The following is a 65159-nucleotide window of genomic DNA, read 5'->3' as shown; positions in this document are numbered from 1 at the left end:
GTCCATGTAGTTGCATAAGATCAATAACTAATCAATCACCATTCAATATATCCAGCATAGCATATTTAAACTGCTACTTGACCGTAGCTAGAGAGCCTGTCTTTTCTGTGCTCTCCCTGGAAGCCCAGATTCCCAACTGACAAACCCAGCCATCTGCCAGCAAACCGATACATTGTTTGAGGCGTGGCTTGCCTCTGCAAAAGCCCGGCCCCCTTTTTGCAGAGATCTTTTGCAAACAACTTTGCAAGGATTTCTTTACACACACACACATAGCAATTTGGCGCAATATGTTTTAATATGTGTATTTTACAAAGTGCTTTGAAATGATTATGTTTTAGTAATGTTATTACCTGCCTCAAGCCAGGAAAAGAGGCAGGCAAGAAATAAAACATCATCATCATCATCATCATTATTGACACAAAGACATAGTGTTTAAGGAGCTCCATTGGCTGCCGTTTATTTTCTGAGCCCAATTCAAGGTGCAGGTCATTACCTACAAAGCCCTAAACGGTTTGGGACCCACCTACCTTTGTGACCGCATTTCCCCCTATGAACCTGCATGATCTCTCCGCTCGTCAGGGGAGCCCCTCCTCTCGCTCCCACCACCCTCACAGTCGCGGTTGGTGGGGACGAGGGAGAGGGCCTTCTCCGTCGTGGCCCCCCCGGCTCTGGAACTCACTTCCCAGGGAGATCAGGCAGGCCCCTACTGTTATATCCCAGCCACAGGCTGGCCATGGTCACGTTCAAGATGATGACACTGAAGGGGATTTTGGTTTCCAAGATGAAACAGAAGAGGATTCTGGTTTGGGGATTTTGCAGCACTCTGAGCCTTCTGTTGGAGACATGCAGTTTCACTTTCAGAAGGATGACCTGTTGGCTCCAGAAGAGTCAGATACCGGTCAAGCTGACATTCTTCCTTTGGGAGTTTTTGAGGAGGATTCAGCAGCTATGAGAAATAATGACGGAGCCGGGGCAGCTGAAGACCAGGTGCGAGATAGCAGTGACCCTGAGCTGTGCAGGGAAGACCGTTTGTCTTGGCGGGGCTCGGAGCTCCGCAGAAGCGCTCGCTTGGCGCGCAAAAGTCAACTGTCAAAAGATTCAAGTTGTGGCAAAAGGAACACCTTCCTGGGATGCTTTTAAAAAGCAGCTTCTTTGGACCATATCATTGTCAGAGCAATTTCATCGCTTGATCTTTGTGCTGTGCTTTCTGAGGACTACTCTTTGCCCTGGGACTTCCTGCATTCTTGGACCCTGTTTCTTGCCTTTGGAACCTGTATTATAGATCCTGTGGACTAAGACTTTGTGCTCTGAACTTCATGTTTTTTGATTCTATGGATTTAAGATCTTATGTTTTGGATTTCTTGGACTAACTCTCTGCCTCATGGACTATTGCTATTATTTTGCCTTTGAATCAATGGACCTTGCCTCTTGAACTATTGGACTCTTATGCTTTATTGACTTTTTGCTACCTTTGGACATTCCCTTTATATTTGGACTTATCATTGATTGCTTGCTTCATATATATTGCTTTGCTTTAATAAAGACTTTAAAAGACTATTGTGTGTTTGACTGGGTATCTTAGCAAGGTGAACTTAGTCTGAGGTGCGACACCTACCCTCCTCTCCTTTTGGAAAAGCCTGAAAACTTGGCTCTTCCAACAGGCCTTTGGCAACTGATCTAGTAGGTTCAACCTGTTGCCTATCCATTAATAGTCCCTTATGTACGCCTTCCCCAGCACTTTGATGGCTATGACAATTTGGATAACCACCCCTCCCTGATGATATCAACATAACTAGCATTTTTGGCCCAGTTCCTCTGGATCCAATCCAAGATTTTATCATTATATTTTTGTATGTGATTTTTTATGACTTGTTTTTATTGTTGTTTGATCTGTTTTATTGCTTTGTTTTATATTGTTGATGACTGGGCTTGGCCCCATGTAAGCCGCCCCAAGTCCCTTCAGGGAGATGGGGTGGGGTATAAAAATAAAATTATTATTATTATTATAGTATGACACAGCAAACGAGATATATATGCTGGATTTCGTATTACAAAATCCAGGCCCGGTGCAACGTGGAGGCCATTGAAGCGTCTGCATCGGGCGCACATCAAGGGGGACGCTGTTGAGGCCTCGACCGTGCCCCATATAAATTTACCGAGGAGGGAGGCGGCTGTGGCGGTGGGGACCATCGCCTTCCTCCTCGGCGAAGAGCTAGGCCTCAGATTAGGCCTTTGCCGAGGAGGGAGGCGATGGTCTCCGCCTCTGCCCTCGGCGAACAGGGAAGGCCTACTGAGGCCTAGGTATTCTCGCGAGGTCTTGCAAAGACTCGCGAGACTTCGCGAGAATACCTAGGCCTCTGTAGGCCTTCCCCGTTCACCGAGGGCAGAGGCAGCGGCAGGGGGCATCACCTCCCTCCTTGGCGAAGGCCTCAACTTCCACTGAGGAGGGAGGCGATGGTCCTGCCGCCGCCTCCCTCCTTGGCGAACAGGAAAGGCCTATGGAGGCCTAGGTATTATCACGAGGACTCGCGAGACTTCACGAGAATACCTAGACCTCTGTAGGCCTTCCCCGTTCACCGAGGGCGGAGGCAGCGGCGGGGGTCATTGCCTTCCTCCTCGGCAAATGCAGAAGGCCTTCACCTGGGAGGGAGGTGAAGGTCCTCCCCGCCGCCACCACCACCGCCGGAGGAATGTGCGGGGCCTTGGGGGTGGGGGGCGCAATTTCGGGTGGGGGGACGGCCACTAGGTTCACTTACAAAGTGAAATTACCTAGGGCCGCCCCTGACAAAATCACAATTTGAACATTTCCCAAGCGTTTAGGACTGTGTGATGTATTTTCGGATGATGCGTGCAGATCCCAGTAAGGTGGCCTTTTGCAGTTGACAGATTGTAATTTTGTCAATGTTTATTGTTTCCAAATGTCGGCTGTGATTTTTCTGGCACGGCACCCAGTGTGCCGATCACCACCGGGACCACCTGTACTAGTTTATGCCACAGCCTTTGCAGTTCGATCTTGAGGTCCTGATAATGGCTGAGTTTTTCCTGCTGTTTTTCATCAATTCGACTGTCACCTGGTATGGTGACATCAATAATCCAAACATTATTATTATTATCATCATCATAATCATCATTATTATGATTATTGTTATTATTATAAGATTCTCCATAGAAGGAGACTCAGAACTGGACACAGTATTCCAGGTGAAGTCTAACTAAAGAAGAATAGAGTGGGATTATGACTCCCCTTAATCTGACACTATACTTTGATTGATACAGCCTAGAGTCACATTTTCGTTTTTAGCTGCCACATCACACTGTTCTTTCATGTTCAGCTTGTGGTCTACTGAAGCCCCTTCCATACAGCTGAATAGAATCCCACATTTTCTGCTTTGAACTGGAATATATGGCAGTGTGAACTCTGATATCCTAGTTCAAAGCAGATATTGTGGAATTTTCTGCCTTGATATTCTGGGATATAGGGCCATGTGGAAGGGCCCTTAGACTCCTGGATCACTTTCATACGTACTGTTTTCAAGGCAAGTGTCTCCCATCCTCTATTTGTGCATTTCAATTTTTCTGCCTATGTGTAGCACTGTAATATTGCCTTGCTCACATTTTGCTACCTGCTTTTTTAACCAGTTTGTTCTCCATATCCACAGATTTAACCATCTGAAATTTTTTAAAAGTTTGATTTGCATATCTATATACCCAGTATCAAATAAAAAATATTTGGACAAAAAAGGTTTAAGATGCCTTTTGTCTAGGCCATATTTTACAAGCTTTTTTGTGAGCATGCTATGGGGAACTTTATCAAAGGCCTTACTGAAATCAAGATATGCTATATTCATAGCAAGCCCATCATCTACCAAGCTGTATCTACCATTTCTGGCATTACCTGTTTTGAGAAACCCATGTTGACATTTAGCGAGCATGGCATTCCTTTCTAACTGCTGATGGATTGTTTTTTTACTCCAGAATCCTAGGTTATTCATATCAGACTAACTGGGCAGTAATTGTTTGGGTCCTCCCCCCGCCCCCCCACTTTTGAAGATGGGGACAACATTTGCCTTCTTCCAGTCTGCTGGAACTTCTCCTGTTCTCCAGGAATCATCAAGAAAGTATTGAATAATTCTGCCTGTTTTCTTTCTCCTGTTATTATTTTGCCATCACGTATACACAATGGTCCTTGTTTCCCTGTTTTTCCTTTTGCTATGTGACTAGGGCTCCCCGATGATGCTCTTGCCATCCTGATCTTGTCATATGATTGCATGTACATCTATCTCTTCATGTGTTGCCCTCTTCTCCATACTCGCTGCTCTCTGGTTGGGTAAAAGAAAAACCTGTGCTGTGCAGAATGACAGAATTTGGGGCTGCCACAGTGTGCAAATCAGATACCAAGGAAGAGGTGGACAGATGAGTGGGCAGGTTGGCTGCGCAACATAACTGGTGGCTGCAGTGAGGACAGCAGCATATATAGGACAGCTACATCTTGGATGTCTGTGCTCAAGGAATTGTATTATGCATATATGTGTTTATGCACATGCATTCACGTGTGGATGGCTTGCTTTCAAGAACCTATCCCTTGTCCAGATCAAAGCAACTAGCAGAGTAGAGGAATGAGAAACAAGGGTAATCCCTCCACATTTCATGTGCACTCATACATACAGCTGGAAAGCATACTCTTATCTTCTTACGTTTTTTGACACTATTAAAGATGGACACATCAAGGAGAAGTTTGGTGTCCAAAAAGTGCACCAGGAGTGGGGGAGTAGAGCAAAGAGATAAGATTTTGTCAGCTCTATTTGAGGGATTAAAAAAAAACCCACAGTGGGCCCTTGGTATCTGCTGTGGTTTAGTTCCAATATGTCTTGTGAATACCAAAATCCATAGATGTTCAAGTCCCATTATATATAGTGGCATATCAAAATGGTGTCCCTTATATAAAATGGCAAAATCAAGATTTTTTTTCAATGCTGGAATGCATGGATATGGTCAGCTCTATGTCTCTCACTCACACTCTCTCTCTGGTCATCAGATACAGGGAGAAGCATCTTCTCCTTGTTTCTCTATGCTGCTGGCATGGAGTCCCTCAAAGCCCATCACAAGATGCAAGGCTACTTCCAGTGGGGCTCCATAGGGCTCTGTGTTTGCAGCATTGTGGCAGCAGAGCTCAGTGTACGTCCGACTCCTCATTGAACAAGGCAACATCAGCCAAAGAGGAAACGGGGACAGACAGGGAAACATTGTGGGATGGCTGAGGACAGACCTTAACAGTTTCCTGGACAGCACCACGATTCCCCCCTCTGTCCCTCGTTTTACCCCTGGTCGTCTGATAAGGTTCATACATTTTGTGGTCCACAGCAACAAAATACATTTAAAGGGGTTCTCTGGTGAAGAAAAAATTAAGAATCACTGGTATAGAGAATCCACCATCCTCCAGTGACATTTTTCTTTGCCCAGAATATATCTGAGCTCTATCCCTATACACCAACAGAGCTGTGTCAAGCTATGGAGACAGAATCTATCCCAGTTTTAACAAAAATCTGTCAACAAATAAGGAAAACAAAATACTGATTAACACATGCTACTGCTTCACAGTACCTCATAGTTTAACGAAACAGATATTTCAATTAATAAAAAAGGAAATATTCATTTTGCAATTAGAAGCTTTTTTCTGATTTGCATATTCTTCAAAGGAGACAGCTTTTTCTCATTGCCAAACCACTCAGGCTTTTCCTGCTTCCTAGCAGGGGGTTGGACTAGATGGCCCATGTGGTCTCTTCCAACTCTACTATTCTATGATTCTATGATTCTATGATTCAGGCTGCAGTTCGCAAATTTCCAGTTCCAATGTTTGCAAAAGAACAAAGGAAAATTAGCAAGCTGTAAGGAAATGCCTTGTGAAGAGGGGAAATTCTTCTAAGTTTGTGGAAAGAGCTTCAAAATAGTTTCTTTTTTTAAAGGAAGTGAACAGGGCAAAAAAGGACAGTTATGGCTTTGCAGCAAGAGCTCCTCTGATTCTGATCACCAGAAGTAAATAACTAGCACTATGGCAATGGGGAAGTGAAGTTGTTCAAAGTGATGCCCATAATGACAAGTCACAATGCCCAAAATCACTTCAGAAGTGCTTTGGATTTATCTGTAGACATTTTGAATGGAAATTCGAAGTGCTTTTAGTTGCCTAAAATAGTTTTTATTTTTTTTCATGTCAGGAGCAACTTGAGAAACTGCAAGAAGCGACTTGCCTAAAATATGTTTTTTGAAAAGTACTAGTTAGTTACAGATGAGTTGTAGACAAGTTTGAAATGAATATAGGATGAATATAGGACGAGGCTGCATCCTCCCAAATCAAGTTTCGCTTTATGTTGCCCAGCTTGAACAGCAACAGGAGTTTATCCATCCATTGATGGCTCCTTCTCCAATGGCTGAGAATTTAAAGCAACCACAGTAATTGGGTTCATCCAGGTTTCAGATCGCAAGTGTTTCACAAAATTAATTTCATTTTTGCAACAAGAAGAAACCTCTAGGGTAAACAAATGAAATTTAATAAGTAATGTTGTATAATTAATATTTTGGAAATTTTCTTAAGCAATATTCCTCACTGATTTTAAAGCAAAACACAAAACACAAAATCAACACTTTTCTGGAGTTCCAAACATGTAACACTATATAAATCAAACCTTAATGACCAGCTTACTCAAAAATATATATCAACACATTCCAGAATTGCTTAGGAATTAAAACAGCTTCAAAACTTCTCCTGTTCTCCAGGAATTATCAAAAATGATTTTGAAATGGTTCTGAAATTACTTCTGCTAGTTTTTTTAATACCCTTGGATGTAGGTCATCTGGTTTTGGAGACTTCTAAGGCAATATTAAGCAAAGAAAAAAACCCAAAAGAACCCAGATTTTGATCAATTATCTATATTTGCAAATAATGTGGGAAATGATCCTTTAGGTGAGAAGAAAAATTCTTTTTAATCCTGAACTTCCATCTGCTTCATTAAGACATCCCTTGAGTACTGTTCAGGCATTTATACAAGTCCTGGTGGGCATTTGCAGGTGCCAGCGCAAACTTGTTGAATATATACATTCTCACAGGGAAACATTAGCACCATTGTTTTACAGTCTTCACGGGCATCCATATACTCACATGTTTGAGCTGTGAGGAATCAAACCAAAACAAAGTTAGGAATAAAAAAGGGGACATCCACCATTTATAAACATATGCATTGCAGTATGTAATCTCCCTAACGAGAATTGTTATACTAAAATTATCTAAAATATTTGCTGTCCTCGTTCTGAAGCCGTCTTATCTAGATATATGCATTGGCAAACTCTCAGGTGTATTTCTGTGATTTATTCTGTTTGGGGTTGTCTTAAAATATCTGAAAGATAGCACTGATGTTTAATTCTGTGATTCATTAATTCATTTTTTTAAAAAAAAAAACATCAAAGGAATTACATTATTCCCGTTGTGAGCTCATGCACAGATAAGAGTACAGTGTATATCAAATCACAGACTCATAAAATTTTAGTTCATTGTATATCAGTGTAACGGCATCAATTGCCACTTGTAAGCTGCCCTGAGTCCCCTGGGGTGAGAAGGGCAGGGTATAAATGATTGAAATAAATAAATAAATAATAAATAAAATTGTAGACAGATTTTTCCCCAAAGAATTAAATTCACAAGTTTAGATCATGATACAAAGGCAGTTTCCATTCATTGTGGAATCATATTAGGGGCATAATAAGATGTGGAATGAAGAAATCACTACCTCTCTTGTTCAGTGATCCACAATAGCCTTAAACCTTGCTCCTAAAGACCTCATGATCACCAATGGCTGATTTTTAAATGGGCCTTTGACCTCAAGTAGGCTGAAATGGGTTCATATGAGGTTGATACTCCGGTACTTTAGTTTGTGAATTGATGGCAGCCAGTTTTTACCTACAGGTATTCTGTGTTTTTAAAATTGAACAATTTTATTTTGTGCAATGTTATGTGTGTTGGTAGTGGTTGTTGTTAAAAAAGGTAAAGGTTTCCCCTGACGTTAAGTCCAGTCATGTCTGACTCTGGGGGTTGGTGCTCATCTCCATTTCTAAGCCGAAGAGCCGGAGTTGCCCATAGACACCTCCAAGGTCATGTGGCCGGCATGACAGCATGGAGCGCTGTTACCTTCCCGCCGGAGCGGTACCTACTGATCTACTCACATTGGCATGTTTTCGAACTGCTAGGTTGGCAGAAGCTGGAGCAACAGCAGTCGCTCACTCCATTCCCGGGATTTGAACCTGGGACCTTTTGGTCTGCAAGTTCAGCAGCTTAGTGCTTTAACACACTTCGCCACTGGGGCTCCTCCTGGTTGTTGTTATCTATATATATAAAAAGGTAATGGAATTACGGCCTAGGACTAAACAACAAAACTACAAGTCCCAGAACCACCAAACTTGGCAGCACAATCCAACGACCTTGCCCCTAGGTTCCAACAACAAAAAGAAAAGAAAAATAAAGTCCTAATAATAAGAGGGAGAGGAATAATTGTTTTTATCCAATTGCAGCCAGTTAGAAGGCTAAGCTCCGCCCACTTGGTCTCCTAGCAACCCACTCAGCCCAGGCCCTCTTCAACCAGGCTTCTTCCCCACTGCCTATAAAATACAGATTATCTGATTTGAACTGGATTATATGGCAGTGTAGACTCAAGGCCCTTCCACACAGCTATATAACCCATTTATAATCTTATATTATCTGATTTGAACTGGATTATCTTAAGCCCACATTGCCATATAATCCACTTCAGTGTGCATTTTATACAGCTGTGTAGAAGGGGCCTCATATAATCCAGTTCTACGCAGATAATATAAGATTATAAATATACAGTAGAGTCTCACTTATCCAACATAAACACCCTGACAAAATGTTGGATAAGTGAATATGTTGGATAATAAGAAGAGATTCAGGAAAAGGCTACTAAAAATCAAATTAGGTAATCATTATACAAATTAAGCACCAAAACATCATGTTATACAACAAACTTGACAGAAAAAGTAGTTCAATGCGCAGTAATACTATGTAGTAATTACTGTATTTACAAATTTACCACCAAAATATCACAATGAATTTAAAACATTGACTACTAAAAGGCACACTTCGTTGGATAATCCAGAATATTGGTAAGCGAATGTTGGATAAGTGAGATTCTACTGTAATATGAAATAATTACTGTGGTATACAGAACAATATAATCTCTAAAACCAGGACAGTAAATAAAGAGCAACACTCTAAAAGCAGGGAAATTGGGAATTCTACAAAGGAAACAATCAGGGCCAGCTAACACATCCCAAGAAAGGATTCTTCCAGAAAGGAAGCTGAGAAGGGAGTGAAGCAGTGTGTATTACTAAAGTCATTATTATAATATTATTATTATTATTATGTTCCTGTGAACCGTGAAAATGAACACAATCTGGCTCCAAGTATTAAAAAACACTAAAATCAGAATATATAAAAATTACTGTGGTATAATAAAAGAGATCAATACAATATCTAAAATCAGAACACTATATAAAGAACAACACTCTGAAAACAAGGGAATTCCAGACAGGAAACAATCAGGACCAGCTAACACCTCCCAACAAAAAATTCCCTCAGGGAGGAAGCAGCCAGACTTTAAAGCTGCAGGGCCATTACATCCTAATCATTTTGCCAAATTGCAGCATTCATACTTGCATCCAACAGACAAAAAACAAACAAACAAACAAACAAACAGAAATATTGTATATTCATAAGCATTAGGAAATAATATACCCTGATGGCGCAGCGTGTTAATGCGCTGAGCTGCTGAACTTGTGGACCAAAAGGTCGCAGGTTTGAATTGGGGGAGTGCAGTGAGCCCTCACTGTTAGCCTCAGCTTCTGCCGACCCAGAAGTTCGAAAACATGCAAATGTGAGTACATGAATAGGTACTGCTCCGGCGGGAAGATAACGGTGCTCCATGCAGTCATGCCACATGAACTTTGAGGAGTCTACGGACAACGCCAGCTCTTCGGCTTAGAAATGAAGATAAGCACCAACCCCCAGAGTCAGACACGATGGGACTTAACGTCAGGGGAAAACCTTTACCCTTTACCTTAACTACCAACAGTTCCTCAATACTTTATTTCCCATACTACCATACTTTGCCACAGCAACGCGTGGCCGGGCACAGCTAGTAATTTTATATATTATTGTTTTTATACTTATGTACTGTTTTATGTTATATGCTGCACCCTGAAGTGCCTTTGTAAGCCGCCCCGTTTATCATCATCATCATCATCATCATCATCATCATCATCATCATCATCATTGGCTGTAAAATGAGGAAATTTCCATCTCTGCACAGCAATCACCTGGATATCTTCCAGAACCTCAGAGGATTCCCCCCAAAGTCCCAGAGGATGATTCATTGCTGTGCCTTCAGCTATAGGCATAGAGTTAGACACAGCTCCTCCAGTTTTGAGACAGAATATGATTTGAAAGATGAGCCACTGGGATGAATTGGATCTTCCCTATCCCATACAGCAGTGGTTCCCAACCCTTTTTTGACCAGGAACCACTTTGACCAGGGACCACTCTCCAACATTAGTACCAAAAAGGTTACGAATCAGTTCTTGGTCAAATTTAGATTTGGTTTAGTTATTTGGGGTGCTGGTTCAGAAAATTGCATTGGATAGATCACATCAGCTCTAGTTTCGGATACAGAACATATGCCATCTAGTAGTCACCATCTGCTTGCTCACAGAAAACCATAATTAATAATCTGGAGCTGATGTGATCTATCCATTTTAATTTTCTGAATCAGCACCCGAAATAATCCCAGGAACAGGCCTAAAAACGAAGACATTAAGATTTATTTTATTTTTTTAGTTTGGCTGTGTTATTATCCATAGTAGTAATGGTGTGGCTGCAGACCATATTTTAGTTCTTGCTGACTAGTGGTGGTTCATAGACCACAGGTTGGGAACCACTGCCATACAGGTATACTATACCTACTAGTGTGGAAGGTACATGGTGGGACTTGCATTGGGAGTGTTTTCTTCCAATAATGTTTGAAACTTACAAGGGAAGAAGAACAACTGGGTGAGACCAAGCTACACTGTAGTAACTGAAGGTAAGCAAGACCATTGTGAGTTGTTTGCTCTCCCTGTCCTTTACAGAGCAAATAAAGAGTACTGTGTCCGTATTTACCCATGCCCACTGTAATAATAATAACTTACTGCAAAGTCCATCCTCACAATTATCGAGGCAGTCTCCACAGGGTGGGCCTTCTTTGTAGGGTGTTGCAATTTCTTCTATTGAATTTCCACTGAAGTTACAATATGAATGGATTATCAAGGTGCACTTATTAAGTAATAAGGTAAAAGGGTTAGAACACAAAACAACATTCACTACATGTGACATTCAAGAGGAAGCAGCTTAATTTTTTAAAATCAAACCTTAGTAGCTATGTGGAATTTTAACTGGGATTGATACAGGTATATGGAATTACCTGTACATGTGTAGGAAAGTGTTAACTAAAAAGTGGTTTGAACTTTGTTTAAACTATCATTTTATTTAAGTGCACATTGGTGTTTGGAGCATCACTGGCAGTTGCAGAAACTTTCCAACATCCTATTTGCCACATCTGAAATGGGATAGAGTGAAAAGATTTTTTAAAGACTTTTGTTGGTCTGCCTTTCCTAAAAATACACTATTGATGCATCAAATTTATCAAGTGTTCTTAAGATAGATGCCCCCGTGGGAATAATATTATGCCATACTTCAACACGTCTGGATTGCTGAGAACTCTGAAGGTACTGTACTATCGGAAGCGACCGTATTTCTAATAGAAACCAGGGAGAGAGAGGCAGAGAGAAAGGCGGAACATCCCCTGTGTGCAAGATCTGCTTCATTTATCTACCAAGTCATCTCACACTGGCATATTCATTATTTCCCTGGCAACTTTCTCTGTTAAAATGGATGGGGAAATCCCAGGTCACAGAGGCTTTTTGTGTACTTCATTGTGTGTGCATACCAATCCTAGAATAATAAATTAACAATTTATTTGAAAAGCTGTCCCATTAAAGATGGAGCAGGTTTGTTTTCTAGAGACTAGGATACAGACCAATGGATTCAAATTGCAGGAAGAGATTCCAACTGAATATTAGGAAGAAATGCCTACAATAAGAGTTGTTCAACCATGGAAATATGCTGTCTCAAAGGGTGATGGAATCTCCCACTTTTGAGATTTTAAAGCAGAGGCTGGATGGCCATCTGTTGAGAGTGCTTTGATTGTGTGTTCCGGCAGGGAACTGGATGGCTATTGTGTCTCTTCCAATTCTATGATTCCATGATTTCCGAAAGATACTTACGCAGGGCAGAAACGGCAAACATATAAGAACTTGTACTCTTCTGCTGGGCAGAAGGCAACTGTACATCCAATCAGATATGAGTTGTGCCAAATCATCTATCCACATAAAGAGAAAGAATATATTCAAATTAAGTTTTAAAAGCAGAGTCCAACTTTGTGAAAGTGAAACTGAATCAGTGTGAAGCATGACTATCAGCCTCTCAGAGTAAAGTGTCTTCAATATAATACAATCATGGCACAACTGGATGTGTAAGTATTGTATCTTGGTCTGATCTATAGTATATACGAGGTAAGGTTAAAAGATTTTTTTTAAATACAAAGAATGAATATATTTTAATAAAACTTACATGGGTTATAGCATAAACATTGCATTATTTTTCCACATAATCACAATTCAGTTCAATACATTTTGTCATCCGTGGGACAAGTTTTTTGATGCCTGTATCTAGAAATTTCCCGCCACCTTTTTCAGCCAGTTTGGGATCCTGTCTGCAGGAGCTGGCAACGGTGAAAGAGGAGGAGGAGGAGGAGGAGGAGGAGGAGGAGGAGGAGGAGGAGGAGGAGGAGGAAGGAGCAGCAATAGAGCTGGAGCTGGGAGCGGGTGGCGGAGGCGGGGCCAAGGCTGCCTCTTGGTTGGAGGGGCTCCCCAACCTGCCGAGCTGTGCCATGGCCGAGTGCACCCGGCCCAACATGCTGCCGCCGGAGCCAGGAGGAGGAGGGTGGAAGACTTCTAGACATAGGCATCAAAAAACCTGTCCCACGGATGACAAAATGTATTGAACTGAATGGTGACTATGTGGAAAAATAATGTAATACTATGCTATCATCCATGTAAGTTTTATTAAAATATATTAATTCTTTATATTTTTTTAAAAAATTGTAACCTTACTTTCCAGATATCAGCAATTCTCCTGAGAGGGACGTGGGTTTAAAAAGAGAATTGGAGATACCTCCAATGACTATAAATCCCATATGTTTTGATTGACCTAACTTGCAAAAGGCCTATGTTTGAGAAAGGCCTGCACTTGAGAGAAAATGCTGATGTTTGGGAAAAGAGTTGTTCCAGAGAAAAAGAAGTTACTTTCAATAATAACAATACTTCAAGTCAGAACCGGTTATCCACTAACTCCCTCATATTCCCATACGGTTTCGAGCTTATACTTGTAACAAGGAAAAGATAAGGAAGTACTGAGATCAGGGTCAATAACATGAAAGCACCATTGCCTAAAGAGTCACATGTTGTTACAGCATAGAAAACCAATGGAATTGCATGATGCTTGTCATGTAGCCAACATTAGACGAATGGGGTAAATGATCTTTGTAAGCCAATAAGGATATGCTTGCTATTTTCTGTGGAAGCGATAAAAACCCTTGCAACCATTTTGAAAGCGGACAAATCCTTTGATTGCATGTATGCATGTATTTGTCACATTGCTATGGCCACACAATAAATAGTTCTTTTGCAGTTTGAAGATCCAACTTTTGTGGTGTCCTTCCTCGCCCTCTCCACAGAAAAGGGGCCTCCTGCTTTTGACTTTGGATTAAGAGGAGTATTTTTACATCTTTTACATCTTTGCCCCTACACTCCATTTATTATGTGTGGTGCGTATCTTTATAGGCTGGCTACACATATATGTTTTATTGTGTCACATGCTACATTCTGAACACCTGATACATCTTGAAAACTAACTAGGTAATCAAGCACACAGAATTGGAGAAGTCAGTTGAACCTCCGTGTCTATACAGCCACCTATTTCCACCTTCAAGCAGGTCCTAAGAACATCTATGCAGAAGCACCACGACCATTGCAGTGTTTTTGTGTAAATGGCTGAACAAGAGTGCCATTGCCCCCGTCAATCATCACTCCCTGTGTCCCTGCAGAAGTTCTTTCCCACCTTGCAATTGATTGTGGCAGTGGCAGCATTCCTGCATGGTTATTTGCAAATGAATAAGTAGGAGTGCCACCGCCAATTCATGGATCATAAATCCACAGATACAGCAGGCTCAAATATTATTGGTTACTAATATATATTCATTACTAATTGCAGCTGCTTCTCCCATTCAGTCAAGTTGATGGAGTGTTGACATTTACCATATAATACTATACTGCAAGTGACTATTGGTCCAAGTTTGAGGGAAAAAAAGAATAGCAGATCATACTTGAACTAATTTCCTCACCAATATGAATGGAATTTCTAAGAATTTCAAGCAAGGGAAACTTACTGAACTGTTGGAAAATTGTGTTGTCAAAGGCTTTCATGGCCGGGATCACAGGGTTGTTTTGTGTTTTCTGAGCAGTATGGCCATGTTCCATTAGTATTCTCTCAATGTTTTGCCCACATCTATGGCAGGGATCCTCAGAGGTTGTGAGGTATATGGAGAAACTAAGCAAGGAAGGTTTATATATCTGTGGAAGATCCTGGATGGGGGAAAGAACTCTTGTCTGTTGGAGGCCAGTGTGAATGTTATAATTAAACAACTCTGAACAGGGCCCCAGGCCAGGAGGTGAAGCTGGGAAGGCCATTTAATGCTAATCAAGGTGATTAATTACAGCATTCACACTGGGCTCCAACAGATAAGAGTTCTTTCCCCCACCCAGGATCTTTCACACATATATAAACCTTCCTTGCTTAGTTTCTCCATATACCTCACAACCTCTGAGGATGGCTGCCATAGATGTGGGAGAAACGTTAGGAGAGAATACTTATGGAACATGGCCATACTGCCCGGAAAACACAAAACAACCCTGTTGGAAAATTCACCAGTCAATGCTTACACAGATTCCAGTGATTCAATTAATTTAGATGTTATTTTCTTATATTCCTAAAAATTAAACCTCTATATTTACTCTGAGAATTCTTGAATAGTTTGATATCATATCTTATGAATCTATATCTTAATGGCAGAATTTTTTTTCATTTTAAAGATTATTAGATTTTTAAAAATAGACATGGTTTACTGTGTCTATTTATTACAACATTATTGCAATTTTATGTTTAAGTATGCTTATGTTTTATAACAAATGTGATTTGTAGTTTATTATACTTTACCTGTTAATGGGCCATTCACCATGTATTGAATTAAAGTAAACATTTCCCTTATCACTGTTTTTTCATACCTGAGTGTAACCATATATGTCTCTGCGGGGGTCAATTGCTCCAACTCCATATTTGAAGTTAGATGATTTTTGATTCCACAAGTCAATTACTTCTAACCAGGAAGTTGAATAAGTTGACCGGACTCTATTATCCCCACACAGGACCCCTGAAAGAAAGAAAAAATGTTTGCCAAATCAATTAGTGTAAATTCATAGAGGTAAGAATCACCATCCTGGCTATTTAGACCGTAGTAGCAAAATGCTCCATGAAAAAGAGCAGTGTATAACTTATTCTAATGATTTCTTAGTCATTTTTGGAGACAAGTCCGCATAGAGCAATGAATGCAAAATGAAATAATCAGTGGAATGTTATAAAAGCAAATAAGTAAAAACCTGTGTGAAAAAGTCTTCTCTATCAGATAATTTACCCAGGGGAAAACATACCTGTTAAGATCTGCATGACTGACAGTATTGGCAGGGTCAAGTAAATGTTTGCAGGAGGACAATTCCTCAGTGGCTGAAGACCAGATAGAAAAATGTCTAGTAAAACAGATTTTCCAGTGCTGAAGGTTGAGCAATGAATGAGCTGCGATGAACTGATAACGAAGGCAGAAATTGTTGAGATACTTGAAGAGATGAAGACAAATAAGGCACCAGGTCTCGTTGAATTGTCCACAGACTATTATAAGATCAAATTGTTCCTTTACAGCAAACCATGAAATATATCAAATTATCGAAAACTTTGGCTCCATCTACACTGCCATATAATGCAACTTGAAACTTCATTATGAGGTCAGTTAAGACTCATATAATACAGTTTAACTGCATTGTATTATATGAGTCTACATTGACCACAGAATGCAGTTTGAAACTCTGTTACATGACAGTGTAAATGAAGATTTTAATTTCTAAGACAAACCGTGGTTTAAAAGATCTGAAAAATTATCTCTTTTGTATAATGATGATAAGATTTACTTCCATCTTGGCAGGGAGATTGAAAAAGGTTTTATGAATTCTATATGAAGGTTTGTTTTATTGTTGTTTCTACCAAAGAGATGCCTAAGAGACAATACTAGATGTGTTTGGATATTTTGGAATATCATGAAGCACATAATGAGAAGCAAGTGGCTTTGATATTTTTGGATGCTGAAAAAGCTTTTCACAATGTTTCAGCTATGCTGGAGAAAATGAAATACAAAAGAAACTTTCAAGAATGGATGGCACAGATATATCATGTGTGTGTGTGTGTGTGTGTGTGTATATATATATATAATAGAATCTCAGATTTTAATTAGTGGGGAAATAAGTAAATCATGTAAACTACAGAAAGGAGGATTTGCTAGTTCAACTTTGTTATTTTTATGGCTAGAGATTTTACACAGAACAATTGGAGCTGAAAAGATGTTAAAGGGGTATATGAAAAGTGTGTTAAAAGAGTTGTCAAAGGCTTTCATGGCCGGAATCACTGGGTTGTTGTGAGTTTTTCGGGCTGTATGGCCATATTCCAGCAAGATTCTCTTTTGACATATTGCGTACATCTTGGCTAACATCTTCAGAGGTTCTATTGCTAGTAAGGCAAGTGGGGTGCATATACATCTGTGAAATGTCTAGGGTGGGAGAAAAAACTTATCTGAAGCGAGTGTGTGTTACAATTAGCAAGCTTGAGTAGCACTATAGTTGCAAAGTCAATCAGTTAGGGTATCTACACAGAGGAAGCCTGGCCTCTGTTGCCTGGGGGCATCCTCTGTTTGGGAGGTGTTAACTGGCACTTGGTTGTTTGCTGTGTGTAATCCCCCTGTTTCTGAGTGGTGTTCTTTCTTTACAGTTTTGATTCTGGTGTTTTTTTAATACTGATAACCAGATTTTGTTCATTTTCATGGTTTCCTCCTTTTTGTTAAAATACTCCACATGTTTGTGGATTTCAATGGCTTCTCTGTGTAGTCTGACATAGTTGCTAGAGCGGTCCAGCATTTCTGTGTTTTCAAATAATATACTGTGTCCAGGATGGTTCATTAAGTGCTCTGCTGTAGCTGACTTCTCTGGTTGGGTTAGTCTGCAGTGCCCTTCATGTTCTTTGATTCGTGTTTGGCTAATGCTGCGTTTGGTGGTCCCTATGTAGACTGTATTTTCAAGTAATATTCTGTGTCCAGGATGGTTCATCAAGTGCTCTGCTATAGTTGACTTCTCTGGTATCTATGTAGACTTGTCCACAGCTGCATGGTATACAGTAGACTGCTGCAGAGGTGAGAGGATCCCTCTTGTCCTTTGCTGAATGTAGCATTTGTTGAATTTTCTTAGTGGGTCTGTAGAAAGTTTGTAGGTTGTGTTTTTTCATCCGCTTTCCTATGCGGTCAGTGTTTCCCCTGATGTACGGTAAGAACACTTTTCCTCTGGGTGCATCTTTGTCTTTACCCTCATGGCTGAAGATGTCTGAATCGTTCAGGAAGATCTGGATCTTTATATTTTGGCAGTGGGGACTACCATTTTGGATTCCTATGTGGAATCTGAGATTGCGTACTTGCAGCCATTGCATACTCTGCACCCGCTGGGAGCCCAAGGAAGTGGGGTGGCCCTGCCTTCCTAAACATTCCACCCAAAACTACAGAAAATCCTTCCTTACCATTCACTGCATCCTGTATCTGCATCATGCAGGAAGCAATGGAACTTTGGAAGAGAGGAGGGAACTTACTGCTCCCAGGCTCTGTTTGCTTCCGGATAATACAGATTCGGGAAGAACAGAGCCTGATGTTTAGGAAGGATTATATGTAGCTTTGGGGGGGGGGGGATGGGAATGTGTGCAGTGTAGGAAGACTCTACCTATGCCCAGCCCTGCCAAACCAGCTTCAGCACGGCTGAGCTGTGTGGCCGTTATTCTGCCATGGAGTTGGCTTAAGGCAGCTGTTAGTGGACACAACACGGCTTGGAAATGGCATTTTTATGCCATTTCCAGCCACATTTTGTGACTGTGAGGAGGCATCTACATGCTGCCTGCCACCATGGGGAGAAGCCAAAACCCTAGGCCAGGGGGGGTCCTCAAACTTTTTAAGCCAAAAGCCGGTCCACAATCCCTCAGACAGTTGGGGGCCGGAATATTGTTTGAAAACAAATACAAACAAATTCCTATGCACTTCACGTCTTATTTATAATGCAAACAACAACAACAACAACAACAACAACAACGAAAGAACAATACAATATTTAAAAATAAGAACAATTTTAACCAACATAAACCTATCAGGATTTCAATGGGAAGTGTGGGCCTGCTTCTGGCCAATGAGATAGTCAAGTTAATTAGGATTGTTTGTGTACCTTCAAGTTATTTCAGACTTTGGGCGAGCCTAAGTCTAAAACTGAGGGCGGGGCCTAGGTAAATGACCTTGGAGGGCCTTAGTTTGGGAACCCTTGCCCCAGACCATTACGGTGGCCGAGTGCTTTCAGCAGTGCAAGAAGAGCCCAACATGCTTAAAATAAATAAAAGGTGTTTTTATGTGTGCATAAAATGTTTAGAATGCCCTTTTAGTTTCAGCTACCCACATTGTTCTCAGGCCCCTTCCAAACAGCTGAATAAAATCCCACATTTTTTGCTTTGAACTGGAATATATATGGCAGTGTGGACTCAGATAACCCAGTTGAAAGCAGATATTGTGGGATTTTCTGTCTTGATATTCTAGGTTATATGGCTGTGTGGAAGGGCCCCCAGTATGTTCATTTCACTTACCATCTACAAAGCGTTCTTCTTGTGGAGCGGCTCTTGCAATGCACTTTCGGGCCCATATTTTAGCATTATCGGCAGCTTTATCACTCCATTTCTTAATAAAGCAAACACAGGGAAGATGGAAAGTACATTTCATATCCGTAACATTGCAATACAGTGAGCATTCATAGAGGGGCTAAAATAAATCCATTAATCTGATATTCTACTGGGTTCTCAAACGTTTGAAACAGAGGGCCAGTGTGATTGACCCCCCCCCCCCCAGGACTTTGTGAAAGATAGTTCAAAAATCAAGGCTTTATATTTCATATATTTATAGCAGAAGGTAACTGAGATATTTACTGTCCACTGTAATTTTACCTTTTAGCCTGAGGCAAGAGATAACAACCCTGTTAATCCTTTTACAAACAAAAGTACTCCCTGTTTATTCAGACAAAAGAGTTAGCCAATTTTAAACCACATGTTTGCCTTATTTCTCACTGCTTATCTTTCTGCTTTTTCTGTATTGACACACATTTTCCAATATTATTTTCCTTGTGCAATGTCTTTTCCTATGTATGAATTATGTACCCTACCTGTTCCTTTTCTTTATTCTTGTGAAAAATGTCTTATATTGAAGAATGACCGAGACCTGACCTAGGAATGAACAAGTTGCAGCACCTCAGAAGGAAATCCCTTCCACCAGGAAACTGTCAGACACCCATTTCTTGCATGGACAATAGATTTGGTCTCCCCCCTTTCATTGAACGTCGGAGCAGCCCATTTAATGCAAAGGGTGACCATCTGGTTCTCGGTTCACTCACAAAAAATCTAGGATGGCCTCAGCTGTCAACATGGACATGACACCTTTCAAAAACAAATACAGCCCATCACCGGAATCTGGCAAAGCCTGCCAGACAAAAATGTATATTTACACCCCAAAAAGCAGTCTAGAAACCCCTCCTGGACATTTACTCAATGACTCAATCATAATTCCTCGTTAATCCCCAGCAAGTCCATTGTTCCTAGATAAACCCGCCTCCTCATCCCTGATTGGTGGGGGACCCCGAGACATAGGGAGCCCTCTGATTGGACGAGGGTTCCCGCCACCATTTTAAGGACCAATTAGCGCATAGGAAGGCGGAGAAAAGGTGTAGCGCGGAATTCAATCCACGCCTCCCATATCTCTATATATATAAAAGAGTGATGGCATCACGGCAATTCACAAAACAACAAAAGTACAGGCCCCCCAACCTCAAAATTTGACAACACAACCCATCATCCACGCCTCAAGGTTGATACAACAAAAAGAAAAGAAAAATAAAGTCCTAATTAGAGGGAGAGCAATAATTTTTTTTATCCAATTGCTGCCAGTTTAGAGGGCTAATCTCTGCCCACGTGGTTGCCTAGCAACCAGCCAAGGGACAGCCAGGTTTCAGTTAGGGGACAGGCAGATTTAGGCCTCACTGAGTCTTCTTCCACAGATTATCTAATTTGCACTGGATTATATGGCAGTGTAGACTCAAGGCCCTTCCACACAGCTATATAACCCATTTATAATCTTATATTATCTGCTTTGCACTGGATTATCTTGACTCCGCACTACCATATAATCCACTTCAGTGTGCATTTTATACAGCTGTGAAGAAGGGGCCTCAGATAATCCAGTTCTGAGCAGATAATATAAGATTAGAAATATACAGTAGAGTCTCACTTATCCAACGTAAACAGGCCGGCAGGATAAGTGAATATGTTGGATAATAAGAAGGGATTCAGGAAAAGCCAATTAAACATCAAATTAGGTAATCGTTATACAAATTAAGCACCAAAACATCATATTATACAACAAATTTGACAGAAAAAGTACTTTCATGCGCAGTAATGCTATGTAGTATTTACAGTAGAGTCTCACTTATCCAACACTCGCTTATCCAACGTTCTGGATTATCCAACGCATTTTTGTAGTCAATGCTTTCAATATATCGTGATATTTTGGTGCTAAATTCATAAATCCAGTAATTTCTACATAGAATTACTGTGTATTGAACTACTTTTTCTTCCAAATTTGTTGTCTAACATGATGTTTTGGTCCTTAATTTGTGAAATCATAACTTAATTTGATGTTTAATAGGCTTATCCGTAATCCCTCCTTATTATCCAACATATTCGCTTATCCAACATTCTGCCGGCCTGTTTATGTTGGATAAGTGAGACTCTACTGTACTGTATTTACAAATTTACCGCTAAAATATCACAATGAATTTAAAACACTGACTACAAAAACATTGATTATGAAAAGGCAGACTGCGTTGGATAATCCAGAACATTGTATAAGCGAATGTTGGATAAGTGAGATTCTTCTTTAATATGAAATAATTACTGGGATAGAATAATGCAGAACAATATAATCTCTAAAACCAGGACAGTAAATAAACAGGGGAATTCCACACAGGAAACAATCAGGGCCAGCTAACACCTCCCAACAAAGTATTCCCATCCTCAAAGTCTGGCAAATCCTCTGTTTTCTCAGGGCCACAGACAGTAGAAGCACATAAAATATCGCAAACAACACCACTCTGAAAACAAGGGAATTCCAGACAGGAAACAATCAGGGCCAGCTAACACCTCCCAACAAAAAATTCACTCAGGGAGGAAACAGCCAGGCTTTAAAGCTGCAAGGTCATTACATCCTAATCATTTTTCCTAATTGCAACATTCATACTTGCCTCCAACAAACAAAAAAAACCAATCAGAAATATTGTATATTCACAGCCTTTAAGAAATAATATCCCCTGATGGCGCAGCGTGTTAAAGCGCTGAGCTACTGAACTTCTGGACTGAAAGGCTGCAGGTTTGAATTGGGGGAGCGGAGAGAGCCCCCACTGTTAGCTCCAGCTTCTGCCAACCCAGAAGTTCGAAAACATGCAAATGTGAGTGCATCAATAGGTACTGCTCCGGCGGGAAGGTAACGCCGATCCATGTAGTCATCCCACATGACCTTGGAGGAGTCTACGGACAACGCCGGCTCTTCGGCTTAGAAATGGAGATGAGCCCCAATCCCCAGAGTCAGACACGACTGGACTTAATGTCTGGGGAAAATCTTTACCCTTGACCTTAACTACCACCAATTCCTCAATACTTTATTTCCCATACCACCAGACTTCGCCACAGCAACGCGTGGCCAGGCACAGCTAGTTTTTGTTATAAAATGGTTGATCTGTAAATGTATGTCATGACTTCTTGACGAACGATCGCAGACTGTCATCTTATTCAGCTGGATAAAAACAACTCGATATTCTTTCTTCACGTCTGAGGGTAAGAATTTCTGGCTAAAACCTTGATTTGTAACGGCTCCCCTCCTTGCCAGGACCCACGGACCCACGGCCGGGAGAGGAGCAGGAATTCCCTTCTAGAAGGGAATTCCAAACAAAAAATAGCTCAATATCACCAGTACACAATCCCTCAGACCGTTGGGGAGCTGGACTATAGTTTGAAAAAAACTTGAACCATTTTCTATGCACACTGCACATATCTTGTTTGTAGTGCAAAAACGTATGAAAGAACAATACAATATTTAAAACGAAGAACAATTTTAACCATGATAAAGTTACCAGTCTTTCAGTGGGAAGTTTGGGCCTGCTTTTGACTGATGAGAGAGTCAAGTTAGTTAGGATTGTTCTTGTCGTTTCAGACTTAGGGTGATCCTAAGTCTAAAGTTTAGGACAGGGGGTGGGTAAATAACCTTGGATGGCTTTATCCGGCTGTGGGTTTTTGTTTGAGGATTCCTGATCTACAGAGAAAGAACCTTCATTCTGGATGCCCAGGTTCTCTTCTGATGGAACCATCCAGAGGAGTTTAGCTTTTCAAAAGACCCATAGAAGTAGAGCTTCAGTTGATAGATTAAAGAAAGGACACATCCTTGCAGTACTAGTGGTTTCTTTCTAGCAACAAGTATGTGCATGGAAGTCCTATGGGCACCTCTCCATTTGGAATATACTCAAATAAATTAGCAATAGAGATAGAAAGTGTCATTTAGCAATCTGCCAACTGTATAAATGACTTTAAAAGTGCCCAATGCCTTTTGTTAAATGCAGGCTTTATACTGGATGTGCACTTAGAATTTACACCTATTTTGGTAGGAGATGAGCCTCTTCTTTTGGAATAAGATGTTATCCCTTCAGTTCACTCATTTTTGTAGACCATAAGATCTTAAGAGACGTAGGAAACAGGACTAATAATATTTAGAAGTACTGTACTGTAATATCCTGCTTATAATCAATAGAACAAAATAGGACCAAGGCTGGAAATAATGGTTCAGTTGGCTTAAATCGGAGGTTCTCAAACTGTGCTCCTCCAAATGTTTTGGACGTTATGTCCCACAATTTATAACAGTTGGTAAGCTGGCTAGGATTTCTGAGAGCTGAAGTCCAAAGCACCTGGAGGAGTACAGTTTGAGAAACACTGGTTTAAACAATCCAGTTTGCAATGGAGGGGACAATTAGCTGCCATTCATAGTCTCTGTAAACATTTACAATAAATTTTGTTATGCAGTCATAGCGTTGGCATCCATGAAACACAAACAGTTTTAAACTAAAAGACATGTGTGAAACCAACTACAGTGATACGCAGGGTCGTTACCAGAAAAAAAATTCGGGGGGGGGGGGACGACAACACTTTTTTTAGCGAATCATGGAGTACTTCCATAACACAAAATAATTTAGAAATCAGGCTCCACTGATAAACTTCAAGACACTCATGGGGATTTGGTTAACTAGTTAAAATTCATGAGTAAATCAAGTTTTTTTTAAAATCTGAAAAATTTCAAGGGGGGGGGGGATTGAACCCCTAACACACACACACCCCGCCCCCAGCTACAGCCCTGGTGATACATCAGTAAGTTCTATCTTACCATTTTCACCATATTGCTTGCAGATGGCTGCACTCCTCTCCTGATAGCATTAAATTTGTCAACAATCTCTTTTTGTATTTTTTCAGGGAGATCTGTTGCTATGCCTGGGTACTGAAAAAGTATTGGTGGGAGAAAAAAAAATAAGCCTGAGAATTCTTAAAATTTTTAATATGCATTTCTTTGCTTTTGATTATGACCCTAATACATATTAGCAATGTTTATAGCAAAATCCTTCTCGTTTATATGTCATTTAAAAAACATATCTGTTCCTGCCACTCCATTACTTCCTTAAGCTCATTCCCACACCACACTGTTTTTCCCTTCCCTCTTTTGCTCTCCCATTAACTGAAGGGTTATTTTGGGGGCAGTTTGTCTCAAGAGAGAGGCAGTTAGAGAAGAATGAGAAAGATGAAGGCAAAAAAGTGAAAGAAGTTGACATGGCTAGAATGTGATAAATATCGGAACTTCTTTTTTATGGCGAGAAGTGAAGATTCATGCTCGCTGCCCCCAACATTTAGTACTCCTTCTACCCTCATGCCCATCTTAACTAAAGTTGGCAAAGATAAACTATGGATCTAGTTGGCCATGCTTCTCAAAGAACACCACCCACCCCCAAGCTGTGCAAACTGAAACACAACCAACATAACTAGTCAACCTGTGGTGTTCATGGAGCTCATAGTGGTAGGCGAATGAACATAGTCACTTCACCCCTTCTCCAGGATATAATTGTGAAATGTGCAGTCTGTATACCCCAAAACAATTAGGATTTGTCAGATAATGTCTATGTTCTATGAAAGTCTTAGGACTCATACCTCTCCTAGAGATTGTTGCAATATGGCAGACAAGGGCAAGAGTAGAAGTAGAAGAAACATTTCTAGGAAAATAGAAACCAATTGAAAATACAATTAGAGCCTTCACCGACTTAAAGTCACTTTTGTAAAAGAAGCCCACATGTATCCAGGAAGCATTTACACTGTAGAGTTTGACACCACTTTAACTGTTATGGTTTATTGCTATGGAATCTTGTAGTTTGATGAGGGACCAGGGCTCTTTCACTGAGAAGGCTAAAGACCGTGTAAAACTCCAACTTCCAGGATTCCCTAGCACTGGGTCATGGCAGTTGAAATACCTTATCACGATGACAAATTTCTCAGTTCAGCTTCTATTCAAGCATGGAGAAGCATGGTTGAAAAGAGGCAGAAGTGTCCTGAAAAGAGGGAACTCCAACAATCTGGCCTCATCATACTGAGAAATTTCCCCCAGTAGGACACTTAAACCTCATTTCAAGCATGGAGAGGCACGGAACTCATCACACATTCCAGGGCTGAAAAGAGGCTGAAATGTCCTGAAAGGAGGGAACTCTGAACATGGGCCAGGAATTGTGTTTAGAGCTCCTACCTCTTATCACGTTTTACTCATATACAACAGAAAAACAGGTGTGATGGCAACCACCAAAGTTTCCTGTCCTGTTTCATTGCCCAACCATCAGCAGTCTCTTCTATCCTATGGGGTTCAATGGAGAACCATAGGATCCCATGGAAATCAATGGTTTTAACCTGGATCACTGCCTCTTGTATCCTCTGGGGTTCCATGCATATCGGTAGAGTCCCGTGGAAAGCAACAATTTTAACCTGGATCACTGTCTCTGTTTGGGGCAGAACAATTTTTCCCATGGGAAGATGAGGATTTAAACTGGGGCCAGTCTCCTTTAATGTTAGGGGCTTTGGGCAGGGCAAGGGATCTCTAGGTTTTTTGATATTGTTGTTTCTTCTGATTAAAAACAAAAAAAGTAATACTGACCTTTTGATGAATGTAAGATGAATGTATTACCAGCTCTCAAGTTTCCACATGTGAGTGTGATGGGGAGGCAGGACATGAAACGAACTGCTGACGATGGAAGAGGGGAGATTCTTTGCCTCAAAATAGTGGTTCCCAACCTTTGGGCCTCCAGGTGTTTTGGACTTCAACTCCCAGAAATGCCAGCCATATTATTAGCTGTTAGGAACTGTGGGAGCTGAAGTCCAAAACACCTGAAGGCCCAAAGGTTGGGAACCACTGCCTTAAAGGGAAGGTCACCAATGCTTTTTCATCTCAATGTGATGCGGTCGAAAGTTGTGTTAAACTGCATTAGTTCTACAGTGTAGATGCATCCTTACTCAGCATTTCAACAGGATCTGCTCCCTAGACAAGATATGCTAACAACAGCAGAGTGGGTCCACAATATATTTCTACACTGTGAAGTGATTTTCTTCTCTTACTTGTGGTAGAGACCTTTTGTGGACAGTGAACGGAACTGTGGCATGTGAGAACAATCTGACAGCTGCTGCAATCTTCTGAAGTGATAGTGACAACAGGGAGTAGATCTCACCTAGACTGCTGAGCACTATACGTTTCTCTCTTGTTTCAAAGTACAGTCATACCTTGATTCAAAAGTTTAATTTGCTTTGTGACTGAACTCTTAACTCAAAACACTCTTATCAGAAATCAAATTTGAAATGCATTGAAATGCTATTAATCCGTTCTGTCCCTCTGAACCCCCCCCCCCCCATTTTGGTGACATGTTTGTAAATAAGATAATGTACTTTATAAATCATGAATAATGTACAAATCCACATTCACATGGAACAATAAAAAAGGAAGATCAATTTTAAAATGGTAAGAGCACAAAGTTGTGACAAGGAAGTACAAAGTGAAGAGGCAGAATCATCATTTTCTTCATAATGTGCTCATTCCAGCCTTCCTCTTCTCTTGCTCTCTCCCCCTTCTCTTTCTTCATGAAGCCAAACATATCAGGAATAAAAACCACACAAAATTAACAAACCCAAAGCAGACAAGATCAAAGTGGACAGCAATCTCCCAAAGCGGACAAGGCGTGGAGGCTGCTCCCTTGAAGCTCTAAAGTCCTGTACTCTCACACTAGCACTCCCTCTCACCTTAGCACCACTCCCACTGGCACTAGCTCTTAACTGAAAATGCTGCTCTTATGTCAAAGCAAAACCTGGGCTGAGCAACAGTAGACGTCTTAAGTAGACGTTGCACTGTAGTCATGGAGGCATGCTTCACAATGAAATGCCTACTTTCAGATGTACTCTACTCACTGCCGGTTCTGAGCTCCATCTTGGGGCTCTATGCAGGTTTGGCATAGCTGGGCACGGGCACAGCTTCCCAAGTCTTCCTTCATCTCATTTCATACCCCCCAAAAATAGCAAGCCTTTTAAACGTTGATGATGTAATAGGGTTTTAGAGCGGGATGCCCTCTCTCCTCTCCAAAGGTCTGTAGTGTCACCAGTGAGGGCTATTCTGGAAGAAGGCAATTTCCAGCAAAGGGTAAAAATGATTCCCAGCTATCTTGGGTGGGTAATCTGGGTACAGGGAGGCTCGCAGGGCACTGCCATTGCACCTCCAGGGGATGCCTAAACTCAGGGAGTGTGGGGACACCATCTGGGATCATGCACTGGCAGAGCACCCACAAATTGTCCGATTTTTTAGAACCCAAGTGCAAGCCAGAGTAAAAGGATTGCCCCAGGTTAAACTGCATTCGCCTAGGTACCTCATTTGGATGTCCCAAGCTAATGCAACCACCACACTGCATTATCTAAGAGTGTAGATGTGGCCTTCATTTCCCCATTGGAGCAATGAGGGCCATGAGGATAGCTGTCCTGCTTTGAGCCTTGGATATCTATCTGATTGGTCGAAATGTAGAGACAATTACTAGCAGCCATGTGCTGTAGAGAGCAGAGGACAAAGAATTAAGGTTTCATACTGGGCATGGAAGAAGTGAGTGAAATCAAAGATGGAGGGAGAAGGTGGAGCAAAAGTCCTGTAACAACCTGCACTGTAGAGTTCGCCATGCTCTGGGTAATTCTGGCTGTATGATTCATATATTGTACTGTAAATGTTACATTTTTCATTTCTGGTCTTGTAATAATTCCAGTATAAAGAATATCTAAAAATGGGGCTTGGGCCCCATCAACACTATCATATAATGCAGTTTGACTTATATTAATGCTGCTGAACTGCATTATATGAGTCTACACTGACCATATAATGCAGTTTTAAACTCCATTATATGGCAGTGTAGATGGGGCCTCCAAAGGAAGGTTTCAGCCCCATTTCTGCTAGAAAAGTAGTCAAGACAAAAATAGCAAGAAGAGAGCAAATTATTTTATATTTTCAAATTCACCATATTAAAGTAGGGAGTCTATTAACTGGAAATTATATCATTTTGAGATTTGCTTATGCAAAAAATTTAAAACTTAATAGCTTTGTCAAAATGTATGATGCATTGAATTTACATTGCTAACTGGCAATTACTTGGTCCCCATAACTTCTACTCAGGGATCCAGTGGAGAAAGCTAAGTATTTGTCTAATTCTATCCAACTAGCATCAATGGGGTGGAAAAAACAATCAATTATGGCTTGGTTGTGCCAAAGGTATTTCAAGTAAAAGTAGAAAAAAATGGAGAGCGACTCTTCAATAAATTATAATTGCAGTCCAGCATATTTTTAAGAGACATTTTAGTGCACCATGTATTTCAGCAGTTTGGGATACTTTTCCCTATTCTCGAATGAGCAAGGCCTGCACATGCCTGTAAATGGCTGTTAATGATCCAGTTCTTTGAATTGCTGCTTATTCCTTTAACATTTTTATTTGCATGACATTGTTGGGGTTTTTTTGTTTTTGTTTTTTACTGCAGAATCATATTCATGTTCCCAGGAGGTTGGAGTGGCCGTTGGTAGCAAACTATCTAGTTTATCTGTTGCATAAGCAAAAGATACAAAACAAAGCAAAACAGGCTAAGTTAGTGGAAGAATAAAAATGATTGAAATCATTATTCCAGTACAGATTAAATCACATCATAATACATATAAAAGAACAATATAATTGAAATAGTAGCAAAAAGATAAAGTAACAAAAATGTAAAAGCACAATAAATGAGCTTGCAACGAATGCCCTATAAAACAACAAGTAATCCAGTAGAAAAGAGAAACAAAAGGAAACAAAATACAAATTTTGGCTCTAAAAGAATGATGGAAGTTCTATAACTTACGGGTCACTACACAAAAAGTCTTTTCTCTACTAGCTATATACAACTATATAGCAAGCAGTATGAATGAAGTATAATTCATTGAATAGTAAATTCAAAATCGGAATTTATACAGCTATTTTTTATATGTAGAAATGAGTAACGCTGGGAGCAATGAGTGGACTTAAAGTGCTGCTGCTGTTGTTAAAATGAACTGTTTTTAAATTACCTTTACTAGTGTATTCTTTTCTGTGTCTTCTGTACAGCAAGAGGTCCCAAATGCACTGTAGTACTGTGTGTGTATATATATCTATATGCGGGGGAGAACACTTCCTGTTTTTAGAATAACTGCTACCCCCGCAACTGCAAAACATCTAGGTCATCACAAAGCTAGATTTTAAAAATGTTTAAAGCTGTAAAGTTTTCTTAATGTTTTCATGACCAATGGGTACAGAAGTGGAGGTGAAGCAGGGGGAATTGTGAACAAGGACATGTTGATAATGAGTTTAAAATAGTCAAATGTTTTGCCTTAGTTCATGTAAAATTAGTGCTGTGTCGGACAACCATTCACACACTGGAAAATCAGCCTGTTGACTGATGCCCCTTAGAAACCGGGCAGCTTGGGTCCATTCAGGCATGTCAACTATCAAACTGGACCAATGCCTGAGGTCCCTTACAGAAACCATTGATGCAAGATAAGCCTGCCAGCTTGGATGGAAGCAGAACTTGCCCAATGATTAGAATTGACCACAGGGTACAGTTAAGACCAAGTTAATCACAAATTATACAGGGAAAAGCAAGAATCACAATAACAGCATCTTGGTACAATTGGTAAAAAAAAAAAATCCTCTTTAGGTATCTAATTTCCCAGATGGAGAATGAGTATCCCCACTATATAAGAGTTTGATCCTATATTATCTTTGACTGATACATCCCACAGAAGTGGAAGATTTGTAGTTTAGTCAGTTAATTGGAGTTCAAGCAACTGAAGCTCTCAGGAAATTGACGAAAAAAAATCAAAGAAATAATCCTTTAAATAAAAATGAAAATTGTATATGGCAGTACAACTTTGTTATTTTAAACTTACCTTTATTTGATTTTTAATTTGGAAGATAAATGTTAAAGAAAAGGAATTACTATTGTAATTATTATGATTATAAAATTCAATAAAAAGGGGGGGGACCTTTATTTGCTCTTAAGGACTGTATTTCTATATTCATATTATGTTTATGGTATGGTACAGTATGGGGTATACTATAGTATTAGTTAGGCCAACTCTGAATAATAACCCACAAGCAACCAAAACCTACATTTATCTGGCATCTACCAATCCCCATGGGTGCTGATTAACCGAGAGTCCACTGGAAGTAAAAATTTCTAGTCCACTCCCCAGGACAGCTCTTTAGCAGAAAATTCAAAGCTTCTCACAAAAGGCCCTTCCACACAGTCATGTAACCCAGGATATCAAGGCAGAAAATCTGCTTTGAAATGGGTTATCTGAGTCCACGCTGTCGTATATTCCAATTCAAAGCAGATAATGTGGAGTTTTATTCAGCTGTGTGGAAGGGGCCAAAAATTACAATTCCCAGGATTGTGAAATTAAAATGACACCACAATGTTAAAATTCCATTATGTTTTGGGGATAGCTCATTATGTTTTGTAAAAAAAATTACGTTTTGTTGTATTTCTTGTTCTAACTCTTTGGATGTAAACTGGCTGGAAATTTTAGCTGAGATAATAAAAGTAAATGAATTGATTTTATTGTCACTAGTATTATGCCATAGGAAATAATGCAGGCACTAAATTATTGCCATAATGTGCTCTTATCCATATGGTTGAAAGATTCGCTCCCATAAAATATTTTTAGAAAATGGGTACTTAGAATTGTAGTTAGTTTTTTGGAATAGTGTGCTTTCATCTTGACAATGATACGTTTTGGCGTGGCAACTGGTGCTTCGCTTATCAGTGGCCACCACAATCCTTTTAAAAGCTAGTAATGTTCTCTTCAAAAAAAGAACTTACAAATGATCAAGGCCAGTTTGGATGCACAATCTCAGTGCCCGTGGGTTTATGAGGCACATAGCATGCACAAATGATGCATTGATAAGCTGTAAAATGCCTGCTAACAGTTCTTGGCATCACTCTCTGCTCTTTAGTCATGCCAACACAATTTACTATTTAAAACAATCACATTTGCTATGCAGAGATGAAAGCCTGCACAGTGGGTACGTACGTGATAGTCCTACTAAAGTACAGTGACTTTAGGTACATAACCTTAAGTGGAAAGATAATAATGATATCCAATAAGCTATTTGTTCTAGCTAAAGATTACAAATCAAATTTTAGAAGTTTCTGGATAGATCTAAGCAATGGTTTTCCTGCTTCTCTATTTATAAATATATCCTTATAATGACCCCATATGTAATGCTGTTATTCCCTCTAATAGATATTAGTTCTTTCATGACTGCCTTTTTAAAAGCCTTAAACTTGTCTACACTGGTCATATAATGTGGGTGGAATGAAGCCTCCAGATGTAGCACATGGGGTGAAAGTGGAATAAATAACTGCCTTGGGCCCTTAATCTGGGATAAGCAATGTAATGTATGCATGAAAACAGCCATGCATACATGCAAACAGTAGTGCAATGCAAAATTGACTCAAGGACAGAGGAGGGGCTTCTGTGAAAACAATATTGCCATGATCATTCTGTGCCATTTCAAAATCTCATTAGCAATACAGAGGGGTCTCAGTGGGCTAACAGAAATGCACTGCAGGTAACCACCCAAGGGATATCATTGTAAAACCCATTCCTGCCAGAAAATGACAATTACCTATCACACATATTCATTTTCTAATGTTGTTTTGCTGCCTTTTGTTATGCCAATGTGCGTGTGGTACTGGTGTGCAGATATGCACCTGGGCAACATTGTACCAAGGCCTTTCATAACTCTGGGCAAAGGGTGAATCTCTGTCCTTATTGCCAGGTCAACACCCACCGCCACCATGTCCTATTTCAAACAGATGAACAACCATCAGGGCCGGCCCGAGAAAACTTTAAATATTAAGCGGGGGGTGAAAATTGTGCCCCCCGCGCTGCGGGAGGTGTGGCCATGCCCCGCGGGAGGCGGGGCATGGCCAGACCTGGCCCCGCCTCCTGCACCCTGGCCCTGCCTCCCATGGCCTGGCCCCGCCTCCCGCGCTGTTCGCCCTGACCCTGTCTCTCACGCAGCGTGGGAGGCGGGGCCAGGGCGTGCAGGCCGGGAAGCGGGGCTCCGCCCAGACGGGGCCTTGCCTCCCGCCCCGGCGCGCCCTGGCCTTTTCCAGGTGGCCAGACTGCAGCGGAGGTTCCTCGGAGGTTCCACGATTGCAGCCTGGAGAGACCTCCGCTGCAGTCTGGCCACCTGGAAAAGGCCAGACGGGTGAGGGTGAGCTGCGTGGGAGGCGGGGCCAGGGTTGGCCCCGCCTCCCACGCTGCTCATCCTGACCCTGCCTCTCACGCAGCGTGAGAGGCGGGGTCAGGTCGCGCAGGCTGGGAGGGGGGGCTCTGCCCAGACGGGGCCTTGTCTCCTGCCCCGCACACCCTGGCCTTTTCCAGGTGGCCAGACTGCAGCGGAGGTTCCTCCACTGCAGTCTGGCCACCTGGAAAAGGCCAGACGGGCAAGGGTGAGCTGCACAGGAGGCGGGGCCAGGGTTGGCCCCGCTTCCCGCGCTGCTCATTCTGGCCCTGCCTCTCACACAGCGTGAGAGGCGGGGCCAGGGCGCACGGGGTGGGAGGCAGGGCTCCGCCCAGACGGGGCCCCGCCTCCCGCCCCACACGCCCTTGCCTGGCTGGCCTCCACGGCGCCCTCAGGACCGTGCGCCCGAAGCGGGTGCTTCAATGGCCTCCGCGTTGAGCCGGCCCTGACAACCATCCATCCCAAGCACCTGACTCAAAGCATCATCATTCAGAGATTCCCAGATAGCCAAGCTTTTATAGTTGAGAAGCAGTTTGATTAGACTTTGGCAGAGGGTTCCCAGGACCTCTTTGAAACTAGCCCAGGCAGGGCCGTAGCCAGAAAAAAAATGTGGGGAGGGTTTTGAAAATTTGGGGGGGGGGGGTTGAACCCCTACCCCCCCCCCCAGCTACAGACCTGTCAATATCTGCTTGAAATAGTGCCTGAAGGGACTATTTTTTGCATCTCATAGACTTAGCATGGGGATTTGGTTAACCAGTTAAAATTCATGAGTAAAATTTTGGGGGGGGGGGGTTGAACTCCTAACCCCCCCCCCCCCCCCCCGGCTACAGGCCTGAGCCCAGGTAAACTCAACACGCATCAGTGAAGAATCTGCAGAGGAGGGATTCCTCATGTGTTTTGTGCTCTTGTTTCTCTGGGACTCCCCCCCACCTCCCGCCACCAGTGTTCAGAACAAGTGACACTAAGAAGGTTGGGGTTCTTCATCTCCGCCTCTGTGCAGGTATGCTGCCCTAACTGCTGACACCAGCTCGGACTTCCAGCGTGCAGCCACACTGAGAGAGCATATGCCAGCCACAGATCGCATATGCCAGCCAACAAGTGCGTTCAGCTGCTGAAGAGCGTCTCCAGGCATTTGGTGACAGTGCCAATCAAGCACGTCACGACTGCCCGCACATGGAGTGTCAGCATCCCAAATAGGCTAAGTGTACCAGCCATCCCATGCCCTTCCAGATGAAGAAATCTCAGCACCAAAGGGAGCATGTGACTGAGAAGGGCTGTCAAAGCACCCAGGGTCTCTGTGTCCTTCAAGAAGGGCTGGATCACAGAGATCAACTGGCAGATGCAGTCCCAGCCATGCTTTGAGAGAGGTGTCTGCACAGAGCTGAGACTCTCCCATTCTAGGGCAAGGCAGTGAATCACCTTTTGCTGCTCCATCAGCCATTGGAGCATCAGGAAGGTGGAGTTTCAATGGGTGGGGACGGCCTGCAAGAGCTTGAGTTGTGGGACCCCCTCCACAGCCTGTCTCTCCCAGCCTTGATGCTGGGGTGGAAGCGGCCTGTAATCTTGTGGCACCAGTCAATTAGTTTAGTGATGTCCTGGATGCTGCATGGGAGGGTCTTTGTAGGGGGCATACTAAGCAGCCCTAGCCCTTCACGGACAGTGAGGTGGAGCATGTGTGTCAAACAGTGCACTCCCCAGAAGCCAGTGTCCCCCACCCCTCATACATAAAAACCGTGTTACCATAAAAACCCGAGTGAACTGCTGCCTCCCAGATAACCATCCCTCCAGCATGTGGTCTATGGCCCAGTGGATCTCAGCAGAAGTGTGCCTCGTCCATCACTTCTACGTGGAGCAGGGCCCAGCAGTGCCCAGTGAGGGAGAGGTACACATGGCCTCCACCACAACTGGACCCAAAGTCCGTGGTGAAGTGGATGGATGCCCAGCCAGCGCCATCCAGCAACTATTCCAAGCTTTCCCTGCAGCCCTGATACAGGGATAGCATCACTATCCTATTGTATGTATGTATGTATGTGTGCTTGTTGCACTAGCTAGCTGCTTGTGTATGGTTTGCAAACACACAAACCAGAAAAAGAGCAGGGAATAGGAAAATAGATAAACATTTTGAACACAGAGAAGAAGACACAGAACTGCAAGCACTAAAAACAGGCTTTTTTGTTATTTATTTATATTTGTGGGATAGGACACACACACAGTAAGCAAAACTGATAAAAGAAGGATTTGAGGGAAAGGTAAGTAAGGGCTGTTTGGGGAGGGAACATAGCTAGTAGAGGTGTATGAGATGGCAGAAATCCGTCTTGAATTTTGTATCCAAGTTCGGGTGCCCCTGTTTCATTCTGAAAATATTGCAAAATTTGGGAAGGGCCATTTTGTTTTGGATCCGAATTTTGGAAGTTTTGTTTTGTTAATTTTGTTGCTTTGGTGGCAATGGGAAAATCTTTGGGGCTCATTTCTCCATCATTTTCAGGGCTATCAGGATGAAACTTGCTACAGTTGTAGAAAATTTTAATGTTTTTACTAATTTTTTTAAACTACAACAGGGCTTTATGGGACTTGAAATCCAAAACAATGCCACAAGAGGGGAGGAGAACAGAGAGGAAAGGCAGCCTTGTGATAGACTGAGAAAGAACATGTCAGCTTTATTAGGGAGCTTTTATGTCCCTTACAGGCCTCTGTATCCTCAGTTTCTTGTCCGGAGGGTTTTTTAAAACATAGATTTTTATTAAAGTTTTTAAATAGTGTATACAGCAATAGAGTGAGAACATATAATTTTATAGAGAAAAGGATAGGAAAAAATAGAGAGAAAGAGAAGGAATAACAAAAAGAAATAAAAAATACAATAAAAATATTATTTGGACTTCCGTTCTTCTTTTCCTTGGGTGCATATTAAGTCTCTTGAGTATAATCCATCTTTCCCTTTTAGGAAATTTGGTATTTTTAGTTCACAGTTCTAAGCTTAATAGGAGTTTTTAATGTACTTCTCAAATTGTGACCAATCAGTCATTTTTAGACCTTTAGCATTGTTCTTTTTTAACAGATAAGTTAACTTGTCCATGTCCTTAATTTCCATGACTTTATTTAGCCATGACTCCGGATGTTTTTGATTGGCTGGATCCCCTTTAGCTAAAAGACAGCTGACTGCTCTCTGCTCAGCCCCATAGCCCCCATCATGGAGAGATAGCTTGTGCTTGCTTACAAAACAAATTGTCAGAATACTAACAATACTTACAAACTTTTCCAGAATTTTTTTGGGGGGTGGGGTGGGGTTGGTGCTAATTTCGTTCTGTATGGCTTCGGGGGTGGGGGGCTCAAATTCAGGTTCATACAGCGAGTCATAAAGATGAATGTTGCTGAAATTATAACTTACGAACCCCGTCAAAAATTTTGCATGGTTGTAATAGCTAGTGCTAGCTATGGGAATTTGGAAAATAATAGATAGGCTTGGGGAGGGGGTTGGATAATTTCAACAAAGGAAAGTTATGGACTGAATATCAAGGGACAGAAAGAAACAGAATTATCAAAAAGCTACTATAAATTTAAGTTTTAAGAAACACACACAAACTGAAAACTGAAAGACGTAGTTCAAAGAACACGTCTTTATCTCTCTCTGCAAACACAAGACACAGAGATGCTACACAGGAGAACAGACCAATTTTGCAGAAAGCTGCGTGATTTGTGTTTCTTCTTCTGATTGGCTGACAAGGAAATAAAGCAGCACGCAGCTGCCCTTGTCAATCACATCAGCTCCCGCCCCCTCCCTCTCCAGATAATCAAGGGTGACAGAGTATGTTTCATTGAAAAAAAAGCTCAGAAACAACAAATCTTTACGAATATCTCAGAAAATTTCAGAGGCTCATGTTTTGATTTGTAAATGCTTCAGAGGGGTCTCTTTTTGATTAGTAATTCAGAGATTCATGTTTATGAATCATATGAATCTCAGAATTACAAAGTGGAGCTTTGAAACTTTGCACACTGCTAGTACTGACACTTTTTTTAAAAAAAAAATAGCCCAAATACAATTTGTTGGAAAGGTAAACAAGCACTCTCTCAGAAAAAAAAAATCACATGATTGTCATGGGAACTCTCTGCCCTTTTTCCTCATTTCCTGTGCCCTGCCATGGTCTAGTGTTGATTCCAAATGGACATGGCAATTCATATCAGTGCATTCCAGTACACTGGGGGGGGGGGGCATGGTCGAGGTTGGTTCTGATCCACAATTGGCCATCCCAGCCTCAAACTGGTTCCTGGGGCAAATATTTAGGCTCAATGCGATCAAGCCGCTTCAGTTTAATCCACTGTGTAGAACTGCTCTTGGTGTTCTGGGGCAGAGAATCAGTTGTGGGAAATGTAAAGGCTATCTTTAATCAAATATATATTTTTGCCTTGAGTAAAAAACATAGATTCATGAGGAAAGAAAAAGCAAAATGGTGGTAGTTCCAAGGTTTCCAATTCTCACCTATTGGAAGTGAAACTGGTCACGTGTCTGCTCTCCTGACCTTTTTATTTATATAGGCTTTGGGTTTTAAACTGTTTGCTATGGATTTGTTCTTTTAATGGGAGTGGTGCTCTACTTTTATGCTATTTGTTGTTTCATATGCTGTAAAAGTGGTTTTAGTTATAACTTTTTATGGTATTTTTAAGATTATAGTTTTTAATTCATAGATTTATAATCTATGTTTTAATACTGACTAATTTTTTACTTTGTTGTATTTTATGTTGTGATCCTACTTGGGGCTCATTTTCGGAAAAGGACAGGATATAAATTAATAAACCAAATAAGCAATAAAGATAAACTTGTCTGTGATTCTATACCAGCAATGCTAGAACTTAAAAGGTAGACCACTAAATTAAAAATGCCAATTTAAGCCAGCCACATCTATCTATAGCACAATGTAGTTATACAAATAATTTAGAGAGCTTACGTGACAACATGTAGGACAGATGACATCTTAATTGCTATTCTGACCTGGATTTAAATTTATAGTTAAGTTGGAACTGGAGACATAAGAGAGAAACTTAGAAAGAGGTTAATTTGAATATTCAGAGATTTATCTTGAAAAGTAGCAAAAATATTTTGTAAAGCAGAAAAAATAAGGGGGAAAAGGAATTACTGGAATAAAATGATAATTTTCTATTAGTATTTGGTGTACTTTATTTTTACACTGTCAATTTCAAATGCTGAATTCTCAGGTGAAAATATTTCTTTTATTAATTCTCATTTTTCTTCTATTAGATCTAGTTATCTAAAGAAGAATCTTGTACATCTATTCTTCATCTGTAGCGCATTCACAGGAGCCTCTACATTTTTCTTTAACAAAACGCTGTGAGCACGTGAAACTCTCAATCAGTTCGTCACAGTAGTCATATGCATCAACATAAGGGCATGGGTTGTCTGAAAGGAATGAAACCAAAATGAAATTAGATGCAAAAAAGAGAGACAATTATAGTCATCAACATTTGCAATTTGGATTGTTGAAGATTTGAATATTTGTGGATTATATAAAATATATTATTTCTTTAAAAATCTCTGCATCCTCTATGGTCAACTACCTCCTGTCATGCAGGAGGGGTGTCAAACTCATTTCCTCTGAGAGTCACATCAGCCTTATGGTTGCACTCAAAGAGCATCTGTCTTCCAACTAGTTCATTTACCCTAAAGTCAAAGGTTTTGTTGCCTGCTTTCCTGGAAGATCACCATTTTGATTTTGATAGCTGCTGGTGGTGATGGATGCCTTTTGGTGTTACCCTGCCTTGACAGGGAGAGCAGAGGAGTTAAAACTTATTTTATGCTCACCTGCATGGACTAAGCTCTCACAAGAGTATATCAATAGAGAACCTAAAAGAAGCACAAACCCCCTCCACTCTTCATTACCCACCCAACTACAATTTAGGGCAGGGGTCCTCAAACTTTTTAAGCAGAGGGCCGGTTCACGGTCCTTCAGGAGGGGGGCAAACTATAGTTTGAAACAAACTTGAACCAATTCCTATGCACACTACACATATCTTATTTGTAGTGCAAAACCATGAAAGAACAATACAATAATTAAAATGAAGAAATTTTTTAACCAACATGAACCTACTAGTATTTCAATAGGAAGTGTGGGCTTGCTTTTGGCCGATGAGATGGTCAAGTTAATTAGAATTGCTGTTGTTGTGTTCCTTCAAGTCGTTTCAGACTTTCTACCTCATCAGACAGAGTGATTTTCTGGGAACTGAGACCAATGCAAGACATACACGACGTTGTGTGACATCAAGCAGAGGCCCTGCCCCCAACCAGGGTGAAAGTGTCACTAGACGCCTCCACTCCAACATGGGATGCTTCCTGTGCTGTACTGGTTCCAATGGAGCCAGCACAGGGCCTCCGCAGAAGGGTGATGCTTTCCCCATGTGATGGGGGAGGCATCACAGAAAGAAAGCTGTGCACAGGGCGACAGATTCACCCTGCTGCTCTCTCTTTCCTTGCAAAAGCCTGGCAAAGTGGGACACTTCTCCTGGGCTTTCTGATGAGGTCCTCAGCAGGGCCGTAGCCAGAAAAAATTTTTGGGAGGGGTTTTGAAAATTTCGGGGGGGGGGGGAGGTTGAACCCCTAGCACTCTCCCACCCCGCTACAAACCTGTCAATATCTGCTTGAGATAGTGCCTGGAGGGACTCTTAATGTTTTGCGTCTCATAGACTTAGCATGGGGATTTGGTTAACCAGTTAAAATTCATGAGTAAACCAGGTTTTTTTTATAACCTGAAAAATTTCGGGGGTGGGGGAGGGTTGAACCCCTAACCCCCCCCCCCCCTCACTACAGGCCTGGTCCTCAGGGTGACCCTAAGTCTAAAGTTTAGGGTTGGGCCAGGTAAATAACCTTGGAGGGCCACATTTAGCCCACGGGCCTTAGTTTGGAGACTTCTGCCCATTTGTCACCTCCTCCTTCTCAGCATTTTCTCTGTGGAGACAAGTAAGCTGGTTGCAAACAAACAAGTGAATCGCTTTTTCTTCACTCACAGCCTGTCAGACATTACCTGGTGGTGCAGAAGGTGGCACTGACCGCCTGCTCCTTTTATCCTCAACTGGCCTTCTTAACTTGATGGTCAGTTGACCTTGAAAGCAAACTCTACTTTGGATGTCAACCTCCACCACAACTGGAGAAATAGCTGGTTTCTTGACTTTTGACTGTCTTCTGCTGCTCTTTGCTGCTTAACCCGCTGCCACTGGATGTGCATAGTCAGCTCACTTGTCTTCTCCCCCCCACCCCTCCATTTTCCTCCTCCTGAAGGGAAAATGGGCTGGCTGTGGACAATTGACACTGAGCAGCTAAAGAGCAAAGCTGTTATAAGATATCCTGAGCTAGGGTGCAATGCAATAAATTAAAAAAAATGTTATCACTTACTGCAAAGATTATCCTCACAGTTCCCAGGACAGTCGCCACATGGTGGACCTGCTGCGTATGGTGTCTTCAGAAATTCCCGTACGTTTCCCCTGAAATTACAAAACAATATGATAATGTATCTTCCCAGAGTGTAACTATTAAGAAACAAATAAGATTATATAATGGATCAAGCCATCCAGATTTCTGGTGGAATGGAGCTTCATGGAAGAAATGAACATAGCAGAGGAAAGGGTGACATAGTTCTCCACAGTGATAAAATGAATTCCTATATGCTGAGAGCAATGTGAGTGAGAGTATTAAAACACAGTTGGGACAGTCAAAGCAACACTTACCCAGGACAGTAATGGCAAACATATATGAAGGTGCCGGAACCTTGGGGGCAGAAGGCAAGTGCACATCCAACCTGGTTTGAATTATGCCAAATCATCTATGAACATAAAGTGGGTGCACAGTAAATTGGGATGCATTCAAAAAGACAAAGTACACGTTTGGACATAAACTGGATAGTTCTGACTTGAACAGAAATGATAATAATATAACAAAAGAATGACAACATTTGTTAAGAAATAAGAAGCGTAGCAAAGATTTTTCTGTCACTCTGAGTACTGTTTCATATGCACGGCCTGTGTTTCTATCCAAAGCTTGAATATAAATGCAGGTAAACATGGATGCAATAGGTAGGTATGCTCAGGCATTGATTTGCTAACAAGAGGGCTAAAATCTGTGCTTGTTCAAGATCAATGTGTGTGCTGATCTCCTTCCCTGGCTAAAAGCAAAAAAGAAAAAGTCAACCTTTGGCATACGGAGGAATACACAGGAAAAGAAGTGGGTTCCTGCAGCTCCCCTCCCCCCTATCTCTCGGACAAACTGGAGCTATGTCTCATCCTGACCAATGGGAACACAACCTTGCAGATGCTGTTCCTGAAGAGGGAAATGGGAAGATAATCTATCTCATCACACAGAGGAAAATTAGCACACTACCAGGACGCTTCCTCCTGAGAGCCCACCAGACGCCATCACAGGATGTAAGGCAACTTCAGGCTGGCTCCATGGAGGAAGCATCCTGGCAGCATGCTAGGAGGCTTCCCATGTTCCGTAGAGAACAATGGGGGAAGCCAGACAGCAACGCTTCCATCCGTGGAATAAGGTAAAGTGTTCAATGGGCCATGTGGGTTAACGGTTTCCCCCCTGCTGCCCCATGGATTTTCCACGCTGCATGGCGAATCCCCCCGCTGCCTCTCATCAATGCAGTGAGGTCCAATGTCGCTTTCCCACCAGGAAAAGACAGAGAGAAATGCACAGAAAATGGATATGCCTGCAGCTCCTCCCTATCTCTTGTACAGTGTTCTCTCACTGTACAAGAAAAACTGGAACCATGGAGCTACTGCACTAGTCTTTTAGAGAGGAGATTGATGAGGACTGAGAGCACATCTACACTGACACTGTAATGCAGCTTGGAATCAGTTTCACTGTGCGGCTGAATAGATTGCCTTGCCTGGAATCAGTTTGAGACCAGGACAGTGATGATTACATTGAACGTGGAACATGGCCTCAAACTGCTGTCCAGCCCCCCCCCCCCCATTCCCTGCAGAGATGCACATAAGCACACTGGAAGCATAAAGATTTTTTAAAAAGGGAATATGACAGTTATGAATAGAAATAATGAATTCCCCCTCCCAGGTGTTCAAGTGGCCCCTTGCTCTCTCACCATGTACTCATTTTGCAGAGCCAAATTTATCCTGGATCTGAGATATACTTGGATCTCCTACAGCATGTTTTATGACTTAACTTGGACTTTCCTATGATTTTTAAAATGTGCTGTATCTCTTGTAATGGATGCTGCAGCACGCATTAGCAGTGTGCATTTTGTAGTCACCATGGCTTCATGTTGTCTTGAAGCTACATTATACTGTCATTGTAGATGGATCTAAGAGTATCTGAAATCTCTGGTGCCTTCCTTTTCAACTCCCTAAAGGTAGTAAAGGTAAAGGTTTACCCCTGACATTAAGTCTAGTTGTGTCTGACTCTGGGGGTTGGTGCTCATCTCCATTTCTAAGCTGAAAAGCCGTTGTCCGTAGACACCTCCAAGGTCATGTGGCCAGCATGACTGAATGGAGTGCCGTTACCCTCCCACTGGAGTGGTACCTATTGATCTACTCACATTTGCATGTTTTTGAAGTGCTAGGCTGGCAGAAGCTGAGGCTAACAGCAGGAGCTCACCCCACTCCCCAGATTCAAACCGCCAACCTTTTGATCAGCAAGTTCAGCAGCTCAGCGGTTTAATCTGCTGCATCACTGAGGGCTCCATAAAGGTAGATTTACATTTTGTTTTCTACAGAGAAAAATGAAGGTAGTACCAGTTCACAATAGAGCAGGGACCTGCAACCTTGTTGCAGTAGACATTAGAGGATGTCAGTAAGTATGATAATTGAGAAGCCATTAATTAGTTCTGGGGTTTGATCACAATTTTTGAAGTGCATCCAATACAGTAGCATACAAGTCTCCAACGTGTTTCAAACTTTCAACTTAATCTTGCTCTCAAAGTGAAGCCATGAGTGTAGCATTGATCTAATCACATCTTGATATAATTTCAAGCAAGCATCCCTTTGAGGCCTTACTTATATGTCAATCAGAAGGGCGAGTATATTGAAGATTATTTTAATAATGTAGGCACCTTACCACACATTCATGGTGCTTCTCTTCCTACCTGAGTATAACTGTCAACATTTTTTGTCAGGTCAGTTGTTCCAACGCCATACTGGAAGTAAGTCCGTTCACTTGATAAAGATTCAATTGCATCAGACCACAACATGGCATAATTCGTTTGTAGTACTATCTCACCACATATGATTTCTGCAACAGAGGTGATATTTTATTATCACCTAACAAATTTAGAGTAAGGTTGTCATCTACTAAGACACCTACATCTTTTTTATATATACTGCTTTCAAGTAAGGTATCACCCACCCTATATTTGCACATTTTAATTTTTGCACTTACATTTTGTACCTTACATTTATCCCTGTTGAAATACATTTTGCTAGTTTTGGCCTAGCTCTCTGATCTGTCATGGTCATTATGAATTCCTATCTGGCATCTGGGCTATCTATGAACCCCTCCCGCATTTGGTGTCATCTGCAATTTGATAATCATGCCCTGTAGTTCCTTATCTAAGACATTCATAAAAATGTTAAATACTACTATGCCTAGGATAGAATCCTGAGGCACAATACTAGTCACTTCTATCTAAGATGAAGAGCATCCCATTTGTAAAAAACCTGCTGTCAATGATTTATAAATCCACTATCTAGACCTAAATATCATAATAATCCAAGTAAAAGCCTTAATGAAATCATAGAATCATAGAGTTGGCAGAGAACATAAGGGTCATTCAATCTTTGTTTAATGGCCATATGTTAGAAATGCTTTGATAAATCAAGATGTACTATATCAAGCTTGTAATTACACAGACACACACACACACACACACACACACAGATGAACAATTTGGCATGACTTGCTTCTGAGATTCATTTTTCCATATAACAAATCTAAAAATGGGCTGCATTTTAGATTCACAATGCATCTTAGTGCGCAGTGAATCCACACTTTGTAGATGACATCACATGTTTTCTTTTTATGTGGAAACCCTCATCCAAATTGGACTGTTACCATTCCATCCCTCTTTCGCTAGTCCATTGTTGAATAAAGCGGCATACTTTGCAAGTGTTGAACCACTGTTATTTTATTATAGTGCAGCTCACTCAGCAATAACTAACAGTGAGAAGTTTTAGTTGTATCTTTGAAAGGCTGAGTTAATGCATTTTAATTGTTTTGATACCTCATTGTGAATTGCAATGTCAAAAATATTGCACTACGAAGCTACAATGAAATGAAAAGTTATTGTCTATGTAGAAGAACATGGAAATAGAGCTGTGACTAACATTTTGAAATTATTAAGGTACGTAAATGTTCATCATTGGAGAAATTATGCATTTTTTCAGTTGTTCCTGTTTTTCCCTATTTCCCTATTGTTGTTGAAATTCTAAAAAATATTCTATTTTTTTCTTAAAATCAAAGCTTATTTTGTTGGTGGTATTGAAATTAGAATCAAGGAAATTATCTCCCTTTTTTCTTAAATGGGACTCAAAGCAGCGGGCGTCATTAATTACCATTTGTCATATTAACACATAAACACTTTAACATAAAATCATTTAAAACATAATACGAGCAATAAAAATGCAGCATAGACATGTCATTTAAAGTGTTTCTGTATAGCAACCAAATGTTTGTACAAATGAGAAAGTCTTTTGTACAACTTTTTTTGCTTTGTGTGCCAGAACACACAAAGCAAGGAAGGAATCAGACTGATTTCTCCTATGTTTTCATCTGTGGTGATGGTGGTACTGAGAGGAAGTCTTTTTTCAACAATTTTAAAATTCATGTAAGGAGATATACAGGCAATCCTCAAGTTACAAACAAGATAGGTTCTACAGGTCTGTTCTTAAGTTGCATTTGTATATAAGTTGGAACAGGTACATTTTGAAGTGTAACTCTAGCAATATCTATCTATCTCTATAGAATCCAGGCTATAGCCTTTACTTACCATCCACCTTTCGATCTTCTTTAGAACTAGATTTGGGTTGGCATTTACTGGCCCACCTTCTAGCAGTCCTTTCCGCCTTCTCATTCCACACCTTGGCAAAGCAAACAAAGGAATAATTACATTTTTGTAAATCAAGACAGTGGTACTAACACTAGTTAGCAGATGGATGGGATGGAGTGCACATAGATTAAGGGCCCTTCCACACAGCTATATAACCCAGAATATCAAGGCAGATAATCTACAATATCTGCTTTGAATTGGGTTATCTTAGTCCACACTGCCATATAATCCAGTTAATCCAGTTCAATGTGGATTTTATACAGCTGTGTAGAAGGGGTCAAAGAGAATGAATTCAGAGTCTGTTCAATGTATGATAAAAAGTTGGGTGTGTTTTCTAGGTGCCGGAAAAGAGAAGCAAACAGCAACTGCTGTGCCTGTTTGAGGTTCCTTACCCAGGAAACACATCTGCAAAACTTGCCCTAAACAGAGTTGGAGATGGTCAAACTACCGTTGTCCTCAATTTAAATGAACATTCTTGTTTGGGGATAATGAGATTCTTGTGTTCGTAAATGTAGACCTAAGTTCAATTTGCGGGAAGATGTTTGCATAGATAAAAAAGAGCAAATGTATTCTCATAAAATGATTTGAAACTCATTTCAGTAAAAAAAGGATAATTAATAATAATATTCCAGGAGGTTTTGGGAAGAACTTTGTTATAGCAATGTCTTACAATGATGTCAAGGAAGAACATCATTGAATTGCATCTTACCATTTTCATCATATTGCTAGCAGTTGGTTTCACCTCTCTCCTGATTTCATTGTGTTTGTCAACAATGGCATTCTTCTGGACTTCAGAGATTTCACTTAGCATTTGGTCTATCTAAGGACAAAAGAAGGTGAATTCTTATTTAGGCTCTTTTCATCAGTCATGAGTAGTAAAGTAAATACTATTCATGTTCGGCTTCCGGTGTGGAGAAATGGCGATGGGCAGGATCCTCTGAAGCTCTGCCAGAGGATCTACCTTCCCGAGTGGCTGGGTAGAGCATAAGCTCCCTTTTTCTTGGTGGACCGAAGCGGGGAGACAGCACAACCCACGGGGAATCCAATGGCCTATAGAGGAGCCCCTCCATCAAGCAGGGTACGGCGAGCCGCAGGAAGCGAACTGAGCACCGGATAGGCGAGCGGAAGTTCCACCGCCACCACATCCCTACATGACAAAACTAGGGAAAGTGAATAGAAACGGAACGAAAGGAAGTCTCTTCGACGAGGGTAAGAGAAAATTATCATTAATTTTTTAAAAGAAAAAGATAAGTAAATTAAGGGATGATTCCTAAATATTCCTACAGACTTTGAAAGGGACACTCAAATGAAGGAGTTAAGATTGGGAAAAGCAAATTAAACGAATAAATTAAAAGCCATGAAGAGTCCGTTTGGCTCTAACTGAAAAAAAAAAGAACATTTCCTCAAAGGGAGGCCCGGTCAAATTGAGGGAGAACAGATTAAATTTAAATTATTTAACTATTCAACTATTCCCACAATTAGACAAGTTAACCCGCGGAAGCAAGAACATGGCGACCGCAATATACCAACCTTGAATACGCCAACAGGCATTGGCACTGGTAAGAAGATAACATTGTTCTCGGCTACCACGTGGTGAAAGGGAGTTGTGGGGAGGAATACACCGGAAGGAACAGACTGGAGATAAGGGGAAAAGCCTCCCATAAGACCTCCCGCTAGATCCACCTCTATCTCTTACGAGAAGAAGAGAAGAGAAGGGAGAGAGAAGTGTGGGCGAAAAGTGAAAGCAATCAGGAAAGACGGGAGAAAGAGGGCTATCTCGCAAGAAGGAGAAGGAGAAGGAAGTAATCTGAAATATATAGCGGTTAGTCTGAATATCCCGAAAGGACTGCAAGAAAGGTAAAACCAATAAATATTATCAATAATAAACGAATAAGAAACGTATAAAAAACCATAAGACTTCAAAATTTTGAGAGGGCCCTCAAGATACGGCAGAACAGGCCATGCCTCCTTCTCCCTCAGACGTGTGGGGTTTTTTTCTTTTGTTTTCCTTTGGATTCTACGACCACTTGTGAGAAGTAAAAAAAATTGATCATCGTCAGCAGCAACATAGCTGCAATATTCTAAAAAGTGGGGCAAACAATAACAGTTAAAGATTTGAAGACAACATAAAGATATTTTGATATAGGAGAAAATAACAACAACAACAATAATAACAACTCAAAGGAATAAACTGAGTAGACTACAAGAAAGATGACTTATAGATTGAGAAGCGAAAAAGAAGGAAAAGACATGAGATTCATGCAGAAAAGAGCATCATTTTCAGAGGAGTCTCAGGTGAAAGAGATGACAGAGATGATCCTGAAAGAGCTTCATAGAATGCAGGAGAAGCAAGATGCTTATCAAAAATTAGCCCAGGAACAAATGCTGGACTTTAAGAAAGAGATTAAAAGTGAACTGAAAGGAATGAAACAAGAAATAGGAAGTATAAGTCAGGAGATAAAGTAATTAAAAAATGAAAAAGCAGAACTTATAAAATCTCATGAAAAACTACAGAAAGAAGTACAAGCATTAGAATTAAAAGCCAATAAAATGGAAGCAAAGCAAGAATTGATGGAAGCAAAAGATCTGGAATACTAACTGAGAATACGAAACATCTGGGAAGAATCAAGAGAAAACATAAGAAAAGTGGTGATATAAATTTTATCCAATCTTCTTCAATGCCCAACAGAAATTACAGAAGATAGAGTGGATAGGGTTTATAGAATTAATACAAACTACGCAAAAAGGAACAAAACACCAAGGGATGTAATAGTGAACTTCACAAAGAAAATCTATAGAGACGAGATACTGAAACTGAATAATGAGAACTCCATTTCGTATAAAGAGAAAAAGGTGATAATACTAAAAGAATTTCCCACAGGTACAATACAGAAAAGAAGAAAATACCTATTCTTAGTAGATGAACTGAAAAAATACAATATAAGATTTCGCTGGGAGAAAACAGAGGGCTTGATGACTACATACCGGGGAGAAAAATATTGGATCACATCAGAGGGGAAAGCACAAAATTTTTATAAAATAATTAAGAAGGAAATGGAGGAGGAAGAAGAGACAGATCATGAAGACAGAATGACTAGAAGGAAACCCAGAAGGAAGATGCACAACAAATACCAACAAGAAATAAAAACAGCAGTTGGAAGAAAACAGCCAAGAGAGGAACAACTAACAGCAGAAGATAGAACAGAGGAAGAGGGAGAGGATGATAATGAGGAGAGTTTGATAAATCCCTCAGAAGATGATGGAAAACGATTAAATGACAAAGAAGAAGAACAAGCATGAATAGAACATTAAAAATATACAGTAACAATGTAAATGGACTGAACACACCCCAGAAACGGAATAAAATATTTGATCGACTCAAAAGATTGGATCATGACATAATCTCTTTACAAGAAATCCATATAAAACAAGTCCAGGCCAAGTTCCTTAACCAACAGAAATTAGGTCAAGAATTCCATTAATTAGACACACATAAAAAAAGAGGAGTAGTCACATACATTAACTCTAAAAACCCGGCCGAATTTAGCTTTAAAGACAATGAAGGGAGAATCCTGGGGATTAAAATAATAATAGAAGATTTAAAATTACTACTGTGTAACATATATGTGCCAAATGAAATAAACTCAAAATTCGCAAAAAAAAACTTAAAGAACTTATGGCTGATAAAGAATTTGATGGACTTATCTTAATGGGAGATTTCAATGGTGTATTAAATAAGGAGATAGATAAAAATCCAGGAAAAGGCAAAACAAACAGGAAAAATAAAGGTACACTTTCCAATCAGTTGAAAAAGCTAAAAGAGGAATACAATTTAATTGATATATGGAGGTTACAACATGAAAAAGAGAGGGATTATACTTTTTTTTCAGCAAGGCACAAAAGTTGGTCCCGAATTGATATGTTTTGGATCTCTAAGTCACTAGCAGCGAAAACAACAAAAACAAAAATACAACCTATGATTGATTCAGATCACAGCCCAATAGAATTAACATTAAATCAAAAAAGGGGAAAATGGAAATGGCGATTAGATGGAAATCTCTTAAAAAAGAAAGAGGATATAGAGAAAAATACAAAATTAATCGAGGAATATTTTATAATCAACAATAATCAGGAAACCTCCCCAATAATGGTATGGGAGGTGAGTAAGGCAACCATGAGGGGCTATTTCATACAACAAAGTATTCAAAGTAAGAGGAAAAAACAGGAACAACTAAAACAAGCTACGGAAAAGATTATTGAAACAGAGAACAAACTAAAAAAGAACCCTAAAAACAATAAAGTCCTTCAAGAATTAGCAATAAGACAAAAAGATAGAGAATATCTGGAACTGGAGCAAAGAGCGAAACATTTAAAATATATAAGACAGAACCACTTTGAAAACACTAATAAACCGGGATGATGGCTTTCAAGGAAATTGAGAGGAAAAAAAGAATCTACTTACATAAATAGGATAAAAATAGGAAAGAAATATTACTTTACAGAAAGGTATATAATTAATCAGTTTACCAAATTTTATAGCAAACTATATGAGAAAGATACAATCCTAGAAGAAAGTATTACAAATTACTTGGGGAAATTAAAATTAAAAAGACTAACAACAGAAGAAAGAGATCTTCTAAATAAAGAAATTTCAAAAAAAGAAATAAAAGAGGCGATTAAAAAATTAAATCTATCCAAAGTCCCAGGGCCCGACGGATTGACGGCAATATATTATAAGACATTTGAAGAAGAACTTACCCCGCATCTTCAAAATATAATGAATATAATAAGGAACAAAAAAGAAATGCCAGAGTCCTGGAGGGAAGCTGCTATTACTGTAATCCATAATGAAAACACTGACCCAGAGGAAATTAAAAACTATAGACCTATTTCTCTATTAAATATTGATTATAACATTTTTTCAAATATTTTAGCCGAAAGATTAAAAAAATTCCTAAAAAATTGGATAAAAGAAGACCAGGTGGGATTTCTCCCTAACAGGTATATTAAGGATAACGTCCGCATAGTCCTAGATTTAATAGAATACTATGAAGTAAACATCCAGAAGGAAATTTTATTCTTAGCAATAGATGCCGAAAAGGCTTTTGATAGGGTTAATTGGAACTTCTTTAAATTCTTAGCTAAAGAATTGGATATGGGAGTCTATTTTCAAAATTCACTAGAAGCTATATACCAAAACCAGACAGCAAAAAAAAAAATGGTCTAGAAACAGAGTCAATTGAAATTCAAAAAGAAACAATACAGGGATACCCACTATCACCACTGATATTTCTAATGACATTAGAAATACTACTTAACAAAATCAGGGAAAACAAAGAACTTCAGGGGGCCGAGATTCAGGGGATAAAATATAAAGTAAGGACTTATGCGGACAACTTGATTTGTTTTATTGAAGACCCGATAAATAAAGGAGAAAAATGGATAGAGACGATCAATGAATATGGCGACCTGGCAGGTTTCAAATTAAACATAAAAAAAACTAAAGCTCTAGCTAAAAATATCCAAAAGAAGAAACAGGACATTATTACAGAAAAATTACATATCCAGATAACATTGAAAATAAAATACCTAGGAATAAACTTAACAACAAAAAACATTCAACTGCTGAGAAATAATTATGAGAAAACATGGGACGAAATAAAAAAAGAATTAGATGTAGAGAAATTTGAAAATTTCACTATGGGGTCGAATTTCAACAATTAAAATGAATGGCATCCCAAAAATGTTATTTTTTTCCAGTGCCTTCCGATCTTAAGAAATCAGAAAAAAACTATTGATTGGAATAAAAATATAAGCAAGTTCATAATGGTAAAAAATCCTGTATAAAATTAAAAACCTTAACAGACAAGAGAAGGGGAGGCTTTGCATTACCCAATTTGAAATTGTATTATGAAGCATGCAACTTTATTTGGATCAAGGATTGTATAAAATTTAAAAACAAAGTAATATTAAATATAGAAGGATTCGATCTATGGGTTGGGTGGCATTCATACCTCTGGTATGACAAAATTAAAGTGGAAAAAAACTTTAGTAATCATATGATAAGATCGGCTTGAATAAAAACATGGTATAAATACAAAAACAGAATATATAATAAAACACCAAGGTGGTTGTCACCCCTAGAAGCGACGCAAAGAAAGCTATTGGGATGGTCTAAATGGCCCAAATACGAAGAACTAATTAAGAAACAGAGATCGGATTATATATTAAAGACACAAGAGGAATTAAAGATAGAACACCCACATATATCATGGTTACAATTGGGCCACCTAAAGGAATCCTTTAAGAAAGATAAAATCTTGGGGTTTATGGAAAAAAATAATAGATGGGATAGAATCTTTGATATAGAAAGAAAAGCAATATCGAAAATATATAAAGTATTGCTAGAATGGGATATGGAGACAGAGGTAATTAAGGATTGTATGAATAAATGGGCTAAAAATATAGGGAGAACGATGCAATTAGAGGAATGGGAGGCATGTTGGAACAGAAAATTAAATTTTACATACTCATATGACTTAAAGGAGAACTGGATGAAGATGCTACATAGATGGCACATAACACCAAAGAAATTAGGCTTAATAAATAAAAGCATGAACACAAAATGTTGGAAATGTGGAACAGAGGAAGGAACTTTTTTTCCATATCTGGTGGCAATGCAGAAAAGCAAAGGAATTCTGGTCAATAATTCACGAAAGTACCCAAAAGATCTTAGATAAAAGATTTAGCAAATTACCCGAGACATATCTATTAGGGATCTCAGACTTTCCACCAGGCTCAAATGAGGAAAAAAATCATAACATACTTAACGACAGCAGCAAGAATTATATTTGGGAGATGCTGGAGACAAAAGGAAATACCCAATAAGGCAGACTGGCTAATAAAAATCTCAGATATAAAAAACATGGATAGATTAACTTTTCTAATGGCCTCCCAACAGGGAAAACCAAGAAAAGAAACAAATTGGAAACAAGTAGAGGATTACATAAATAGAAAGGAGAAAAATTAAGTATAAACGGGAGAAAGGATAACTTACCAATTAGAATAATATTCAATTTTTCTCAATAGATAGAAAGGTTGAGACGTTTAGTCAAAAATATATATACTCTCAAAAGTAAAAAGAATCGAAGACTATGGAAGAAGAAAAAAACTGATGGAATCGTATCTCGTCGGGAGAGACTGGGAAGACCTACCTCCTTTTTTCTTTTTCTTTATTTTTCTTTTTAAATTTTTCTTTTTAACCCCTCTACCCTTTCATCCCCAACCCTCCTTACCCAATAAGGCTATCCTCCCCCCATTCCCTAAACTCATCTACACAACCCTACCCCCCTATCCTATCCCCACCCAAAATTCCCTTCCCTTCAACCCCGTGTTTTTAGTGAAATGTACGGAAAATTCCTAATAAAGAATATTTTTAAAAATAAATAAATACTATTCATGTTTACGCATTATTCCATTACATTTCCAAAGGTTGCTAAAATCTTTGTCTTTAATATTGCCTAGAGTTATTAACATTTACTCCAACATGCACTTCAGAAGTTAGAGACTGTTTTTTCATACAAGATATTGGTGATGGAGTAGGAATTGAGCCCTCCACTGTCTTCCTGGATGTCGATACTTTTCTTTTTCCATTTACATATTAAATTGCTCACTTATTTTCATCTCAGCTATATTTCCTAACAACTAAAGAAATAAGTTCACTTTTTTTAAAGGAAAGAAATGGAACTAAAATGGAGTCAATGAAAGATCAGTTTAATCTCTATGCAAGCCATTGAATGGCATGAAAGCTGAGAACTGGATCTCCTGCTTGACTATCTTTGCAGAATCACCTAGATATGAAGCAACTGGATATGGCTTCTGGAAGAGAGAGAACTCTGCAGGATTCACCCATTTTAATAACTATTCTATCAAAGAAGAAGAGCCAAGTGCTTATGCTAAAGGAAAGCAACAGCATATAGTCTGACTGCACACATTTCCTCTCTGTAGATTAATTACGTCTCAGAGAGACCATTAGGAATGGTGGTTTTCTGACCAGACCATGCCTGGAAGGTGTTCTTGACGTATTCTGGTGCTCATACCTGTCCTGAGGATTGCTGGAGCATTAAAGCCATCAGTAGGAACACGTTCTGAAGAAGCATTTCTGAATAAAAAAGAGAAACTGTAATTACAATCCCCCCTTTTAAGAAAAAAGTCAACAAAATCTTGCTCGGTTGATTCAGACTTCTTCATACTGTAGACAGAAGCAAAGATATGAGTGAGAATGCTGGTCTGGAAAGTGTTGGACATTCATTAATCACCTTTAAAAAAGTGATTGAATGCTTAACTTGGGGGACTTTCCATTTCTATGTCTGTAACCTTTACTTCTGAGGTTTTCATTTAATCTAAATCATATGTGAAGACTGTTTAGAATTTTTTCCTTTGTGGTTAATAATGACACAATATAAGACTACAGCAGTACAGGAAAGTACTTCAGGCCTGTTGAGGTGTTCTCCATGCAAGGGAGGCTAAAGTTAGGAACAATTAATGTTTCAGTCCTACCTTAAACAATTCAGTTAGTATATAGACTAGGGTTTCTTCTCACACGCACTTAAATTTTTTAAATAGATACAATGCTGGTAAATCAATGTAATAAAAATAGATATTTAATAGTAATATTGGAAGATGTTTGCAGGTGCCAGAAAATTTTCTAATGCCATTATAAGCTCAAGAAATGACATATTTATCTAGCCTTGAACAGTCAGTACAGGATCTGGTTGAATATACAGAAGGACAGTTTATCTCCAATAACCACCCTTCTGACTTGAAATCTAGTATTTATTTGTTTATTTCAAATGCCATTGGCGCCAGACAGTAAACTTTCCCTTTTGATAGTTAATTCAAAGACAGCTTCCTATATGAAAAATAGTTATATTATTTAGGGCCCATAAATTAATGTAGATGTTGTTAGTAGTCATCTGTTTTAATGTCTTCCCATTGCCCTTTGGAGCTTCAGTTTGGCCCCAGCAATGTTGCCTTTTCCCATTACCTCTTTCAGTATCTTCTTTTCTGTATCTTTTGAAGACCTGTAGGCATTGCACAGAAGCTGCACTGAGGAGGTGTTTATATTCAGGAACACTTCCTGCTTTATAAATAAATAAATTTAAATCAGCACAAAGCTGGTTTTTGTTAAAATAACTAGGAGTCTCACAGGAAATATATCTGGAAAGCTACTTGTTTATCTGTGATTTGCAGATCCAGAGATGAATGACAAGCTTATCAGGAATTACACAAAACACATTATAAGCTACTAGCTGTGCCCGGCCACGCGTTGCTGTGGCGTTGTCTGGTGGTGTTGGTGAGAAATTTGAGTTAGTGGTGGTATTGAATGTCTGTTGTATGGTTGTCTTTATGTTTAGTATGTACAGTAGAGTCAGGCCTCTCTGAGTATACAGCTATCTTCTTTCTATGTGAAAAAGATAAGCAAATACTCTAAAGGTTCCAAACATAAAAAGAGATGTGAAATGTAAGGGCCACAGAAATAGTCAGGCCTCTCTTAGTATACAGCCATCTTCTTTCTATGTGAAAAAGATAAACAAACACTCTAAAGGTTCCAAACATAAAAAGAGATGTGACATGTAAAGGCCACAGAAATAGTCAGGCCTCTCTTAGTATACAGCCATCTTCTTTCTATGTGAAAAAGATAAGCAAACACTCTAAAGCAGGGGTCCCCAAACTAAGGCCCGGGGGCCGGGTGCGGCCCTCCAAGGTCATTTACCTGGCCCCCGCCCTCAGTTTTATAATATAATATTTTATATAATTTTAATAATATAATATATTGTATGTACATACAGCTGCTCTGAGTCCCCTTCAGGGTGAGAAGGGCGGGATATAAATGTAATAAATAAATGTAGTAAATGAAAAAATAAATAATTAGACTTATGCTCGCCCAAAGTCTGAAATGACTTGAAGGCACACAACAACAACAATCCTAATTAACTTGACTATCTCATTGGCCAGAAGCAGGCCCACACTTCCCATTGAAATCCTGATAGGTTTATGCTGGTTACAATTGTTTTCATTTTTAAATATTGTATTGTTCTTTCATTGTTGTTGTTGTTGTTTTGCACTACAAATAAGACATGTGCAGTGTGCATAGGAATTTGTTCGTTTTTTTTACAAATGATAATTCGGCCCCTCCGCAGTCTGAAGGATTGTGGATCGGCCCTCTGCTTTAAAAGTTTGAGGACCCCTGCTGTAAAGGTTCCAAACATAAAAAGAGATGTGACATGTCAGGGCCACAGAAATAGTCAGGCCTCTCTGAGTATAGAGCTATCTTCTTTCTATGTGAAAAAGATAAGGAAACACTCTAAAGGTTCCAAACATAAAAAGAGATGTGACATGTCAAAGACAGAACGCCACAAGATAAAAGATAACAAAGTTTATTGGAGTTACAGAACCAAAAATGCCCGTAAAAGACAAGGGCTAGGCAAACACTGACCTTAAAAGTAAAAAGAGACAAGAAAAACGTTCAAAAGATAAACCGGATTAAACCGGAGTTTAATCCGAGTTAAATCAAAACAGCTTGCTTCAGCCTGGGAATAAACAAACAGAAGCTGGTGAACAAAAAGTTCAAAGGAATGCAACTAATTGGCAGCAGATGCTTCTCTGCTGCCAAGAGCTATGTTTGAGTAACTTAGAGATTACTCCTCCACACAGCAGGCAATTTCCCAATACAAACACAGCAGACGAGGGCAGAAGCAGTCAGCGAAGTCCCAATCCGTTCCGAAGGTCGTAAGGCAGATGCAGACGTTTGTAGTTCACCAGTTCCAACGATAGACACAGGTAGGAGAATCCGAGGCCGTAGTCAGTCAGTCCGTAAGTCCAGAGTAAGCAGATGGCGTCCGTCAAGAAGACGACGGAAGGTCAAAGCTATTAAGATTAAGCAGAGGTTGCACAACAAAACCCCACACAATTCCTCCCGCCGTCTGAGCCCAATGTCCAGGATAACTTACGTAGTCAGCAAACGAAACACACCCGTCTTCAGGAAAACTTCCCACACAGATCCCAAGCGTTCGTCCAGATTACCTTGCGCAGCGCAATTTGCTATTGCTCCCAAACCCCATTTTATGCCAGTTACAAGTCCTCATCGCTATCAGCTGTTCTCCTTAGCCCGGGCGTTTCCTCATCACTTTCCTCATCAGAACTGGAACACCTTTGACTACGCCCCACAGCATCCCCAGCTGTGGATCCCGTCCCATCCCTCCAGCTTGTCCACGGGTCTAATCCTGAAGGTCCCCAATCGCCTTCCATACTATCATTGCCAGTGGCACCCAAATCCTCCCTTACACGAGTCCATTCCATGTCATCCTCTTCCGAGCTAACCATCTCTTCCTCCATTCTCTCAGTAAACCCCTCAAAAGAATCCTCGTCAGATGGTTCTGCAAAGATATCTCGCAGCCGCTTCCTTTCTCGCTCCTCGAGAGTATCTGACTCTCGAGGAGTCTTACGCCCACGTCTCCCAGTAGTAGAGCCATGAGGCTCAACCATAACACTATCCCCTCTCACAAAGGCCTCCTCCTCCGAAGGCGGAGAGACGGCAGTGATGTCCTCAGCTACAGCACCACGACGACTGGAGGTATCTAACTTTAACGGAAGAAATCTTTTTAACAATAGGAAAGGGTCCCAAATACCGTGGCGCAAACTTTCCCCCAGCCTGTTTAATGTACTTAGAAGATAACCACACTAAATCCCCTTCTTCCAATTCTTCCCCTGCCTGCCTATGACGGTCGGCCTGAGTCTTTTGCGTTGCCTTGGCTTCCAATAGTAAACGACGGGCAACATCATGCAACGCAGCCATTTCAGAGGAACGGTACACCGGGTCAGAGGAAACCACATTGGTTGACGGCGCCACACCTCCCCGTGGGTGAAAACCATAAGTCAGTTCAAATGGAGTATGCTGACTAGACGTGTGCACAGCGTTGTTGTAGGCGAACTCAGCCACCGGTAGCCATTTTACCCAAGCAGTGGGTTGATCTAAACAAAAACAACGTAAATATTGCTCCAACAACCCATTAACCCTTTCCGATTGACCATCCGTTTGTGGATGAAACGCTGAGGAGACGTTCAATTTAGTACCTAAACACTCATGGAAGTGTCTCCAAAAGCGTGACACAAATTGTGGAGCCCTATCAGAAATAATCACCTCAGGAGCTCCGTGCAAACGATAAATGTGTTTGGTAAACAATAAAGCCAATGTAGGGGCCGCCGGAATGGTCGAACAAGGAATAAAATGAGCCAGTTTAGAAAATAAATCCACCACCACCCAAATACATGTGTAACCCCCAGACTTAGGCAAATCAGAAATGAAATCCATGGAAATAATTTGCCATGGTCTCTCGGGAACAGGCAAAGACGACAACAACCCTCTAGGGCGCCCAACAGGCGTCTTACTCTGCTGGCAAACAGCGCAGCTATCACAAAAGCGAAGAATGTCTTGCCGCATCTTTGGCCACCAGTAGTTCCTGGTGATGAGCTGCACGGCCTTAAATCTGCCAAAATGCCCAGCCATGGGTTCGTCATGGTGGGCTCTAATAACCTCCAACCTGAGTGCCCCCACCGGTACATAGACCTGTCCCCTGCGTACCAATACTCCATTCTGATCTTGCAAGTGAGGCAGTATTGTACGATTCCCTGCTGACAACAGCATGAGTTGCTCTTAAGTCCAAACATCTTCTTTCTGAGCCTCTATGATTTGATCATGTAACCCGATCTCATTTTCCACAACACATAAAGAGGCAGTAGGCAAAATGGTCTGGCACACTACCTGCTCATTAGTCTTAAACTCAGGCTTGCGGGACAATGCATCGGCCCGCAAGTTTGCCTTCCCTTCCACGAATTGAACTTTGAAATTAAACCTGGAGAAAAACAAAGCCCATCGGATTTGACGTTGGTTTAACTTCTTGGCCGTTTGCAAATGTTCCAAATTCTTGTGATCAGACCTGACCACGATTTGGTGCCGCGCCCCCTCTAGCCAGTGCCGCCACACCTCAAACGCCACCTTGATCGCCAATAATTCTTTCTCCCATATGGTATAGTTTTGCTCAAATGGTGTTAGTTGCCGAGAGTAAAATCCACAGGGACGCAAAGTCCCTGATGAATCTCTTTGAGACAATACAGCCCCCAATGCGTAGCTAGAAGCGTCTGCTTCTACTACGAACGGTTTGTCCACATCTGGATGTATTAATATGTTGTCTGCCTGAAAGCTAGACTTTAATTGTAAAAACGCATCGTGAGCTTCCCGCCCCCACACAAATGGCTGTTTCGTACGCAGGAGCTGCGTCAAAGGTACCGTGAGCTTGGCAAAGTTTGGGATAAACTCCCGGTAGTAATTAGCGAATCCTAAGAACCTCTGAACATCTTTCTTAGTCTTGAGCTCTTGCCATGAGTTGACTGCGTCAACTTTATGTGGATCCATTTTGAGTTCCCTTCCTGAAACTACATGACCTAGGAACTCAACTTCAGGTACATGAAAAACGCATTTAGAAGCCTTAGCGAAAAGCCCATTAGCCCGCAGATGATCTAGTACCTGCTTAACATGCTGACGATGTTCTCTTTCATCCTTAGAAAAAATTAAGATATCATCCAAATAAATCACCACAAATTGGTCAATTAAGTCTCTAAATACATCGTTTATGAACCTCTGGAAGACCGCAGGCGCATTGCAAAGTCCGAAAGGCATTACACGGAACTCGTGGCATCCGAAACACGTGTTAAATGCCGTCTTCCATTCATCACCTTCCCGTATTCTAATCAAGTTATACGCCCCCCGCAGGTCAAGCTTGGTAAAAACCTTAGCCCCTTGCACCCTCGATAGTAATTCCGAGATTAAAGGTAGCGGGTACCTATCCCGAATGGTGTGTTTGTTAAGGACCCGGTAATCACAAACCAACCTGAGGTCCCCTGTCTTTTTGGCAACAAAGAACACAGGAGCAGCAGTTGGAGAGCTAGATGGGCGAATAAACCCCTTAGCTAAGTTCTCATCGAGGAACTCTCTTAAAGCTTGCCTTTCTGGTACTGTCAAGGCGTACAACCTTCCTGCTGGCAATTTTGCACCTTCCGCTAGTCTAATGGCGCAATCGTATGGTCTATGCGGCGGTAGCTTATCCGCTTCCTTCTTACAGAATACGTCTGAGAATTCCCCATACTCAGCAGGCACTCCCTCCATATCAGGCTGAGTAGGGTTTAGAGTAAAACATTCCTGCCTCCTAAAAGTTATCTTACGCGTCACCCAGTCCACTTGTGGATTTACTAAAGCTAGCCAATCCATTCCCAGGATCACATCGTATCTGGGTAAGCTCGTAATATCCCAAACAAACGTTCCCGTTACTCCCTGTACTTCCCACATTATTTCTGAGGTCTCATGGTTAACCACCCCAGTCTCCAATAGTCTCCCATCCGCTCCTTCCACCCATACGTCGCATGCTTTACGCACTACAGGAATGCCATGCTTCCTAGCAAATTCAATATCCACATATGAGACCGTAGCCCCTGAGTCCAGCAGTGCCAAAGTAGAAACAAGTTTTTTTCCCCCAACAGATAACGAAATGGGTACAAAGACATGTTTCTTCCCCTCAGTTGACTGCTTTAAAAGCCCTAATGCGTTGGACTCACGTCGCACTAGGGCTGGCCTTTTCCCGAAAGCTGGGAAGCTTTTACATTACAATTTCTGGCGAAATGCCCAGCATTTCCACAATACAAACACAACCCCAGTTGTCTCCTACGGTTCTTTTCTGCTATAGACAGTTTTTTAAACACCCCGAGTTCCATAGGCTCGTCCCCCTTTACCACAGGTGTCTTAGATTCAAACATAGGTGGCGCACACATTGCTCTAGATTGTTTACGGGACTTGAACCTGGCGTCCAAACGCAACACTTTAGATATTAAGGCATCCCAATTTTCTGCCGGCTCCAAGCGTGCCAATTCGTCCTGGAGGTAATCATTTAAACCAGCAGTAAACAAAAGCATAAATGCATTTTCCCCCCAGTCTAACTGATGACGGTACGAATTAAACTTATTTAAATAATCCAAAACAGTCCCCTTTCCCTGTTTCAACCGATACAGAGCCCAACTAGCATTCTCCGTACGGAGGGGATCCCCAAAAGTGTCAGTTAGTAGTTTTTTGAAATCACTCTAATTGTCCTTGAATGGGTCATTTCCCAAAATCAAATTAGTGGCCCATTGTCCTGCAGGACCAGTCAACAAACTCAAAATAAATGCCACCTTGCTAGTGTCCGTAGGAAAAGCTTGTGCACTAAGCTGGGAAAAATAAAGTTCAATTTGTGCCAAAAAAGTTGGCAGTTTGCTCCTAGACCCATCAAAGCGTTCGGGAGTCATAACATGTCCTTTAGCTGGCTGTGCTGCTTGCGCAGCGTAAAAAGCAGCCTGTAATTGATCAAAACGAGCCTTTAACTCCTCCATCGTCTTCTTGACGTAATTAACTTCTACGGAAAAACTTTTTTTATGGGCGTTGGGCAATCTGTCAAAGACAGAACGCCACAAGATAAAATATAACAAAGTTTATTGGAGTTACAGAACCAAAAATGCCCGTAAAAGACAAGGGCTAGGCAAACACTGACCTTAAAAGTAAAAAGAGACAAGAAAAACGTTCAAAAGATAAACCGGATTAAACCGGAGTTTAATCCGAGTTAAATCAAAACAGCTTGCTTCAGCCTGGGAATAAACAAACAGAAGCTGGTGAACAAAAAGTTCAAAGGAATGCAACTAATTGGCAGCAGATGCTTCTCTGCTGCCAAGAGCTATGTTTGAGTAACTTAGAGATTACTCCTCCACACAGCAGGCAATTTCCCAATACAAACACAGCAGACGAGGGCAGAAGCAGTCAGCGAAGTCCCAATCCGTTCCGAAGGTCGTAAGGCAGATGCAGACGTTTGTAGTTCACCAGTTCCAACGATAGACACAGGTAGGAGAATCCGAGGCCGTAGTCAGTCAGTCCGTAAGTCCAGAGTAAGCAGATGGCGTCCGTCAAGAAGACGACGGAAGGTCAAAGCTATTAAGATTAAGCAGAGGTTGCACAACAAAACCCCACACAATTCCTCCCGCCGTCTGAGCCCAATGTCCAGGATAACTTACGTAGTCAGCAAACGAAACACACCCGTCTTCAGGAAAACTTCCCACACAGATCCCAAGCGTTCGTCCAGATTACCTTGCCCAACGCAATTTGCTATTGCTCCCAAACCCCATTTTATGCCAGTTACAAGTCCTCATCGCTATCAGCTGTTCTCCTTAGCCCGGGCGTTTCCTCATCACTTTCCTCATCAGAACTGGAACACCTTTGACTACGCCCCACAGCATCCCCAGCTGTGGATCCCGTCCCATCCCTCCAGCTTGTCCACGGGTCTAATCCTGAAGGTCCCCAATCGCCTTCCATACTATCATTGCCAGTGGCACCCAAATCCTCCCTTACACGAGTCCATTCCATGTCATCCTCTTCCGAGCTAACCATCTCTTCCTCCATTCTCTCAGTAAACCCCTCAAAAGAATCCTCGTCAGATGGTTCTGCAAAGATATCTCGCAGCCGCTTCCTTTCTCGCTCCTCGAGAGTATCTGACTCTCGAGGAGTCTTACGCCCACGTCTCCCAGTAGTAGAGCCATGAGGCTCAACCATAACATGACATGTCAGGGCCACAGAAATAGTCAGGCCTCTCTGAGTATAGAGCTATCTTCTTTCTATGTGAAAAAGATAAGCAAACACTCTAAAGGTTCCAAACATAAAAAGAGATGTGAAATGTAAGGGCCACAGAAATAGTCAGCCTCTGCAAACATTAGGATTGTATGATGTTGTTGTTATTATTATTATTATTGAGAGGCTGGGTGGCCATCTGTTGGGAGTGCTTGGATTGTGTCCTGCATGGCAGATCGTGGGAGGTGTTCGTTGACCCTGATTGTTTAGTGTCTGGCATTCCCGTGTTTTAAGAGTGTTGTTTTTTATTTGGTGTTGTGATTTTAAACTTGTTAAGATATTAGGAGAGAGAGTGTGTTGATTGTCATGGTTCATAGCATATATTTAAAATATAGAGTATTAAAATGGGTTGGATATTGTAGAAGGTTGGAGTGGAGTTAAATGGTTTGGATGATGGGTGGGCGCTAGGACCCAGGGGACAGCTTTTCCCCATTGCCTGCCTTCCCTGTTGCCGGCGGCCATGAGGGCTTCTCTTTTCCCTCCCTGGCATGGCTCCCGATGGGGCGTTGTGGGTTCTCTCCATGTGGAGGTGCGTGAAGTGATTTTGTGTTGTTTCAACCTTAAGGCGTGGATGATGGGTTGTGTTGTCCAATGTCGAGGTTGGGGGGCCCGTAGTTTAGTTGCTTTGCTCGGTGCCGCGATTCCATCACTCTTTTATATATATAGATATCTTTATTTGCCATAAATTTTTTAAATTTTTTAAAAGGCCTTAATGAGATACAGAATATAAAAAGAAGAAACATCTAGGCTCATTATTTTTTATTTTGTAAAGAAACAATACATCGAAAGTGGTGGAACAATATATTGATAGGAAAGTGAGAGAGGTGAAAGGGTTCTGAAAATAGGTGAAGAGAGAAAAACGGCGGGGGGAAAAAAGAAAGAAAATTAAAAAAATAAAATAAAAATAAAATATTGGTTGACTTCCCATCTTGACCTCGGAGTTTTCTCTTTCATTGATTACATATTGGTATTTTCCCTTAGTCTCTTTTCGTTTAAACCATTTTATATTGTAGATAAGTCTATCGTGAAATCCATTCTTCTTTTTATCAAGAATTTTGTGAAGTTTGTCCAGTCTGTTTTATTTTTACCCTCTCTTATTTTTTTGTGTTAGCTTATCCATTTGTATCATGTCCAAGATTCTGATTAACCATTCCTCGGAAGTAGGAAGTTATTTCCCTTTCCAGACTTCGCTATTGTTTTACAGCACAATTCTACAAAACATTTAAGGATGAATTGTCACCACTATAAAAAGATATACTAAATGATATACTGGAAAAGAAAAACATGCCCAAATCATGGGAAAAGGCAAATATAACGCTTATTCATAAAGAAGACACAGACCCCATGGAAATAAATAACTACAGACCAATCTCCCTTTTAAACAATGATTACAAAATCTTTACCCAAATAATGGCAAATAGACCAATTTTTTTAAAAAAAGATTGGATTTCAGAAGATCAGGCTGGCTTTTTGCCAAAAAGACAAATTAAAGATAACATCAGAATTTTAATAAATACTACAGAATACTACGAAGCACATAATGAGAAAGAACTGGCCGTATTATGGAAATCCAACCCCAAATAGGGAGACAAGTTGTCCAGGAACACCTGGCCGCTCTAAACGAATTCAAGTCCCTAGGGCCAGATCAGCTACATCCAAGAGTATTGAAGGAACTAGCTGAGGTTATTTCAGAACCACTGACAATTATCTTCGAGAGTTCTTGGAGAACAGGAGAAGTCCCAGAAGATTGGAGGAGGGCAAATGTGGTCCCTATCTTCAAGAAGGGAAAAAAGAACGACCCAAACAATTACCGTCCGGTCAGCCTCACATCGATACCAGGCAAGATTCTGGAAAAGATCATTAAGGAAGTGGTCTGCAAACACTTAGAAACAAATGCAGTCATTGCTAATAGTCAACACGGATATACCAAAAACAAGTCATGCCAGACTAATTGTCAGGACCCAGGCTGCAAAGGCACCAATAACCAAACACAGAGGCCAGAATCTAACTAATATCTTTATTGAAGGAATATATAAAGTTAATAAAAGCAAGTATATGAAATTGTCCAAAAGCAGACCTTTCAGGAAAGGTCTCAATTAGCCCAAAAAAGCGATGTCCAATATGAAATATTAAGGTCCAAAGTTGTAATCCAATAACCGAAACACTCACTTTGCCAGGCAAAGTGAGGGGAGATGACAAGGTCCTTTAGTCCATAAACTTGAGCAAGGCTAGGAAATAACTTGATACTTGAAACAAGGCTTAAAACGCGGAACAAGGTAACAAGGAACAAGAACAAGGTCCGTGGAAAAACTTGGTAAAATCCGTGATACAAGGCAATGTTTAGTCCTGGGAAGCAAGCAAGGTCCGTAGGTAAACAAAGGCAAAACAGGAGCGAAGGCTGGAAAGCAGGGCAAGGCTTGAGCAGGAGCGAGGCTTGAAACGGAGCGCGCTGTCCAGACACAACTCGCTCCGGAGGTTGACGAATTGACTCCGCGAAGTTACTTCGCGGGTAAATCACCTATATAGAGTCTAACTTTCCCGCCGAAACAGTTCTCTGGGAACCAGAAACGAAAGCTAATCTTTGAGACCAGATGTTTGACTCCTTAAGGATTCTCACGAAAAAGGAGACTTAATTGGCTGAATTCTTGGCTGCTATCCTCGCACTCCTGCGCGAAGCAGCTTCCAAACCTCTCTGTTGTTTACAAAACTCATGGCGGGAGAACACAGGAGAAGTGGGCTCCGGAATTGTTTGACATACTTCTGGGTCACAACTTTCTTGCAGGTGCAAGGTTCCCAGATCTGCCTGGGAAAGATCTGGCTGAGAAGATTCCAGTTCAGACTGGGAAGGTAAAAAACCCAAGTTTTCTTCATCATCAGGTATTACAGTGTCATAAGCAGGACTACAAGGCCCATGAGTCATCACACTATCCCCCTCCTCAGGGCCCCTCCCAAACTGGGACTCTCTCCCCGAAGCGCGAGGCCGCGGTTTGGTGGGATAGGTCTGATGAAAGCGACGGGTTAGATCAGGAGCGTGAACTGTGGAGGCGTCTTCCCAAGAGCGCTCCTCAGGGCCAAAACCCACCCAGTCAATGAGATATTGCAGGCGGCGGCGGTGAAAGCGAGAATCTAAAATGTCCTCAACCTCGAACTCCTCCTCCCCATTCATCAAAACAGGAGGGGGAGCCGGTTGGTCTGTATCAGGACGCACACCATCCGCCGGAAGGAGCAGGGAACGGTGAAACACTGGGTGGATGCGCATTGAACGCGGAAGTTGGAGTTTGAAAGTCACGGGGTTTAATTGCGCCACCACTGGATAAGGGCCAATGAAACGGGCATCTAACTTCCGGCAAGGGCGGTGGGAGGGCAGAAAGCGAGTGGACAGGAAAACCCGATCTCCTACCTTGATTTCGGGGCCCGGCTGGCGATGTTTGTCAGCGTGGCGTTTATAGTCCTCCTTGGCTTGGTCCAGTTGCTGGAGCAAAAGTTGTTGTACCGCTGTGAGTTCCTGCAGCCAATCCTCTGCTGCGGGAACTTCTGAAGTTTCAATGACAGGGGGAAAGAAACGTGGGTGGAAGCCGTAGTTTGCAAAGAACGGCGTTTCTTTTGTAGAAGCTTGAACTCCATTGTTATAAGCAAACTCTGACAGTGGTAACAGAGAAGCCCAATTGTCCTGTTGATAGTTTACATAACAGCGAAGATACTGCTCCAAGGTGGCATTGGTGCGCTCCGTTTGCCCATCTGTTTGAGGATGATGAGCTGAAGATAAGCGAGAGTCTATG

At 40.9% G+C, this 65159-nt stretch overlaps 2 protein-coding genes across 6 annotated transcripts; both read right to left on the bottom strand.

The window, feature by feature from the left end:
• Positions 1–6524: 6524 nt before the first annotated feature.
• Positions 6525–29498, bottom strand: LOC100564498 (cysteine-rich venom protein piscivorin). 3 transcript variants are annotated; one of them, XM_003215327.3, is made up of 8 exons: positions 29334–29498; positions 24890–24951; positions 24078–24188; positions 19196–19286; positions 15499–15644; positions 12382–12476; positions 11248–11336; positions 6525–7162 (listed from the first exon to the last, which is right to left on the bottom strand). In XM_003215327.3, exons 1-8 carry the CDS (start codon positions 29476–29478, stop codon positions 7035–7037), a joined length of 867 nt encoding a protein of 288 aa, XP_003215375.2. In that variant the 5' UTR covers positions 29479–29498; the 3' UTR covers positions 6525–7034. The 3 variants fall into 3 exon arrangements, with proteins under 3 accessions (XP_003215375.2, XP_062840566.1, XP_062840559.1); XM_062984496.1 differs by lacking the exon at positions 29334–29498 and adding an exon at positions 26899–28111; XM_062984489.1 differs by lacking the exon at positions 29334–29498 and adding an exon at positions 25878–25998.
• An 8203-nt stretch (positions 29499–37701) lies between these two features.
• Positions 37702–53838, bottom strand: LOC107983119 (cysteine-rich venom protein triflin-like). Of its 3 annotated transcripts, XM_062984467.1 has the most exons (8): positions 53668–53838; positions 52721–52782; positions 45331–45441; positions 44562–44652; positions 42663–42808; positions 40288–40382; positions 39956–40044; positions 37702–37969 (listed from the first exon to the last, which is right to left on the bottom strand). In XM_062984467.1, the coding sequence occupies exons 2-8, from the start codon at positions 52778–52780 to the stop codon at positions 37842–37844; spliced, it is 720 nt and encodes a 239-aa protein (XP_062840537.1). In that variant the 5' UTR covers positions 52781–52782; positions 53668–53838; the 3' UTR covers positions 37702–37841. The 3 variants fall into 3 exon arrangements, with proteins under 3 accessions (XP_062840537.1, XP_062840546.1, XP_062840532.1); XM_062984476.1 differs by lacking the exons at positions 52721–52782; positions 53668–53838 and adding an exon at positions 50636–50730; XM_062984462.1 differs by lacking the exons at positions 52721–52782; positions 53668–53838 and adding an exon at positions 46152–46623.
• Between the last annotated feature and the right edge of the window lie 11321 nt (positions 53839–65159).

Source organism: Anolis carolinensis, chromosome 1 (assembly GCF_035594765.1).
Source record: "Anolis carolinensis isolate JA03-04 chromosome 1, rAnoCar3.1.pri, whole genome shotgun sequence".
NCBI classification, from domain to species: domain Eukaryota; kingdom Metazoa; phylum Chordata; class Lepidosauria; order Squamata; family Dactyloidae; genus Anolis; species Anolis carolinensis.
The sequence above is the reverse complement of the archived record's forward strand: the minus strand, read 5'-3'. Positions and strand labels throughout refer to the sequence as shown.

Coding starts and splice junctions, on each gene's coding strand:
- LOC107983119 (XM_062984462.1), bottom strand. CDS start 46,283: ATGGGAGGCTTTTCCCCTTATCTCCAGTCTGTTCCTTCCGGTGTATTC. Junction 42,809..44,561: donor AGAAGATCGAAAGGTGGATG/GTAAGTAAAGGC, acceptor CCTCTGTTGCAG/AAATCATATGTGGTGAGATA. Junction 37,970..39,955: donor CTGTGAGGATAATCTTTGCA/GTAAGTGATAAC, acceptor CATTCCTTTCAG/ACAACCCATGCCCTTATGTT.
- LOC100564498 (XM_003215327.3), bottom strand. CDS start 29,478: ATGTTTTGCAGTTGCGGGGGTAGCAGTTATTCTAAAAACAGGAAGTGT. Junction 15,645..19,195: donor AGAAGAACGCTTTGTAGATG/GTAAGTGAAATG, acceptor TCTTTCTTTCAG/GGGTCCTGTGTGGGGATAAT. Junction 7,163..11,247: donor TTGTGAGGATGGACTTTGCA/GTAAGTTATTAT, acceptor GATTCCTCACAG/CTCAAACATGTGAGTATATG.